Source organism: Sarcophilus harrisii, chromosome 6, assembly GCF_902635505.1.
Source record: "Sarcophilus harrisii chromosome 6, mSarHar1.11, whole genome shotgun sequence".
Classification (NCBI taxonomy): Eukaryota; Metazoa; Chordata; class Mammalia; order Dasyuromorphia; family Dasyuridae; genus Sarcophilus; species Sarcophilus harrisii.
In genome coordinates this window covers 15,636,560-15,692,597 of record NC_045431.1, presented here as the reverse complement: position 1 = coordinate 15,692,597, position 56,038 = coordinate 15,636,560, and the positions used below count along the sequence as shown (strand labels likewise).

Sequence of the window (56,038 nt, the reverse complement as noted above, 5' to 3'; positions counted from 1 at the left end):
CACAAATGCCAAATTAAAATAACTTATGTCAAAAATTACAGTCCTTCAGGGTTTTCTGATCATGAAACTCTAAGGGAAAAAATAGTCAAATAACCTCTGCAATCCAGTCTTCTTGAGCAATTAGGGGAAGTAGTTCAGAGGGAGTGATACAAGGAATTTCTCTTACTGTCACAATGGCTACAATGATGGTATTCTTCAGCTGGAAGTTTAGCTAGAAATGGATTGATTCCAACCTGAAGTATACTCTTGCTAGTGTGTTGGGAGCACTAGAGAAGTGTTCAGCCCATCTCTCCAGGATCAGATCCTTATCACTAATTAAAGTGACTCCATCAACATTAAACATTTGAAATATACCATAAGTCTTTGTTAAATAGCCTTCAAGGAATCATAAAAATGCTTTGGATTATTAATATCAGGATAAAACTGAATTTCATCTTCCTTCTCACTAAAGAAAGAATCCGGCATCTCTCTCTCTAAGCTTCACTTGGGCTCCATTTTTGCTGTTTTCTTAGAGCAGAAAGAAGTCTAGGAAATGGTGTGGAGTTCCAGTTTTTTGCTTAGTAGTTTCAGAATTTCCCCATCATTTTGGATGTGGTTATTTGACGAGTTCCCTTGCAGCAAGAACTGTTCATTTTTGGGGGGGAGTCTGCTGGGTTTTCTGTTGCTTACAACTGACAACAGATTCCATGTAATAGTAGTAAGTGGAAGCATCTTGGCAAAGGTTATGGTGCTTTTTTTGTGTTTTGACCAAAGTGGAGAGTCCCTGTTTACATTAGGAAGCAGACCAGGGTTAGCTTAGGTGGAGCAGACAATTGTCCACATTTTCTAGCCCCTTATTCCCACCAATAGGTGTGCAGCTGGTTCTTAAAAAACTGCTCAGACACCCACAGGGCTGCTGAATCCCACTGATGTTTCAGAGAAGAGATGATCCTATGGCCTGGACCACTTATCTTTAGGGTTGTGTCTTCAGAGCCCAGTGTATTCACCTGATACTTTATCACTTGTCTATTGCCACAGGACTTTTAGCTGAGTAAAAATGGTGGAAATAGAGTGGGGGATGTCTTCTGAGGAGTGCATAAATTGAATTTAAGTGACACAGAGTTGGGCAAAGTCACTGGCCATATTCTCTCTTCCAGTGTCATCCAAGACAAGAGTCAAGATGACTGGAGATGGTTTGGGATGAAGTGGATGACCTTAGTGTCTTCCATGTTCAACCAAGCTATCTTCATGGCCACTGGAACAAATTGTTCCCTCATTCCACTGAGGGAAAGCTTTCCCTGCTTCAGAAAGATGCTCCTCCTTCTCCATCACCAAAAGCCTTGTGATCCCTCAGATACCCTCAACTTAGTTTAAATGGTCTACTGGGGCGTGGTCAGTGTGCATGCTGGAGTTTCTTGGAGCCACAGGTGATTTGGATGAATCCGATGGACACCAAACACGGAATTTATTGTCATTCAGTTATCCAACTCTTTACAAGCCCATTTGGGGTTTTCTTGGCAAAGATATTGAAGTAGCTTTCCATTTCCCGGTCCAGCTCATCTCACAGATTTTACTGAGACAAACACAGTTAAATGATTCGCCCAAATGACTACTCAACTACTAAGTGTCTGAGGCCAGAGGTCTAGCTACTGGGATACCTATCTACTGCTCCAAAGGTCCAAAGCAGACCTGAAAAGAGTTCAGTATCCTGACAGCAGAGGTACTTGACTTCCCTGAACAGCTGTACAGGTATCTATAGATCTCTTACACTATATTTATAACCTCACACTAGACTGTAAGTTCTTTAATGGTAAGAGCCTTTGATATACTGTAAAACACATAGCAGAGATCTTTGTACATAGGAGTTGCTCAGTAATTATGATAAAGACTAAATGAATGATCGAACGAATCCCCATCTAGAAGGACAGCATATATCACTTTGAGGAAATGTGTTTCAATAACCTCATCACAAGAGTCTAAAGTAAATATTAAAAAAAGCATCAAGGGGCAACTGTATGGCATAGTGGATAGAACCCCCAGCCCTGAAGTCAGAAAGACCTGAGTTCAAATCTGCTCTCGGATACTTAACACTTCTTAGCTATATGATCTTGGGCAAGTCACTTAACCCCAATTGCCTCAGGGAAAAAAAGCATCAAATAGTAAATAATTCATGAATCTTGTAATTATTACTAGTCACAATAAGCCAATCATATGAAGAAGTAAAGTAGCATCTATTTTATTTTGAAGCAAGATATTAGATCTTCTACCACTATTTTTCTTCTTGCACATAGGTTCTCTGTCACACATACACACAAAGCAAAAACTCATTGTAAATGGTTATCCAACAAACTTTGACTTTGTTTCTGTTTTGGGATTAGGGTTAATACCTTTCTACAATAATTCACAAGCTTCATTCCTTGATTGGTACTTTTCTTCAAACTTTATTAGTAAACTTATTTATAATACTTTTTCATTGGTGGTGTGTCCTATAAAAAGTTCCATATATCTTTATCAATTGTTTAAGAATATATACATGGTTCAATATTGAGGCAGCTATTTTTTAAATGCTTGAATATTTTTATATATAAAGTTGTGATTTAATTTATCTCCTCTTGATCATCAAATATATTGTGTTTCAGGATAGTTTACCTCTCAGACCTGTGGAAGGGGAAGGTCTTTATGACCAAAGCAGAACTAGAGATCATTACTGATCACAAAATAGAAAATTTCGATTATACCAAACTGAAAAGTTTTTGTACAAACAAAACTAATGCAGACAAGATTAGAAGGGAAGCAATAAACTGGGAAAATATTTTTACAGTCAAAGGTTCTGATGAAGGCCTCATTTCCAAAATATATAGAGAATTAACTCTAATTTATAAAAAATCAAGCCATTCTCCAATTGAAAAATGGTCAAAGGATATGAACAGACAATTCTCAGATGAAGAAATTGAAACTATTTCTAGTCATATGAAAAGATGCTCCAAGTCATTATTAATCAGAGAAATGCAAATTAAGACAACTCTAAGATACCACTACACACCTGTCAGATTGGCTAAGATGACAGGAAAAAATAATGATGATTGTTGGAGGGGATGCGGGAAAACTGGGACATTGATGCATTGTTGGTGGAGTTGTGAACGAATCCAACCATTTTGGAGAGTAGTTTGGAACTATGCTCAAAAAGTTATCAAACTGTGCATACCCTTTGATCCAGCAGTGTTACTACTGGGATTATATCCCAAAGAGATTATAAAGAAGGGAAAGGGACCTGTATGTGCACGAATGTTTGTGGCAGCCCTTTTTGTAGTGGCTAGAAACTGGAAACTGAATGGATGTCCATCAGTTGGAGAATGGCTGAATAAATTGTGGTATATGAATATTATGGAATATTACTGTTCTGTAAGAAATGACCAACAGGATGATTTCAGAAAGGCCTGGAGAGACTTACACGAACTGATGCTGAGTGAAATGAGCAGGACCAGGAGATCATTATATACTTCAACAACAATACTATATGATGACCAGTTCTGATGGACCAGGCCATCCTCAGCAACGAGATCAACCAAATCATTTCCAATGGAGCCGTAATGAACTGAACCAGCTATGCCCAGAAAAAGAACTCTGGGAGATGACTAAAAACCATTACATTGAATTCCCAATCCCTATATTTATGCACACCTGCATTTTTGATTTCCTTCACAAGCTAATTGTACAATATTTCAGAGTCTGATTCTTTTTGTACAGCAAAATAACGTTTTGGTCATGTATACTTATTGTGTATCTAATTTATATTTTAATATATTTAACATCTACTGGTCATCCTGCCATCTAGGGGAGGGGGTGGGGGGGTAAGAGGTGAAAAATTGGAAGAAGAGGTTTGGCAATTGTTAATGCTGTAAAGTTACCCATGCATATATCCTGTAAATAAAAGGCTATTAAATTTAAAAAAACAGATATATTGTGTTTGAGATATAATTTTAAAGTTTTCTGGAGTTTCATTTCATGTAATAAATTTTCATTTTGTAATCCAGAAGTTTGAAGTGTATATTTAGAATCTATACTATATAATTTTATCAATAAAGATGAATGATAAAAAAGAACACATTTTTATTCTATCCTTTAACATAGGTGTTTCTCATAATCTTGAAAATTTTTCTAGAAAAACTTATTTATTCAAAATAGCTCGATTACAAGAAGGAAACCTAAAAAAAAAAAAAAAAAAAGCAGAGTAAGTAAATGTCATCCAATCCAGAGAAACAACCATGGACGCTGAATTTGGATTGAATTTTTTCCACAGTATTTTCACATTTTTGTTTGTTTCTTTGCCTTTTTTTTCATGGTTTTTTTCCCTCTGTGTGATTTTTCCTGTACAGTGTTAGAAATATAAAACTATATTTGGAAGTATTATACATGTAAACAAAAAAGAAAGAAAGAAAAAAGGAGTTGGCTAAGCACTTTTCCCATGTGGCATATTCTACTAAGCAAAAATAAATGGATGGCAGTGATTGCTGAAAAAAAATTTTTTAATAAAATTACTGTAAACATGAAAAAATTTACAATATATAATACAGATGGGTTTTGCTTATATTGACTACAGATTTAGATAAAGATATTTTATAATTAAATATTTCTTTCCAAAGGTGAGAAATACAAAATCAGAATCATACAGGTTATCCAGTAAAAAAACTATACAATTCACTGGCTGTTTAGGAAGATTTATATACAGCAGAAGATCAGGATAAGACACTGTAAGACCTCAAATAGGTTGACATGGGATTTGAGAAATGGGGTGCTTGTTCTTCCTCAGTCCAGGTGCCCCTTTCCTACATACTCTTTGGAAATGGGAAATTCTTGGGAGAGAAGCTTAAGTTCTTAAGTTAGCTTAAACTAGATGGAAGGGAATGAGTGGGAATCAGAGGGAAAAAAGGTATGTACTTGGTAAAATGAATGTAAAGAGTGGTCCCTCTTATAAAGAGGCAAAGCAAAGATTTCTGAGCTGCCAGAATAATGGAAGGGTTCCCCCATCCTTCCTGGTCTTCCTAGCTTTCCTCCTGTGTCTGGATGCCTGGCTTGGAATTCCCTATTTGTTACTACGGTTTCCTCATGTCTCTTATGGACCCGGAGGGGGATTTTACTTGACTTTTCCTGATCTTCATTCATTTCTGGACATTTCCTGTGTCTCCCGCAGGATCTGGTCAGCCTACAGCATAACCGGCAGCAGATGATGCAATAGCAGCAGCAGCTGAACATCTGGGACCAGCTGGACCGGCAGCAGCTGCATGTCAGGAGGGACACCAGCCCATCCCAGGGCTTAAGGGAGCGCATCCACAAGGGCAAGAAGTCCCAGGTTTTCAGCGTGTCAGGGAGAACTTGAGGGCAGCGGGCTTGGAGGACACAAATCACCAGGATCACCAGCAACAGAAATAGGATGGGGCCCCCTACACCCACCAGCACAGTCCAACCTGCCAGGGAAAGCCCAAGCACTGTCCCTGGGGCTAGGAAAAAGCAGATGATCAGGTAGAAGACGGCGAACCAACGGTAGGTGGCTGTGATATTCCCCAGGCCCCTGGCAAAACGGATCGGCAGGCGCGTGACCGGGACTGGGTACCACAAAAGAACTCCAGACAAGTTGAAGAAGAAATGGCACAGGGCAATCTGAAATCAAACGGAGTAAACACGATGTAGTCTCATGGAGACACAGTGGGAGCCAATCGGGGAGAAGGAAGGGAAATCAGGAGGCAGGTGGTGGGGAGAAGGGATGGGAAAGATAAAGAGGCGCCACAGAAATCATCCATGAATATTGTCACTGTGGGCTCATCCATTTAAGAGCCAGGAGGGAGAGCAGCAGTCAGCTGGGCCAGTCTATTCAGTTTTGCAAGAATATGACTGCATGTTATGGGGTCTGTGACCCAGAGAGCATCAAACCCTAAGCCAAGGAGACTTGAGGTGTAAGTCCCTTTCAGTCTCACTTTGCTCATTCAAAGCCAGCAATGGAGCCTTCATTCCCTGGGTTACTCTGGACATCCAATGAGATCGTGGTGTAAAGAGCTTTGGAACCTTTCATGCATCGTACAGATAAGAGTCCTATTGTGGTCTTGTGGAAAGAGCAAGTCTGAAGATCTAGCTACAATCTAAGTCAACAGGCATTGATTAAGTGCCTCTTGGATGCAAAACTCCTTGTAAAGAAAAGAGTCCTGCCCCAAATCAACTTACATTCTACTCTTGGAAGTCCTACATACATGACATTGACCTTCAGCAAAACCCTTGTGCTATCTACAAAAGGAGAACCAGATGACCTCAAAGATCCTTCCAACCTTTAAAACCTCTGAAAATGGGCCTTTTGCAAAGGGCCATGCAGCAGGGACCAAAATGCAAGGAAGAGCTTGAGTCCCAGCTTACAAATCAAACCAAGATGACAATTTAAGCCACTTTTGCCGAGTTCCAAGAGAATGCTTTCAAAAACAATTCAGATAATTAACACATTGCTCTAAATCAAATTAACTACCACTGAGTTAAAAAGCAATGAATTTAATAAAAAAAATTTGCATTCTAGAACCAATGAGACTTTTATTCTAATTATTTTCAAAATCAGCTTTGGAATTCATTCTTTTACAAAACGAAGTCTTACGATGCTTTGACTCCACTCTTCCCCCTACCCTCCCCCCACTTCTTTGTTACCTTTCTCCTACCCAGACATCCCCTGGCCTGTCTGCACAGCAGCAGGTACCGCTAGCCTCCCTTGCCAGGAGAGAAGGGGAGACAGCTACTTGGTGAGGCAATATTCACCCTGGAGAATGCTAAGGGCACCTCCATCCTGCCATGTATGGGCTGCAAAGCTCCACCTTGACCCCTCTCTCCCACTGGTTTTCATGGCATCACTCCGTGAGTCCTTCTGCAGGATCTCTTGTGTTGATCCTCTCCTATCTATTCCCAATGACATCACCAGATTTTCATTTTTCAGGACCTGCAAAATAATGCTGCCTTTCCTCTGGTAAATACAATTTGGGTGACAGTGGAAAAAATCACTTAATCTCAAATTTTCTTATTTACAAAATGAGGGGAGTTTAGACAGAATCATTTCTGAAAGCTCTTCCATCTCCAGATCTCTGCATCCTCCATCAAATGAATCCTCCACGTACACTTTTCCTGAATCAAACCTGTGCAGTCCTAACTTTAAATCTGATACCTGTTGCCTTCCTGATGTAGGAAGGATAAAACCAAAATCCTTGGTTCAGCTTTTAGGGTCCTCTAGAACCTGATCCTCACCTGCCTTTTAAGCATCACCTCCAGCTGCTTCTAACCATCAAGCATCTAACATCCTCATCATTCATATTATCACATCCCTCCCATCATCACAACTCCAGGTTCACTGGAATCTCCAAAGATGCTCGTTCACTTGCCATATTCCTGGGACCTTGTTCCCCAACTTCCTCCTCTCAGAATGCTTTCCCTCCAGCTTTCTGCCCAAATGGATCCTCAGAAACCCTCAAAGCTTCTCTGTCCCCATGAAATCAAAGGTCACCTCTCCCTCCCCTGCACACAAAGCTTGGATCTATCCCAGTCACCAAGCAAGTAACAGAGCTGAGATTGAAACCCACATCTTCAAAACAAAGTCAGACGTTATTTCCACCTTTTCGGACTCATAGGTGGGCAAAGAGGGGAAGCTATCCATACCATTCTATGTGGGGGACAGGGGACGAATAGGAGATGGGCAATGAAACTTCACCATCCTCATTTGTTTATTAAGATACAAGCTGAAGATCTCTGGTCATCACTTAGGAAATTCAGCTTCTGAGAGCTAGGGGTGGTTCTGTAGACCCCAGGTCACTGTTCGGAGGCAGCTGAGACCTCAGCAGTAACCAGCGTCCCTTTGGGATACAGAGCATCTTTCAAGAAAGACACCGGGGTGCTGATTAGAAGGCTGGAGTAGTAAGGTGAGGAAAGAGCAGAAGGTCCCAACTGGACATACTGACCTGGAGGGAATCTTCCAAAGTGCTTCCAGGGCTGGCCAGCGCAGCCAGGATGGCTGTGGTGGTGGTGCCGATGTTGGAGCCCAGGGTCAGGGGGTATGCTCTCTCCAGGCTGATCACTCCGATGCCTAAGAGGGGGGTAAAAGACACAGGTTCAGTCCTAGTTGGGAATGACTCGGCATAGCAACACCAACTGTACAAATGGAGACATGGGACATGTGAAAGGGGAAATGGGGGAGGAAGGGAGGACTCACCAACCAGAGGAGTGATGGCAGACGTGAACACGGAGCTGCTCTGCACGAGAAACGTAATCCCAGCTCCAACAAGAATGGCGAGGTAGCCCGTCAGCCAGGCAAAAGGAAAAGGAAAATCTGGGGAAAAGGAGAAGAAAAGGCCCCATTAGTCCACTTGTCCTGGCCAGCATTTCATATCTGATGCAACTGATCCTTCTTAAAGGCAGTCCTGAAACAGTTGCCTGAAGATTTGCATTTTCATTTATTTCCTTTTGCTAAAAACTTCTAAATCTTCTAGCAGACCCAGTTCAAAGGGTAACTAAAACGCCATCAGCAGGGGGTCCCTGGGGAAGAGGAGGATGCCTTGGGAGTTCCCAGCCAGCATCCGAAGAACTATTTTCATGCTCTTCTTGAAGAAATCGCATGTTCGTAAAAAGTGCTGAGCTCAGTGCCTAGCACGCTAGAAAAATGCTTCTCTTTCCTCCATAGTCCCCACAGCTGGTTTCCAGATCCATCCAAAAAGCACAGGTCTGTGCCTCAATTGTGTTTCTTAATGAGGGGAGTGGAAGGGAGATTGGAAGAAGTCTTCAGCCTTCATCAGTGTCTTAATTTGTGACAACCTAGCTCGGGAAGGGGTTCAATCAGGACTAATTGTTTTCTGCAGCTAGTAGTTGTTAATTTTTTTTGGGGGGGGGGTTAAGAGAGAAAAAGGAAGGATCTCCACATTTGCCAGAGCTTCTACTGTGGACCAGGTATTATAAGGCCACAGATTTGACAAGAGCCCAATAGTATTTACAATGACCTTATGGATGATTTTTTTTTTTAATTTAGAAATCTGTTTTATCAGATCATGGAATCTCCAAACTTAAACACAGAAAAGTGGAGGATCAGCGAAAGGCCCCAGGAGCAGAGGGGGGGAGGGGGAGTTCTACCTGTATTGAGGGTCTTCTTAATCACTGCAGCAATTTGTCCCTTGAGCATAGAGTTCAGGACCTTGACAATCAGGATCAAACAGGTGCACAGGACCAGCAAGGACAGGGCCAGAAGAATGAGCCCAATGCTCAGATCAGAGAGATTGACATCCACAAATACATGTTTGCCTGTGGGAACAAGAGCAGTCACCTGTCATCTTCTTTCTCTTCCTCTTCATCACTCAACCCAGATACAGAGCATTTTATACAGATCTTACAGAAAGTGGTTGTAATCCAGAGGTTTATACAGTCCCCCCAAAAAGATCTCAGGAGATATTTAAATTGGAATACAAATATTGAGCCCTGGGACCTTGCTTTAGAGCAAGGGCCTCAAACAGATTTTATAAAAAGCCATTTTTGATTCCTAAAAAGGCTTAAAATGTGAGGGTATGAGGGCTAACTGCCAGAGGATTTTCTACTCACATTTTGCAATGTTCTGTTTATATGTTGTGTTTATGAGGGTCCAGGTCGTGTTCCCATTGGTCCAGCAGAAGCTGGAAGAGGTACAATTTTCTGGTGAGGGCATGGTAACGTTGCTTAAAGTCTAGATGACAAAAAGAAAAAAAAAGCTTGTTACTGAAAATGGCATCTTGAAAAATTTGATTTTATTGCACTGAAGACATCCCCCAATGGCCAATGAATCACCACTTTCCCCCTCTTGTCTCCCCCACTTTCCCCATATTCCTTAGAAAAGACCTACAGCCTTTGTGTTTGGTCCATGGACCATGTACTAAACCTTCAAAACCTGAGTTACTTCTGGAGACCAGCTGAGCTGCCCTCAGACTGAGCACTGTTACCCTGGGATGGGGACCTGAGCATCAATTGCTTTAGCTCTGTCTTAGAGTAGCATTCTGCCCCATAAAGTCTGAGGTAGAGCTAAGGCAGAGTGACTAGAGCTTTGCTAAAGGGCACTAAATTTATACAAAACCAATAGCACTTGTACTCCCTCAATATCATAGGGGAAATCAAGGATTCGCACTCCTCCACCTATTTCCTTTGAATAATTTTCTGATACTTACCACATATTTTAATGTTTTACACCAAGTCTTTATCAAGCTCTTGTTTTGGGCTGCCTCATTTCCTGTAGCAATTTCATTTATGACTTTTTTATCCAGCTGGAAAAGCAACAGACATGAGGAAAAGAGTTAGCCTGTTCCTCAGCTATGATTTGTGATGGAAAAGTTAATTATCCTCCTAGGGGCTCCAGTGTACAGAAGAGAAAAACAGGATATGTGTAAAAGGGAGACACAGATTGGTCCCATTTCCGCGAGGAACTCACTTCCACTTGTACATCTCAGCTTGACCAGCATCAGACCAGATAGACCCTTTTGCCCTATTCTAGGGGACCCAGTACCACCAGCTCCTTGAAGCCTTGAAGGCGCTCCCATTTGGTCATCATATCCCCCAGTGCTTGGTCCCTGGTAGCGGATTAATAAATGCTTTTTGGTCAGGAGGTATCCCTTGGGAAATCCACTTTGGTTAGAAGAACAGCAAAACATACAAAGAATCAAAATGATTCCGCGAGAGACAGGCATATCACACTGATCGAAAGGGTAAAGATAACACATTGTCCAACATAACAGTCATCGGGCCCCAAATGGCAGAATTGGGTGCTGAAGAACACAACTACCAACTTGGAGGGCCAAGCAAGCTCCTTAGCTCCTTACACTCCCTCAAATAAAATGGGGGAGTCGCAGCAAGGAAAGGAATGTCTGACTAGCACTTCAGATTGGGGGAAGAACCTTAGAGCTCTGCTTCCAAGAGAATCCAGTCCACCACTGGTACCATTTCAGCCTCAATTTAAAATCAGAGGGAGTCTTGATGCCCACCTGGACAATAAGTTTCGTGAAGGGATTGGTGATGACTTTCAGGAGATCAGGGGCATTTTCCCCACTCTTGATATTAAAGGTTTTCACGATGGCATCGGTGAGATGGTAGAGGTAGCCTGTGATCACCTCCATGGGCAGCAACACCAGCACTGACAACCAGTTAAAGAAGTCATGGACAGTCGCTCCAGCAAAAGCTCTAAAGCAGGAAGAAAACCAAAAACAATTTGATGATATTGTCTTCTCACTCTCATTAAGAGCCTACTATGTGCACAATGAGAAAGCATGGTGTGAACATAATGAGAAAGACATGCTTGAAAGTTGGGAAGAGCTGTTTCAGGTCTCCTAGTGATAGGTCCATGAGCAAGTCACTTAATACTTTCCCATCCCACTTGTAGAGTTGCCCAAACAGCTTCAACTCTGGCAGATTCCCACAGTGGTAATTTCCCCACCATATGGGGGAGGAGGAGTGGAAAAAATAGACTTTGGTCTGTACTCAGAGATTCACCACTTCATTGTCTGGCCATGGACAGCATTTTTTCATCACGAGTCCTCTGGAACTGTCCAAAGGGGACATTGCCTTAAATCATTGTACTGATCACACTAGGAAAGTCTTTCACGGTTAATTATCCTTATGGCATTGCTGTTACTGTACACAATGATCTCCCAGTTCTTAGTTCACTTTGGATGAATTCATGAAGGCCTTGCCATAAGTTTTTTCACACTGAAACTACCCCCCGTCCTTTCTTATAGCATAATAGTATTCCATCAAACAGTGTCTGAGGCCAGATTTTAACTATTCTTCCTAATCCTAGCATTGTAGTATTGCAGCAACATGAAATCATTATCAGTTTAAGATTATTTAAAACTCTGCTGAGTTATTTGAACTGCTCTGAGTACGTAGTTAATCTACCCTCTAAAAGAACCATTGGAAGAGCTAAATCAGTATCTAGAGCAGAACAAAGATCCTCAACTTCATTAAATATAGTTACTGTAGTGATGGAAAAAAATATGACTAGCAAACAAGTAAGAAAGCTCCTACCTTCGGAACTCATTTCTGTCTCCGGCCTGCATGAGGGCCACGATAGTATTGGTCACTGATGTCCCAATATTGGCTCCCATGATAATGGGAATGGCTGCCTTTACTGTCAACACTGTCAAAGGAAAAAGGGAAATGAAAAAGTTAGGGAAATTCACAGGAAAAAAGCTTCAACAAGCTAAGGAATCAGCTTACTAATAAGTAAGGAAACTATGAAGTCCAGCCATGACCAAGAAGAGGAATTCTTTCTACAAGGTTTCCAGTCAGTCATCCAACCTTTGCCAGAAGATCTGTGTGGTGAAGAATCAAGTCACTACAGCTGCAACCAAGTGTGCACAACTCTAAGTGGGGCAGGGCAACTGGAGCTTTCCCCATAGCAAGAAAGCTAGACCACTGGCAGCAATGTTTGGATATGTGGGCATTGCTCTGCTGGTAGCTGTAGCAACAGCTCCATATCAAGTTTGGAAGGATGGAAAATCAGGGAGATGATAACTCCAGGGCACATAGGGAACAATTTCACGATTCTAAAATTTGGAATGAAGTTCTTTCAAAAGATCCAGGTTGGCACAGGCACTGGGGCATTGGGGAGAGGGAAACCTGCTGACTCACATGAAGAGGATACCAGGCTGACAACGATGGACGTAGATGTGCTGGAACTCTGCACCAGGACTGTCACCAGCACGCCAATCATCAAGCCAGCCACAGGGTTGTTCAACACTGAACCATCATGGAAAATCTTCCCAGCCATTTTTCCTGCAAAGATAATGGAAAATTTAAAATTATAAATGGTCATTGTGGGACTGCTGGGCAACACACCAAAGGTAGAGGCCGCTGTGTGGGAAGGAGGAGTCAAGAACAGTCATTGGCTGCTAAAGAAGGCAATGTGGTAGAGGGCAGTGAGGGCTGAATTTTCTTGACCCATAAATGATCTATAAATGCTTATTCCCCTTCCCGATATGGCTTATTTAAACCATATGCATTAAAAGATCTGAAGTCCTTTGGGGGGGGTGGGAATGTTATTACCTCCCAGTAAATTTCCTGAGATTAGAAATGGGTCTTGCATTTCCCTTATATGCTCCCCTTCCCACCCCAGAACATAGAAGTAATACTGCCTACCCATGGAATAGAGAACAAAGTCAATTGTTTAGATGGTTGGATTGAAAAAAAAAACACAAATTGCACATCGACCCATTAATGTCAACAATTTAGAGAACATACTAAGCCAAGTTGAAGATTACACACTTACACACACACACACACACACACACACACACACACACACCAGGGTTTTTTCATTCAAACAAGCACCTTTTGCTTTTAGATTGAATGGCAAGAATCTGTGAAGAGAATATAGGGAAGAGTAGGATAAGGAAGGTCCAAGGCAGGCCAATTTGGACAAAAATGGCCTCCTTTTTTCTCTTTGTTTTCCTGGTGCAAATTTGATTCGCCCTTTACCCACGTGAAACCACTTATGTTGCCAACACAACATCTAACATCCACATATGCATCTAATACAGATGCTAGTCTCTGAAACCAAAGTTTCAGACATCAACAGAGGGATACAGAGGGTCTCCCTCAACACAAAACTTTAATCTGATGACCCAAGGTTCTTATGTATCATCAGATAAATTTTTTGATCCGTAATCCTTAAAGTGTCTTTCTTCCAAAGACTAGAGTGAAAATAGGGAAGAGAGAAGGGGAGAAAGAATGGAAGAGCATGCATGTCTCTGGAATGGATGAAAAGATAAGACATCTTGGCTAGGAATAGTTTAAGAAAGGGGAGATTACTTGGGTTGAGTTGGCCAGTTGGTTGGCTATATGCTGAACCAAAATCAACTCGAAAGCCACAAAACCCATCCAGAAACTTTTGATCCGTTCTGATATTGCTTCTCATACCTCCAACCAGCTGGAAAGCGCTGCCGAGAACATCCAAGGAACATACAAAGAAGTAGAGAAATCCCAGGAGGAGGATCCCTTTTCCGAATCCTCTGAAGACAGCAATGATTTTCCCTGTGGTGTCTCTCTCTGCAAAAACAAAGAGCAAGTGAATAAGTCTTTATTAAACATCTTCTATGTGCCAGCCCCTGTGCTAAGGGCTAGACAAATATTGCTTTAGTTATTATATGCATGTATGTCTAGCTTGCTCTTGTGCAGGTGCACACACACACACAGAGGATCTGGCATTTTCTGGAAGCGTGTCCCATCTCTCTTACCAGGAGAAGGCAGGCTGGGATTTTGCTTTTGTAAGGAAGCTTTTGGCCCCCAAATGTTCCCAATGACGCTAGCCAGCCCTGGGAGGTTCAGCCCTTAGCTGCTGTTAGTCCTGCCCCAGCTCTTCTCTATAGCCCAACAATACCTGCCTCATCTTCCTGAGTTCAAATCGGATTTCAGAGGCTTACTAGTTGTATGACCCTGGGCAAGTCAATTCTTCCTTACCTCATTTCCTTATCTATAAACAGGGTCACTACAGAAGAAAATGGCAAAGCATTCTAGTCTTTCTGAGGGGAAAACTCCAGAGAGAACTGAATAACAAGAAAAGGGGAGCTGGCGTTACCTGACCACTTGATCCCCGAGTCCCTAAAGTCGGGAACATTCTGCAGCTCTTCCTCCACCACTGGCTCTTCTGTCACTGGGTCTGCAGGCTCTGGCCATTCCATCAATGTAATTTCACAATAAGATGACAGACGTTCTTTCTTACTTATAGGAGAATGGACATTATCTGCCAAAGAAAGTAAAAAACCATCAGGAATAAGATTCATTTCCCCAGGGGAGGAGTGGAAGATGGCAATGTCATGAGAGAACAGTACTTACTGCTGGGGCTTCCTCTATCTTCCTGTATCTTTTCCAGATATAGTGAATCTTCAGTGCTCTTCTTAGGAGCAGAGGGGGAGTTTTCCAACTGAGATAGAGGTGGAGTTGCCATGGTCTGAATTAATGAAATTCCAAAAAAAAAAAATGCATCAACTAGATTTTACATCATCATGGAACGCGGGACAATTAGTCACACAACAATAGCACCAACAAAACAAAACTATAAGTTCTAGAACTCATTAAAAACAAACAAACAAAGGGTGAACTCATGGGGCCATTTTGTAAATTTCGAACTTTTATTTTCATCCACACATCTGGCTTGTTATTAAATCATATCCCTTCTCCCCCGATTCATTCTTTCTCTCTGGCCCCAACTTCATAATAAATCACTAATCCTGGTCTTAGTCATTTCACTCCTGGATTTCTCTACCCTTCCTCATTAATCTCTAAATTGTAGGTGTTTCATTCAAGTATCATTTGACAGAAGAGGGAACTGAGGCTGCTCAAGGAGGAGTCCCAATGTCTAGCAGATGCTAAATAGCAGATCTTCTGCCTCCAGGGCCAAGCCCATTCCTACTCCTAACTTCTGCTCCCTCTGGTCATCCTTACCATCAACACTGCCTTAAAATTTTGGATTACTTTCTCTGTTGGCATAAATTAGCCTGCTGCCCTCACCTCCAGAAGCCTGGAGCTTCTGTAACCTTAGACATCCAAGGGGGATCAACCCTTCCCATGTGCATATTGCCCTACAAAATCTGCCTCCCCACAAGCCTGACTCCTGGCCCCCATCATTACCCCCATAGCTACTGAAAAGTGACAGCTCTATGACTCTCCATTTTTTTTCCCACAGAGGCAATTGGGACTAAGCCTGGGGTCACACAGATAGGAAGTATTAAGTGTCAGAGGTCAGATTTGAACACAGGTGATCTTGATTTCAGGGCTGGTGCTCTATCCACTGAGCCTCCTGGCTGCCATTCTTCCATTCTTCAATTAAGGAAAAAAAACCCTCCTTCCAGTGAGAGCCAGCGGACATCCATCCCTTCCCCAAAAGCACTCTGAGCCCTCCTCAGGATAACCTTTTGAAATCCTTGTGGAACGGTGGTGTGGGCACAGTCTGCCTAATAGACTGCAGAGAGAATTATTTGGGTGTCTAATAACCTGTACTTCTTTAATCTCATAATCTAAGAATCAAAGCTGAAATTTACTCATTAGTGAAACCTAAGTAGTGAAAACTGATTAGTGAAAACCCCAATTGCCTCAGGGGAAAAAGAAAAGAAAAGAAAAGAAAGAAAGAAAAAGAAAAAAGAAATCTAGTGATTAAAAATAGGCAGGTGACACAGTGGATTGAATGCTAGGCCTGGAGTTAGAAAGCCAACTTCCTGAATTCTAATGTAGCTCAGACACTAGCTTTGTGACCCTGGGCAAGTCACTTAATCCTGTTTGCCTCAGTTTCTTCATTGGTAAATTGAGCTGGAAAGGGAAATACCCCACCCTGCAGTATTGTTCTACAAAACCCACAAATGGGGTGAAAGAAGGGTCAGATATGACAGAAAACGACTGGGCTCAAATTTTTTAAACCTTCCTTTGTGCTCCCCAGAAATGCGAGAAGGATACCTCCTACCTCCTCGGCCTGCAGGATCTTTCCAAGAGATAGAGCTTAATAGAGAAGAAAAAAAGAAGAAACTTTGGGATGACTGTTAAAGAAAGAAAAGCTTTGTCCTACACCCCCAGGTCTCCCGTAGCAATCGCTCCTTTCCTTTCTGCTGCCAAAGGCCAGCAGGTATGGCCGAGGCTGGCCGGGGTCAGCGGAAGGAGGGCGCCAAATCCGGCCCAGGCCGTGCAGCCCAAGCTTACCTGCGGGCGGCGAGATCTCTGTCCACGGTGCTTAAAGCGGTCCCGATGTGCGCTGGGAAGGGAGCGGGCTTCGCGGGCTGGACGGCGCAGGGAAGGGACGGGCGGGCAGCGGGGGCCGGCAGCCCAGGGAAGGGGCCCACGGGCTCTCACGCTCTCGTTCTCGGACACCAGGGTCCCTTCTCTTTCCAATCCTTAGCCCGACCAGAGGAGCCGTGAGCCCGATTCAGGCCACTGAGAGCTGTGGAGCCCTCGGTGCGCTTTGGGGCCTTCCGAATCTCCACGGAGGCCCAGGAACGTTCCTTGGGAAGAAGGGAAGGCGACTCCAAGGGAGCTTTTTCTGTTCTGGCTTAATCCACTTGGAGGGACACTTTTTATAACCCGATTCGAAAAGGAATGGGTGGGAGGGCTGGCTAATTAGGGCCCTCTGGACAAAAGCCAAGACTGTTTTCCGCCTCAGGCTCCGTGTTCTCACCTCTTAGAACCTCAGACCAACAATCAAGTACTTTGCCAAGTGAACGTTTTCCTCAGGTTCTGATTCATTTTGCAGAAATAAATACAAACTAGAGAGAAGCAGATGGTGGGGGGGGAGGAGTAGATTAAAAAGGTTATTTGTAATGAGGATCCATTGGTCTTTATCCAATGAATCAATTCAAGACTTTTGGCTGATTACTTGCTTCTCCCTTCACTTTAGTATCTTTTTAACTGAGGGTACATCATTGAACTTCCTAGTAGCCTAGACCATTCTCTAACTATCCAAGCTGAGGAGGTGTCAACTAGCATTGACTGACAAGTCCTTCATCCTCAATTCCCTATATTGATGAGTTCACAGGTCTAGTCCTCAAATAGCCTTCTGAACAACCAAAACAAAAACACATTAGTAAAAGAAATGCTGGACCTAGATAGCCAACTACATCAGATTGCTTGTCATCTTGGGGGAGGGGGGAGAGGGAGAAAAATGTGTAGCTCAAAATTTTATAAAAATGAATGTTGAAATTTATCTTTACATGTCATTGGAAAAAAAACTAATATTGAGGAGCGAATTTTATTTGAATCTCGTTCTATTGGAAGACTTGATTTCTAGTAATTATCTAGTACTTGTCTTAACATTTCAACAACAATTTCAGAGAGAAATTGAGAGGGAGGAAGGATGAGTGAGTATATGAGGTGAAGTGTCAACAACCAACGAATCAATCAACAACCTTTCCTTTAAACACCATCCTTTTCAGATGGGAAACCATTTTCCCCCATTTATCAGTCAATTATCATTCTTTCAGCACTGTGTGTTAACTAAGTTAACAAAGGACTATCGATGTGCTGTTTTTTATTCTTGTACATCATCGCTAAAGTTCTTCAAAGCTCTGCTCAAAAATGCCCTTTTACTTGAAGCTTTTCTTGAACTTTTTTTCTGTCTCTCTCTTTCTCTCTCTGTATCTGTGTCTCTCTCTATCCCCTTCCTCCATGTCTACCTGTCCCAGACATGAATCTCTAACAAGGTACAAATACTGTTATTAGGAAAATCTAGGTGGTGCACCGCATATAATGTAGACTTGGAATGAGGAAGACTTAATTTCCTGAGTTCAAATCTAATCTCAGACACAAAATAGCTTAGGATCCTGATTTCCTCGGTTCCTTATCTATAAAATGAGCTGGAGGACGAAATGGCAAACCATTCTAGGATCTTTTTCAAGAAAACCTCAGATGGAGTTATGAAGAGTTGGGCATGACTGTACAGACAACAATATTATTGGCAGAGTAAAAGTGGGCAAAAACCAGGAAATATGAATTTGGGGCTCCCTGTGGAATAGTAGAATGAACACTGGATCTAAAGTTAGAGCACTTGGTCCTAACTTTCTCTGTGACTTTGGAAAACAGTTACAGCTAACAGGTATACAGCATTTACTATGTTCCAGACACTGTGATAAGCACTTTACAAACATTATCTCATTTGATTCTTACAAAACCCCTGGGAAGTGGATGCTATTAGTATGATCCTCATTTTACTTACAAGGAAACTGAGACTAAGAGATTTGCCCAGCTTTACACAACTAAAAAATGTCTTAGGTGGGATTTGGATTCCAAGCATGATGCCTTATCCATTACATCACCTAGCTGTCAAATTAGAAGAAGTTACTTAATCCCTGAGTCTCAGTTTCCTAATAGGTAAAAAGGAAGAATTTGAACTAGAGGATTTCTGATGTCACTAATGGCTCTCCATCAGTTATGTGACATTGTGACCATATCTGCCACCTATGAAATGCCTTTTTCATGCATGCAGAGATTTCCATGCATGACTTCACTGTCTTTATTTGCTTGAGTTGTTCAGGCCCATCTCTCTCCTTTTATTGAAGGTTCAGTAAAATATCAAATGACAAAGTTGAAAAAGGGACACTTATAAATAACTCGAAAATGACTTTCCTTGAAAGGAGTGTCTTTTAAGAGAAGTAGGGATTATGATTTCTTTGGTGTGGGAGTTCTCATTGAGGAATCAATCTAGCTCAGCAACTTCTCTGAAACTTTGGATCTTAGAAACTTAGCTGACTCATCAAGTAATGCAGCCAGCCTAAGTCTGGATCAACACTTGAACTCAGGACTTCCTGGCCAACTCATCGGCTTTTATGTCACCCTGCCTCTCATTTTTATAATAAATTTCGGAAAATAGGGTAAAGTTGTCAGTTCTGCCAAGTTTGCACATGATTATGCAATGTCTATCTTATCGAAGCATTTCTCTCCTTCTGCACCAAGCAGTATGTGTGTTTCCTAAATGTGGAACTGAATTTCCCTCAAAGCATTTTTCATGCATTCTCTGATTTGACTTCATAATGACGCATTGAGGTGGTTACTAAGGGTATAATTATCCCTATTTATAGTTAGGAAAAATGAGACACCTTGTTTCAAGTATACTCCAAACTTTTGGCTCTCATTTTGGGGGTTCTCACCTCCCTGAGATGTCAGGGAGATTATTATTATTATTATAAGCCTCAATTTATGTAGCCCTATAAGATTTCTGAAGCACTTTACAGACATGTATGATCTCATTTGATTCTCACAACAACCTCAAGTAATGGTTGCTCTTGTTATGTCCACTATACAAATGAAGAAACTGAGGCTGAAATAGGTCAAGTGACAAACCCTAGGTTCATATAGCTAAGTAAGTATCTAACACAGGATTTGAACTCAGGAATTCCTGAATCCAAGCCTAGCATTCTTATTCTTCAACGCAGCTCTTCTGTACCTATTGGAAAGACTAGCATTTAGAGGAAAACATAGCCTTTTAATGTACTCTCCTAGAAAACAATAGGATCAGTAAATTTAAGCTATAGAGAGAAACACTTTGGTTTAGTATAAAAATAAATTTTATTTTTCTGGCTGAGGCAATTAGGGTTAAGTAAACTAGATACTCTTTTTCTTATCAATTCCACTGCATTAACACCTTGTTTCAAGTATACTTCTCCAAAATTCTGGCTCTCTACATCTCCCCTTTTCTTTTGTTTTTGAAAATAGGTAGGCACGCCCTCCCTGACATCTCAGGGAGGTGAGAACCCCAAAAATGAGAACCAAAAGTTTGGAGTATACTTGAAACTCAGTGGAGTGATCTAGTTTACATGTACTTAGTATAGTTCTACAAATTCGCACCTTGTTATAGGATTAAACCAATCACACTGAGCTTTAAGTATATTTCTCCAAAGTTCCTGCCCTTTACAAGCTGATAAAAATATTTTTGTAGGACCTATGGGTCCTTTTTCTTTCTTAAAAAATTTCATTCGGGATTCATGCCTAGTAGTGGTATGGTTAGATTAAAGAATATATACATGATTTTATAGCCCTTTGGGCATACTTTATAGTTTTAAAAAGGGAATTCTTGCAGGGACTTATAGTGTTTCTCCCAAGACCTGAAACTCTAAGATTCTAGTAGTGATATAACTCTGCTTTGTCTGATGCCTCACTTATTTACAGTTCTCACAGTAGGTTAGCACATGGTAGGTACTTGATAAATATTAGTTGAATAAATGAAGAAAGGAAGGATCCATCCATACCTTGGATCTCTTCAGATTTAGCACTGGCCCCAACAAAGAAATGAAAGTGTTCTCACAGGTTATATGTTACTTTTAATTACCTCCAATTACCATATGTTACCTTTAATTTACTTCAATTCAACAAAGAGTTACTAAGCACCAACTATGTGCAAAGCCCTCTATTAGACACTGGGAAATGAAAAATGAAAGTAACTGAAAGTAAAATGAAATGAAAGTTAAAAAAAAAAAAAGGCCTTCCCTAAATGTGCTTACATTCTACTGAAATTCTGCTATGAATTTTGACTTAAAAAAAAAAAAACTTTTCTATTCCTTCACTGAAAGTAGGCTCATGTTTCATCACTAATTTTTCTCCAGCGGTTCTTACTCTGGGTCTGTGAATTTTTAAAACAAAATGAATTATTGGATCACTGCCTTTCAATGGAATTGACTTCTTTTGTAATCCTATGTGTTCTTTTTAATATATTTACAAATATTATTCAGAGAAAGAATCCATAGATTGTCCAAAAGGTCCATAAAACACAAAAAGATTAAGAATGGCTACTCTAAGTGGAAGCGAGGTGGCAAAGTACAGTCAAGAGGACATGAGTTCAAATCTTATCTCAGATAATTCCTAGAATGCTAAAGGGAAAAAAAGGAGAGATAGAAGAGGAAACTAAGTAGGTGTCCGAGAAGTAGGACAGGGGCCATGCTGAGGAAGGCAAGGGCAATTCACTTGCCCCTTATTGCCCCCCAAAACAAACAAAGAAGAATCACAATTCTAGGTAGAATATTGTTGGAAAAAGACACTAGATTAGAAGGCAGAACAGAATTCCAATTTTAGCTCTACTACACACCATGGGACCTCATGCATTTTTTTCATCTGTGGAACTCAAGTTTTTTCATCTATAAAATCAGAGGACTGGACAAGATCTATGAAGCCCCTCCCTCCCTTCCTTCCTTTCCTTCCTTCCTTCCATCCATGTCTCTCTCTTTTTTTCTTTCTTTTAGGAGTAGACTGGATCATCTGTAAAGCTCCTTCCTTCTTCTGTCTCGGTCTCTCCCTTTTTTTCTTTCTTCTTTTTTTCTCTCAACATAATTCATAAAACAATGTGTATTAAAATAAATAAACTTTAAAAAGTAAAGATATGTCAGAGTTTAATCACTCCAGCTTTGGCTATCTGTTGACTGAAATGGAGATGTTTGAATTCCTGTGTTCATCTATAATAAAGAATAAGTCCTGATCAAAATAGTAAGTGAAAAAAAAAAAAAAGGAAGACCCTATATCATCTCTGAAGTTCCTTTCTTCTTTTTTCTTTTCCTGTCTTCCTTCCTCCATACCAGTGAGTTGTCCTATCTCATTCATATTGGAAGTGTAACAGCCACTCACTGTTCACCTGAGCCTGTTGGCCCTCCTTAAGCAGCTTGATGGTTTCCCACTTCTGGAGGCTCATCCTATTGATGCCAGACTTAATGGAGACACCTGAGGGGCTCATTAGCTTTGTAACACCTTAGAACTTCAGGGCTCCAAGCATTCACCAGCCTCAGCTCCCTAGGAGCAAGGATTACACAAGTCAACCAATAAATACAGCCAGTTCCTCTACCCTCTAACAATCTAGGAGCGCTATTCCTTGTGAGAAGAGCTTGATAATTCTCTCACTTCAACTCCTTTTTGGATCTAAATATGTTTTACTCGCCTCTTTCTTGATCTCATGACATTATTTTTCATACTAAGGAAGAGAACTTCCGATTTCCTTTAAATGTCAATGTCTGTGCACCTTTAAAACTACATAAAAGTCACAGCAACAAAATGGGTGTTTTATATTGTTTATCCCACAATTTAATTGGGAGTTTTCTTCAAACTTTATTAGTAAAATTGTTTATAATATTTTTTCATTGGTGGTCTGTACTATAAAAGTTTCCAAATATGTTTATCAGTTGTTTAAGAATATATACATGGTGCAATATTGAGGTAGCTATTTTCTTTGATGCTTGAATAATTCGTATATTTATCTCCTTTTGACCATAAGATATTTTAAAGTTTTCTGGAGTTTCATTTCATGTAATAAGTTTTCGTAACATAGATTATTTTTGTAATCCAGAACCTTGAAATGTATATTTAAAATATGGACTTTGTAATTTTATCAATAAAGATGATCGATTTTAAAAACACACACACACACATTTTACTCTATCCTACAACACAGGTTTTTCATATCTTTATGAAAAAGGATCCTTAAAAAATTATTTCTAGAAAAACTTATTTATTCAAAATGTTTCAATTACAAGAAGAAGGCCTTTAAAAAAAAGTAGTAAGTAAATGCCATCCATATCCAGAGAAACAACCATGGATACTAAATGTGAATAGAAGCATAGTATTTCCACATTTTTGTTTATCTCTTTACCTTTTTTTTAATTTTTTTTTCTGTGTCTGAGTTTTATTGTATAATGTTAGAAATCTGGAAATATATTTGGAAGTCTTATACATGTAAATAAAAAAGAAAGAAAAAAGGAGTTGGTTAAGGACTTTCCCTAAGTGGCACATTCTACTAAGCAAAAAGAATGAATGGCAGTGATGGTGAAATTTTTTTTTAATAAAACTACCATAAACATGAAAAAGTTTACAACATATAATACAGATGCACTTGCTTATGTTGACTATAGATTTAGATAAAGATATTTTATAATTAAATATTTCTTTCCAAAGGTAAGCAATATAAAACTAGAATCATACAGGTTATTTATTATCCAATGAAAAACTCTACAATTTACTGACTATGCATCTGTTTAGGAAGAGTTATATACAGTGAAAGATAGGATAAGGCGCTGTATGACTTCAAATGGGGTGACATGGGATTTGAGGAACCGGCTGCTTGTTTTCCTCAGTCCAGGTGCCCTTTTCCTACATATTCTTTGGAAATGGGAAATTGTTGGGAGAGACCAGTTAGCTGGAATTAGATGGGAGGGAATGGGTGGAAATCAGAGGGAAGAAAGGTATGTACTTGGTAAAATGAATATAATGAGTGGTCTGCCTTATAAAGAGGCAAAGCCAAGGCTTCTAAGCTGCCAGAATAATGCAAGGGCTCCCCCATCCTTCCTGGTCTTCTTAGCTTTCCTCCTGTGTCCGGAAGCCTGGCTTGGAATTCCATAGTTGTCGCTCATTGACCTGGAGGGTCAATCTTCATCTTCCTCTTCCTGATCTTCATCTATTTCTGGACATTTCTTGCATCTCCTGCAGCATCTGGTCAGCCTGCAGCATGCATGACCAGCAGAAGACGATGCAATAACAGCAGCAGCTGAACATCTGGGACCAGTTGGACCGGCAGCAGCCGCATATCAGGAGGGACACCAGCCCATCCCAGGGCTTAAGGGAGCGCATCCACAAGGGCAAGAAGTCCCAGGTTTTCAGCGTGTCAGGGAGAACTTGAGGGCAGCGGGCTTGGAGGACACAAATCACCAGGATCACCAGCAACAGAAATAGGATGGGGCCCCCTACACCCACCAGCACAGTCCAACCTGCCAGGGAAAGCCCAAGCACTGTCACTGGGGCTAGGAAAAAGCAGATGATCAGGTAGAAGACGGCGAACCAACGGTAGGTGGCCGTGATATTCCCCAGGCCCCTGGCAAAACGGATCGGCAGGCGCGTGACCGGGACTGGGTACCACAGAAGAACTCCAGACAAGTTGAAGAAGAAATGACACAGGGCAATCTGAAATCAAACGGAGTAAACATGATGAAATCTCATGGAGATACACTGGGAGCCAATCGGGGAGTGGGACGGGAAGTCAGGAGGCAGATGTGGGGAGAAGGGATGGGAAAGATCAGAGGCGCCACAGAAATCATCCATGAATATTGTCACTGTGGGCTCATCCATTTAAGAGCCAGGAGGGAGAGCAGCAGTCAGCTGGGCCAGTCTTATTCAGTTTTGCAAGAAAATGGCTGCATGTTATGGGGGCTGTGACCCAGAGAGCATCACACCCGAAGCCAGGGAGACTTGAGGTGTAAGTCCCTTTCAATCTCACTTTGCTCATCTGAAGTCACCAATGGAGCTTTCATTTCCTGGGTTACTCTGAATGTCCAATGAGATCATGGTGTCAAGAGCTTTGGAACCTTTCATGCACCCTACAGGTAAGAGTCCTATTGTGGTCTTGTGGAAAGAACAAGTCTGAAGATCTAGCTACAATCTAAGTCAACAGGCATTGATTAAGTACCTCTTGGATGCAAAGCACCATGTAAAGAAAAAGCTCCTGCCCCAAATCAGCTTACATTCTGCTCTTGGAAGTCTTACATATATGACCTTGACCTTCAGCAAAACCCTTGTGCTATCTACAAAAGTAGAATCAGATGACCTCAAAGACCCTTCCAACCTTTAAAACCTCTGAAAATGGGCCTTTTGCAAAGGGCCATGCAGCAGGGACCAAAATGCAAGGAAGAGCTTGAGGCCCAGCTTACAAATCAAACCAAGATGACAATTTAAACCACTTTTGCTAAGTTCCAAAAGAGTGATTTCAAAAACAATTTAGATAATTAAAACAAATTAGCTACCACTGAGTTAAAAAGCAATGAATTTAATAAAAAAATATTGCATTCCAGAACCAATGAGACTTTTCTTCTAATTATTTTCAAAATCAGTTTTGGAATTCATTCTTTTACAAAACGAAGTCTTATGATGCTTTGACTCCACTCTTCCCCCTACCCTCCCCCCACTTCTTTGTTACCTTTCTCCTACCCAGACATCCCCTGGCCTGTCTGCACAGCAGCAGGTGCCGCTGGTCTCCCTTGCCAAGAGAGGAGAAGGGGAGACAGCTACTCAGTGAGGCACTATTCACCCCGGAGAAAGCTAAAGGCTTCTCCATCCTGCCATGTCTGGGCTGCAAAGTTCCACCTTGACCCCTCTCTCCCGTTGGTTTTCATGGGATCACTCCCCGAGTCCTTCTGCAGGATCTCTTGTGTTCATTCCCTCCTATCCATTCCTAATGACATCACCAGATTTCGATTTTTTTGTGACCTATAAAATAATGCTGCCTTTCCTCTGGTAAATACAATTTAGTTGATGGTGGGCAAGTCACTTTAACTCAATTTCCTTATTTACAAAATCAGAAGAGGTTAGACTGGATCATTTCTGAAAGCTCTTCCATCTTCAAATCTCTGCATCCTCCATCAAATGCATCCTACACTTTTCCCGAATCAAACGTCCAGTGCAGTCCTAACTTTAAATCTGATACCTGTTGCCTTCCTGATACAGGAAGGTTCAGGTTTTAGGGGGCTCTAGAACCTTATCCTCACCTGCCTTTTAAGCATCACCTCCAGCTGCTTCTAACCATCTAGCATCTAACATCCTCATCATTCATATTATCACTACTCCAGGTTCACTGGAATCTTCAGAGATGCTCATTCACTTGCCATGTTCCCAGGACCTTGTTCCCCAACTTCCTCCTCTCAGAATGCTTCCCTCCAGATTTCTGCCCAAATGCATCCTCAGAAACCCTCAAAGCTTCTCTGCCCCCATGAAATCAAAGGTCACCTCTTCCTCCCCTGCACACAAAGCTTGGATCTATGCCAGTCACCTAGCTAGTAACAGAGCTGAGATTCAAGCCCACATCTTCAAACAAAGTCAGATATTATTTCCACTTTTTCAGACTCATAGGTGGGCAAAGGGGGGAAGTTATCTATACCATTCTATCCATACCATCTCCCCGGGGCACAGGGGACCAGGAGGAGATGGGGGATGAAACTTCACCATCCTCATTGTTTATTAAGACACAAGCTGAAGATCTCTGATCATCACTTAGGAAATTCAGCTTCTGAGAACAAGAACTAGGGACGGTTCACTAGCCCCCAGATTACTGCTCCAGAGGCAGCTGAGACCTCGGGAGTAACCAGCGTCCCTTTGGGATACAGAGCATCTTTCAAGAAAGACACTGGGGTGCTTATTGGAAAGATGGAGTGGTAAGCTGAGGAAAGAGCAGAAGGTCCCAACTGGACATACTGACCTGGAGGGAATCTTCCAAAGTGCTTCCAGGGCTGGCCAGCGCAGCCAGGATGGCCGTGGTGGTGGTGCCGATGTTGGAGCCCAGAGTCAGGGGGTACACTCTCTCCAGGCTGATCACTCCGATGCCTAAGAGGGGGGTAAAGGACACAGGTTCAGTCCTAGTTGGGAATGACTCGGCATAGCAACACCAACTGTACAAATGGAGACATGGGACATGTGAAAGGGGAAATGGGGGAGGAAGGGAGGACTCACCAACCAGAGGAGTGATAACAGATGTGAACACAGAGCTGCTCTGCACGAGAAACGTAATCCCAGCTCCAACAAGAATGGCGAGGTAGCCCGTCAGCCAGGCAAAAGGAAAAGGAAAATCTGGGGAAAAGAAGAAAAGACCCCATTAGTCCACTTGTCCTGGCCAGCATTTCATATCTGATGCAACTGATCCTTCTAAAAGGCAGTCCTGAAATAGTTGCCTGAAGCTTTGCATTTTCCTTTCCTTTTGCTAAAATCTTCTAAACCTTCTAGCAGACACAGTTCAAAGGGTAACTAAAAAGCTGTCAGCAGGAGGTCCCTGGGGAAGAGGAGGATACCTTGGGAGTTCCCAGCCAGCATCTGAAGAACTATGTTCATGCTCTTCTTGGAAGAAATCAGATGTTTGTAAAAAGTGCTGAGCCCAGTGCCTAGTACGCTAGAAAAATGCTTTTCTCTTTCCTCCATAGTTCCCACAGGTGGCACCCAGATTCACCCCAAATGCCCAGGTCTGTGTGTCAATTGTGTTTCTTAATGAGGGGAGTAGAAGGGAGATTGGAAGAAGTCTTCAATCTTCATCAGTGTCTTAATTCATGACAAGCTAGCTTGGGAAAGGGTTCAATCAGGACTAATTGTTTTCTGCAGGCTAGGGGCTCTTAATATTTTGTTTCTGTTAAGAGAGAGAGGAAGGGTTTCTACATATGACAAATCTCTATTTGATCCTTACCAAAAAAACATCTGGGAGAGAGATTCTATCCTCATCCTAACAGTTGAGGAAACTGAGGTAAACAGAAATAAAGCGACTTCCCTGTGGGATTTGAATTCATATTCCTAACATTCTAACCACTGGGCTATCTTGTATAGTCAGCCCATACCTTCTTGGCTAATAATAACTGTTCTATAATTTTATTAATTACTTTGATAGGATTTTAATGAGAATAACTGATTATTTTTGGTGGCCAGAGATGGCCACCACAGCGATGTCCTGCTAACTTGTTTCCTTTTCCTTGGATATTTTTCTTCTGTGTTTGTGTATGAGAAGAATCAGCAAAAGGCCCAAGAAACATAGAAGTTCTACCTGTATTGATGGTCTTCTTAATCACTGCAGCAATTTGTCCCTTGAGCATAGAGTTCAGGACCCTGACAATCAGGATCAAACAGGTGCACAGGACCAGCAAGGACAGGGCCAGAAGAATGAGCCCAATGCTCAGATCGGAGAGACTGACATTCACAAATGCATGTTTGCCTGTGGGAACCAGAGCAGCCGCCTGTCATCATCTTCCTCTTCCTCTTCATTATTTAACCCAGATACAGAGAATTTTATACAGATCTTACAGAAAGTGGTTGTAATTCAGAGTCCCCCCCAAAAGACCTCGGGAAATATTTAAATTAAATACAAATAACATTCAGCCCTGGGACCTTGCTTTAGAGCAAGGGCCCCAAACAGATTTTATAAAAAGCCATTTTTGACTCCTAAAAAGACTTAAAATGTGAGGGTATGAAGGTTAACTGCCAGAATATTTCCTACTCACACTTTGCAATGTTCTGTTTGTATGTTGTGTTCATGAACGTCCAGGTCATGTTCCCATTGGTCCAGCAGAAGCTGGGAGAGGTACAATTTTCTGGTGAGGGAACGGTAACGTTGCTTAAAGTCTAGAAGAAAAATTAAAGAAAAAAACCCCTTGTTACTGAAAATGGTATTTTGGGAAATTGGATTTTACTGCACTGAAGAAATGCCCCACTGGCCAATGAATCCCCACTTTCCCCTTTTTCTCTACTCCACCTTCCCCATAATCCTCAGAAAAGACCTTCAGCTTTTGTGCTTGGTCCATGGACCATGTACTAAACCTCCAAAATTAGGCTACTTCTAGAGGCCAGTTGAGCTGTCCTCAGACTGAGCACTGTTACTCTGGAATGGGGACCTGAGCATCAATTGTTTTAGCTCTGTCTTAGAGTAGCATTCTGCCCCATAAAGTCTGAGGTAGAGCTAAGGCAGAGTGACTAGAGCTTTGCTAAAGGGCACTAAATTTATACAAAACCAATAGCACTTGTACTCCCTCAATATCATAGGGGAAATCAAGGATTCGCACTCCTCCACCTATTTCCTTTGAATAATTTTCTGATACTTACCACATATTTTAATGTTTTACACCAAGTCTTTATCAAGCTCCTGTTTTGGGCTGCCTCATTTCCTGTAGCAATTTCATTTATGACTTTTTTATCCAGCTGGAAAAGCAACAGACATGAGGAAAAGAGTTAGCCTGTTCCTCAGCTATAATTTGTGATTGAAAAGTTACTTACTCTCCTAGGGGCTCCAGTGTACAGAAGAGAAAACCAGGATGTGTGTAAAAGGGAGACACAGATTGGTCTCAGTTCCCGAAGACCTCACTTCCACTTGTATAGGTGACTTTGCCTCATCTTAGCTTGACCAGGATCAGGACAGATAGACCTTTTTGCCCTATTCTAGGGGGACCCAATACCACAGCTCCTTGAAGCCTTGAAGGCGCTCCCATTTGGTCATCATATCCCCCCGGTGCCTGGTCCACAGCAGGGGATTAATAAATGCTTTTTGGTCATGAAGCATTCCTTGGGAAAGAGCTCCACTTTGGCCAGAAGAATTGTAAAACATAGGAAGAAGCAAAATGGTTTTGCTGGAGACAGGCACATCATACTGACTGAAAGGGTGAAGATAATACATCGGCCAACAAAACAGTCATTGGGCCGCAGATGGCAGAAAGGGGGTGCTGAAGAACACAACTGCCAATGTGGACGGCCAAGCAAGCGCCTTAGCTCCTCTCCCTCAAATAAAATGGGGGAGTCCCAGCAAAGAAAGGAATGTCTGACTAGCACTTCAGATTGGGGGAAGAACCTTAGAGCTCTGCTTCCAAGAGAATCCAGTCCGCCACTGGTACCATTTCAGCCTCAATTTAAAATCAGAGGGAGTCTTGATGCCCACCTGGACAATGAGTTTCGTGAAGGGATTGGTGATGACTTTCAGGAGGTCAGGGGCATTTTCCCCACTCTTGATATTAAAGGTTTTCACGATGGCATTGGTGAGGTGGTAGAGGTAGCCCGTGATCACCTCCATGGGCAGCAACACCAGCACTGACAACCAGTTAAAGAAGTCATGGACAGTCGCTCCAGCAAAAGCCCTAAATCAGGAAGAAAACCCAAAGTAATTAATGTGATGATATTGTCTTCTCACTCTCATTAAGAGCCTACTATGTGCACAATGAGAAAGCATGGTGTGAACATAATGAGAAAGACTTGCTTGAAAGTTAGGAAGAGCTATTTCAGGTCTCCTAGTGATCTCCTAGTGATAGGACCATGAGCAAGTCACTTAATACTTCCCCATCCCACTTGTAGAGTTGCCCAAACAGTTTCAACACTGGTGGGTTCCCACAGTGATAATTTCCCCACCATATGGGAGAGGGGGAGTGGAAAAAATACCAGTTCATTGTCTGGCCATAGACAGCATTTTTCATGGCGAGTCCCCTGGAACTGTCCAAAGGGGACATAGTCTTGAATCATTGTACTGATCACAGTAGCAAAGTCTTTCACAGTTAATTATCTTTATGGCATTGCTGGAACTGTACACAATGATCTCCCAGGTCTTATTTCACTTTAGATGAATCCACAAAGACCTTGCCATAGGTATTTTTTTTCACACTGAAATTAACCCCCCCCATCCTTTCTTATGGCATAATAGTATTCCATCAAACAGTGTCTGATGCCAGATTTTAACTATTCTTCCTAATCCTAGCATTGTAGTATTGCAGCAACATGAAATCATTATCAGTTTAAGATTATTTAAAACTCTGCTGAGTTATTTGAACTGCTCTGAGTACGTAGTTAATCTACCCTCTAAAAGAACCATTGGAAGAGCTAAATCAGTATCTAGAGCAGAACAAAGATCCTCAACTTCATTAAATATAGTTACTGTAGTGATGGAAAAAAATATGACTAGCAAACAAGTAAGAAAGCTCCTACCTTCGGAACTCATTTCTGTCTCCGGCCTGCATGAGGGCCACGATAGTATTGGTCACTGAAGTCCCAATATTGGCTCCCATGATAATGGGAATGGCTGCCTTTACTGTCAACACTGTCAAAGGAAAAAGGGAAATGAAAAATTAGGGAAATTGACAGGAAAAAAACTTCAACAAGCTAAGGAATCAGCTTAATAAAAAGTTAGGAAAGCTATGAAGTCCAACCATGACCAAGAAGAGGAATCCTTTCTACAAGGTTTCCAACCAGTCAGTCATCCAACCTTTGTCTGAAGATCTGTGTGGTGAAGAATCAAGTCACTACAACTGCAACCAGGTGCCCACGACACTAAGTGGGGCAGGGCAACTGGAGCTTTCCCCACAGCAAAAAGCTAGACCACTGGCAGCAATGTTGGGATATGTGGGCATCCTCTGATGGTAGCTGTAGCAACAGCTCCATATCGAGATTGGAAGGATGGAAAATCAGGGAGATGATGACTCCAGGGCACATAGGGAACAATTTCACAATTCTAAAATTTGAAATGGAGTTGTTTCTACAGATCCAGATTGGCACAGGCACTGGGACATTGGGGGAGAGGGGAACCTGCTGACTCACATGAAGAGGATACCAGGCTGACAACGATGGAAGTAGATGTGCTGGAACTCTGGACCAGGACTGTCACCAGCACGCCAATCATCAAGCCAGCCACGGGGTTGTTCAATACTGAACCATCATGGAAAATCTTCCCAGCCATTTTTCCTGCAAAGATAATGGAAAATTTAAAATTATAAATGGTCATTGTGGGACTGCTGGGCAACACACCAAGTTAAAGGCCACTGTGTTGGAAGGAGGAGTGAAGAAGAGTCATTGACTGGTGAGGAAGGCAATGTGGCAGAGGGCAGTGAGGGCTGAATTTGCCTGACATACAAATGATCTATACATGCTTATTCCCTTTCCCGATATGGCTCATTTAAACCATATGCATTATAAGATCTGAAGTCCTTTTTTGGGGGTGATATGTTATATCCTCCCAGTAAACTTCCTGAGATTAGAAATGGGTCTTGCATTTCCCTTATATGCTCCCCTTCCTACCCCAGAACATAGAAGTAATACTGCCTACCCATGGAATAGAGAACAAAGTCAATTGTTTAGATTGTTGGATTGAAAAAACCACAAATTGCACATCGACCCATTAATGTCAACAATTTAGAGAACATACTAAGCCAGGTTGAAGATTATACACACACACACACACACACACACACACACACACACACACCAGGGTTTTTTCATTCAAACAAACAAGCATCTTTTGCTTTTAGATTGAATGGGGAGAATCTGTGGAGAGAATATAGGGAAGAGTGGGATAAGGAATCTCCAAGGCAGGCCGATTCGGACAAAAAAGGCCTCCTTTTTTCTCTTTGGTTTCCTGGTGCAAATTTAACTTCTTACTTTACCCACTTGAAACCACTTCTGTTTCCAACACAACATCTAACATCCACATATGCATCTAACACAGATGCTAGTCTCTGAAACCAAAGCTTATGCTTCAAACATCAATAGAGGGATACAGAGAGTCCCCCTCAAGACAAAACTTTAATCTGATGACCTCAGGTTCCCAACTATCATCAAATTCTTTCGCAAAGATTTTTGATCCCTAATCCCTAAAGTGTCTTTGTTCCAAAGACTAGAGTGTAAGTAGGGAAGAGAGAAGAAAGAAGGGAAGAATGGAGGAGCATGCATGTCTCTGGAGTGAATGAAAAGATAAAGACAGCTTGACTAGGAATAGTTTAATAAAGGGGAGATTACATGGGTTGAGTTGGCCAGTTGGTTGGCTATATGCTGAACCAAAATCAACTCGAAAGCCACAAAACCCATCCAGAAACTTTTGATCCATTCTGATATTGTTTCTCATACCTCCAACCAGCTGGAAAGCGCTGCCGAGAACATCCAAGGAACATACAAAGAAGTAGAGAAATCCCAGGAGGAGGATCCCTTTTCCGAATCCTCTGAAGACAGCAATGATTTTCCCTGTGGTGTCTCTCTCTGCAAAAACAAAGAGCAATTGAATAAGTCTTTATTAAACATCTTCTATGTGCCAGCCCCTGTGCTAAGGGCTAGACAAATATTGCTTTAGTTATTATATGCATGTATGTCTAGCTTGCTCTTGTGCAGGTGCACACACACACACAGAGGATCTGGCATTTTCTGGAATCGTGTCCCATCTCTCTTACCAGGAGAAGGCAAGCTGGGGTTTTGCTTTCGTAAAGAATCTTTTGGCCCCCAAATGTTCCCAATGACGCTAGCCAGCCCTGGGAGGTTCAGCCCTTAGCTGCTGTTAGTCCTGCCCCAGCTCTTCTGTATAGCCCAACAATACCTGCCTCATCTTCCCGAGTTCAAATCAGATTTCAGAGGCTTACTAGTTGTATGACCCTGGGCAAGTCAATTGTTCCTTACCTCATTTCCTTATCTATAAACAGGGTCACTACGGAAGAAAATGGCAAAGCATTCTAGTCTTTCTGAGGGGAAAACTCCAGAGAGAACTGAATAACAACAAAAGGGGAGCTGGCGTTACCTGACCACTTGATCCCCGAGTCCCTAAAGTCAGGAACATTCTGCAGCTCTTCCTCCACCACTGGCTCTTCTATCACTAGGTCTTCAGTCTCTGGCCATTCCATCAATGTAATTTCACAATAAGATGACAGACGTTCTTTCTTACTTATAGGAGAATGGGCATTATCTGCCGAAGAAAGTAAAACCATCAGGAATAAGATTGATTTTCCCCAGGGGAGGAGTGGAAGATGGCAATGTCATGAGAGAACAGTACTTACTGCTGAGGCTTCCTCTATCTTCCTGTATCTTTTCCAGATATAGTGAATCTTCAGTGCTCTTCTTAGGAGCAGAGGGGGAGTTTTCCAACTGAGATAGAGGTGGAGTTGCCATGGTCTGAATAATGAAATTTAAAAGAAAATATGCATCAACTGGATCTTACATCACCATGGAACGCGGGACAATTAGTCACACACCAATAGCATCAACAAAACAAAAATATAATAAAGTTCTAGAACTCATTATAACAAACAATTAGTGAGAATGGCATCTAGGAGGCTCAGTGGATGGAGCACCAGCCCTGAAGTCAAGACCACAGGTGTTCAAATCTGACCTCTGACACTTAACACTTCCTATTTGTGTAACCCAAGGCTCAGTCCCAATTGCCTGGATGAGGAAAAACAAATGGAGCGTCACAGAGCTATCACTTTTCTGTAACTATGGGGAAGGATGTGGGCCAGGAGTCAGGCTTGTGGAGAGGCAGTCCCAATGTCAAGGCCTAAGAATCAAAAGCTGAAATTTAGTGATTAGTGAAAACTGATTAGTGAAAATTGATTAGCAAAAACCCCAATTGCCTCAGGGGGAAGAAAGAAATCAAGTGATTAAAAAGGGAGGTAGGTAAGTGACACAGTGGATTGAATGCTAGGCCTGGAGTCAGGAAGCCAATTTCCTGAATTCAAATGTAGCCCAGACACTTGCTTTGTGACCCTAGGCAAGTCACTTAATCCTGTTTGCCTCAGTTTCCTCATCAGTAAATTGAGCTAGAAAAAGAAATAGTACCTCACCCTGCAGTATTTTTCCACAAGACCCACAAATGGAGTGAAAAAAGGGTCAGATATGACAGAAAACGACTGGGCTAAAACTTTTAAACCTTCCTTTGTGCTCCCCAGAAATGCGAGAAGGATACCTCCTACATCCTCGGCCTACAGGATCTTTCCAAGAGATAGAGCTTAATAGAGAAGAAAAAAAGGAGAAGAAACTTTGGGATGACTGTTAAAGAAAGAAAAGCTTTGTCCTACACCCCCAGGTCTCCCGTAGCAATCGCTCCTTTCCTTTCTCGCTGCCAAAGGCCAGCAGGTATGGCCGAGGCTGGCCGGGGTCAGCGGAAGGAGGGCGCCAAATCCGACCCAGGCCGCCCAGCCCAAGCTTACCTGCGGGCGGCGAGATCTCTGTCCACGGTGCTTAAAGCGGTCCTGATGTGCGCTGGGAAGGGAGCGGGCTTCGCGGGCTGGACGGCGCAGGGAAGGGCGGGCAGCGGGGGCCGGCAGCTGAGGCAAGTGCCCCACGGGCTCTCACGGTCTCGTTCTCGGACACCAGGGTCCCTTCTCTTTCCAATTCTTAGCCCGACCAGAGGAGCCGTGAACCCGATTCAGGGCACTGAGAGCTGTGGAGCCCTCGGTGCGCTTCGGGGCCTTCCAAATCTCCATGGAGGCCCAGGAACGTTTCTTGGGAAGAAGGGAATACAACACCAAAGGAGCTGCTTCTTCTGCTCTGGCTTAATCCACTTGGAGGGCCACTTTTTACAGCTCGATTTGAAAAAGAATGGGTGGGAGGACTGGCTAATTAGGGCCCTCTGGACAAAAGCCAAGACTGTTTACTCCTCAGGCTGGTGTTCTCACATCCTAGAACCTCAGACCAACAATCAGCGCATTTCCAAGTGAACGTTTTCCTCAGGTTCTGATTCATTTTGAAGAAATAAATACAAACTAGAGAGAAGCAGATGGGGGGGGGGCAGTGGATTAAAAGGTTTAGTTGTAATGAGGAGCCATTGGTCTTTTTGTGGGTTTCAATCAATCATTTGAAAACTTTTGGCTGATTACTTGCTTCTCCCTTCACTTTAGTATCTTTTTCACTCAGGGGGCATCACTGAATTCCTAGTGGCCTAGACCACTCTCTAACTATCCAAGTTGAGGAGGTGTCAACTAGCATTGATTGGCAAGTCCTTCATCCTCAATTCCCTATATTGATGAGTTCGCAGATCTAGTCCCCAAATAGCCTTCCAAACAACCAAAACAAAAACACATTAGTAAAAGAAATGCTGGACCTAGATAGCCAACTACATCAGATTGCTTGTCATCTTGGGGGGGCTGGGGGGAGAAAAATGTGTAGCACAAAATCTTATAAAAGTGAATATGGAAACTTATCTTTACATGTCATTGGAAAAAATAAAATACTATGGGGGAGAAAAGAGTTGGAGAGGGAATCAAGAGTTGCAACAGAAGTATCTTCCTAGCTTCTATGGAACTTCTTTTATATGTACTAATTCCCTACCCACCGGCTTCCCAGCTCAGAGCTGCTGCTGGGACTGCTGGGACTGCTGGCACTATCTACTACTAACAGGCCAATTCCTTTTTTTACTTTAGGCCACAAGTCTTAAAGAACCAAACTGTCTTGGTTAGGAGAAGCTTCCCTTCTCCTCAAAACGTTGCAGAACCAATCTATCATCTTCCAGTCCTGGAGGGAATCCCCAGTGAAAAACCAGAGACCTCATTGGGCCTGATCTGCATCCACTGTCTTTCCAGATTGTTACTCCAGACCAGGAAATGTAGACTCCAACATTCAAATGGACAGTGGTGACATTGGCTCAATTAGTGAAGAGAACCTATCCAGCAAATTGTAGATCATACTTTGAGATTGAGGAGAGAATTTGATTGAGTCTTATTATTGTTCTATTGGAAGACTTGACTTCTAGTAATTATCTAGTACTTGTCTTAACATTTCAACAACAATTTCAGAGAGAAATTGAGGGGGAGGAAGCATGAATATGTGAGGTGAAGTGTCAACCAACGAATCAATCAACAACCTTTCCTTTAAACACCATCCTTTTTAGATGGGAAACCATTTTCCCCCATTTATCAATCAATTATCATTCTTTCAGCACTGTGAGTTAACTAAGTTAAACTAAGGACTATAGATGTGCTGTTTTTTTATTCTTGTACATAATTGCTAAACTCTTTCAAAGCTCAGCTCAAAAATGATCTTTTACTTGAAGCTGTTCTTGAATTCTCTCTCTCTCTCTCTCTCTCTCTCTTCCTCTCTCTCCCTCTCTCTGTCCCCTCCCTCCATCTCTATCTTCCCCAGACATGAATCTCTAACAAGGTATAAATACTATTATTAGGAAACTCTAGGTGGTACACTGCATATAATGTAGACTTGGAATGAGGAAGACTTATCTTCTTGAGTTCAAATCTAATCTCAGACACATAATAGCTTAGGATCCTGATTTCCTCAGTTCCTTATCTATAAAATGATCTGGAGGAGGAAATGGCAAACCACTCTAGGATCTTTACCAAGAAAACCCCAGATGGAGTTATAAAGTGTTGGGCATGACTGTTGGAATCTCTACAAAGTGTTAAGACATTGGAGTTGATAGAGACAATAGTTATCTGATTTGGCATGGTTCAGTGTAATTGATTTGATCTTAGAAAGAGATATTTTGGGCCAGAACTTGAAACAAGGTACTAAGTGGAACTGATAGAACAATGCTTGTGCTCACACCTTTAGAAAGCTCATAAGTATCTAAGTACTCAATGGAGTTCACACGTTTGGGAGAGTTCAGGGTTAGGGTTTTGCACTCTGGGAGATAACCCAGAATCCCTCTCCCTCCAGAAGGCGGAGTTAACCTTTGGGAGATCACATATATAGAGGGAGCTCTTGGAGCTTGGAGACTGACTGGAGGTACTTACTTGAGTTAGTTACTTGAAGAGTTACTAGAGACTCTGGAAGAAAGCCTACAAGCCCTATCTTCGAGGCAAGAGAGATTCATTGCATCTTCTACCTTGGTGCTGGTTGGAGGCTGAAGAAAGCAGAGGCAGAAGCCAAAGACAAAGCTGCAAGATCTCTTGGAGCCAGGCAGAGAGATAGGCCTCAACTAACCAGGCTAATTTGGAAGGGAAATAAACGTTTGCATTTTACCAGCTGGCTGCGATTTTGGAGTAATTATTTATTTCAACTGAGACTAAGGCTGCCTCCAGAAAACCACCACACATGACTGTACAGACAACAATATTATTGACAGAGTAAAAATGGGCAAAAAAACAGGAAATATGAACTTGGGGCTCCCTATGGAATGGTAGAATGAACACTGGATCTAAGTTAGAGCACTTGGTGCTAACTTTCTCTGTGACTTTGGAGAAGTTATGGCTAACAGGTATGCAGCATTTACTATGTTCTAGACACTGTGATAAGCACTTTACAAACATTATCTCATTTGATTCTTACCCTGGAAGGTGGATGCTATTATGATCCTCATTTTACACACAAGGAAACTGAGACTAAGTGATTTGCCCAGATTTACATAACTAAAAAATTGTCTTAGGTGGGATTTGGATTCCAAGCATGATGCCTTATCCATTACATCACCTAGCTGTCAAATTAGAAGTCACTTAATCCCTGAGTCTCAGTTTCCTAATAGGTAAATACCAAGATTTTGGAATAGAGTATTTCTAATATCACTATTGGCTCTCCATCAGTTATGTGACATTGGGACCATATCTGCCACCTATGAAAAGCCCCTTTCATGCATGCAGAGAGTTCCATGCAGGCCTTCATTGTCTTTATTTGCTTGAGTTGTTCAGGCCCATCTCTCTCCACCTCAGCTTTTATTGAAGGTTCAGTAAAATGTCAAATGACAGAGATGAAAAAGGGCCACTTATAAATAACTCGAAAATGACTTTCCTTGAAAGGAGTGTCTTCTGAGAGAAGTAGGGATCATGATTTCTTTAGTATGGGAGCTCCCATTGAGGAATCAGTCTGAGTCAGCAACTTCTCTGAAACTTTGGATCTTAGAAATTTAGCTGATTCATCAAGAAATGCAGTCAGGATAGTCAAAAGCGACACTTGAACTCAGGACTTTCTGGACAACTCATCAGCTTTTATGTCACTTTGCCTTTCATTTTTATAATAAATTTTGGAAAATAGGGTAAAGTTGTCAGTTCTGCCAGGTCTGCACATGATTATGAGATGTCTGTCTTATCTAAGCATTTCTCTCCTTTTGCACCAAGCAGTAAGTATGTTTCCTAAATGTGGAAATGAATTTCCCTCAAAGCATTCTCTGATTTGACTTCATAATGACCCATTGAGGTAGCTACCATGGTTATAATTATTCCTATTTATAGTTAGGAAAAATGAGACCCAGAGAGATTATTATTATTAGCCTCAATTTATGTAGCCCTATAACATTTCTGAAGCACTTTACAGACATGTAGGATCTCATTTGATTCTCACAACAATCTCAAGTAATGGATGCTCTTCTTATGTCCACTATACAAATGAAGAAACTGAGGCTGAAATAGGTTAAGTGACCAGCCTAGGGTCATATAGCTAAATAAGTATCTAAGAAAGGATTGAACTCAGGAATTCCTGAATTCAAGCCTAGCTTTCTTATTCGTTAACCCAGCTGTTGCGTACCTATTGGAAAGACTAGCATCAAGGGGAGAATGTAGCCTTTTAATGTACTCCTCTAGAAAACAATAGAATCAGTAAATGTAAGCTATAGGGAGAAAGCCTTTGGTTTAGTATAAAAATGAATTTTCTTTTTCTTGTTGAGGCAATTAGGGTGAAGTGACTTGCTCAGGTTCAAACAGCTAGGGAGTTAAGTGTCTGAGGCTAGATTTGAACTCAGGTCTTCTTAACTTCAGGGCTGGTGCTCTCTCCAATGTGTACCCTAGCAGCCCCTTAAAATGAATTTTATAACAATTATAGGTATGCACAAAAAAAATGGCCTGCTTCATAAAATAATGATTTTCCCATTATCACAAGTATTCAATGAAAGGCTTAAAGAGCACCTTTTAAAGATGTTTAAAAAGAGATACTTTTCTAGAGGGGGAAGGATGTTCTTTATTTTATTTTTGTCATACACACATTTAATATAGTTTTAAAAGTTACTTGATATTTTTATTTTTTCCAGTTAACATTTAAAACAATTTTTCAATTTGTTTTTAAAACTTTGAATTCTAGATTATCTCCTTTATCCTCATTCCTGGCCCCCATTAAGAAAGTATGAGAAATTATGTGAAATATTTCTATAAAAGTCATGTTGTGAAAGAAAATATACATCTCTCCTCCATCTTGGAAAAAACCCTCAAACAAAAATAAAGTTTGAGTGAGAGAGAGAGAGAGAGAGAATATGCTTCAATCGCTATTCAGACACAATCACTTCTTTTTCTGGGTACAGATATACTTTTTCAACATAAATCCTTCAGAGTAGTTGTGAATCATTTGTAGGCTGGGAATGGCAAAGTCATTCACATCCAATCATCCTAGAAGTTTTCTATTACTTCAATGAATTTCACTTTCAGAGTCATACCATAATTTATTCAGCCATTCCCCAAGTATAGTGGGATATATAGTATATTGTATATAGATGGGCATCCACTAAGTTTCCAATTTTTTTGGTCTGAGAAAAGAGCTGATGCAAAAGACAGGAACTTCTGAGAAACACATTTAAGGCTCAGTACGATTTAATCCTACAACAAGGTGTCAACTTGAAGAACTATACTAAGTACATGTAAACTAGATATCCATTGTCTTATCAATTACATTGAGTTCCTTTGAGTGAACTCCAAAGTTCTGGCTCTCTACATCTCCCCCTTTTTGTTTTTGAACATAGGTAATCATGCAGTCCCTGACATCTCAGGGAGGTGAGAACACCAAAAATGAGAGCTATTTTCCAATCCAGAAGCTTGAAATATATATTTAGAATATGTATGATACAATTTCATCAATAAAGATGATTAATAAAACAGAACACATTTTTATTCTATCCTACAACAGATGTTTCTCATATTGTTGAAAAAAATTTTCTAGAAAAACGTATTTATTCAAAATATTTCAATTACAAGAACACCTAAAAAAATTAAATAAATGTCATCCATATCTAGACAAACAACCATGGACATGGAATGTGGATTGAAGCATAGTATTTCCACATTTTTGTTTATCGCTTTACCTTTTTTTTTTAATGTTTTTCTGTGTCTGATTTTTTACTGTGCAATGTTACAAATACAGAAATATATTTGGAAGTATTATACATGTAAACAAAAAAGAAAAAAGGAGTTGTCTAAGGACATTTCCTATGTGGCAGATTCTACTAAGCAAAAAGAATGAATGGTAGTGATTGCTGAAATTTTTTTAATAAAATTACTGTAAACATGAAAAATTTACAATATATAATACAGATACAGATGTTCTTGGTTACATTGACTACAGATTTATCAAGATATACAGATTATTTACTATCCAGCTTATGAAAAACTATACAATTTGTTGACTATACATCTGTATAGGAAAAATTATATAGATGTCCCTCAAGACCTCGGAGGGGGATTTTATTTGCCTTTTCCTGATCTTTATCCATTTCTGTACGTTTCCTGCATCTCTTGCAGCATCTGATCATGCTGCAGGCTGACCAGCAGCAGCAGCTGAACTTCTGGGACCAGTTGGACCGGCAGCAGCTGCATGTCAAGAGGGACACCAGCCCATCCCAGGGCTTAAGGGAGCGCATCCACAAGGGCAAGAAGTCCCAGGTTTTCAGCGTGTCAGGGAGAACTTGAGGGCAGCGGGCTTGGAGGACACAAATCACCAGGATCACCAGCAACAGAAATAGGATGGGGCCCCTACACCCACCAGCACAGTCCAACCTGCCAGGGAAAGCCCAAGCACTGTCCCTGGGGCTAGGAAAAAGCAGATGATCAGGTAGAAGACGGCGAACCAACGGTAGGTGGCCGTGGTATTCCCCAGGCCCCTGGCAAAACGGATCGGCAGGCGCGTGACCGGGACTGGGTACCACAGAAGAACTCCAGACAAGTTGAAGAAGAAATGGCACAGGGCAATCTGAAATCAAACGGAGTAAGCACGATGAAATCTCATAGACACTTTGGGAGCCAACCGGGGAGAGGGAAGGGAAATCAGGGGGCAAGTGGTGGGGAGAAGGGATGGGAAAGATCAGAGGCGCCACAGAAATCATCCACGAATATTGTCACTGTGGGCTCATCCATTTAAGAGCCAAGATGGAGAGCAGCAGTCAGCTGGGCCAGTCTATTCAGTTTTGCAAGAATATGACTGGCTGTTATGGGGGCTGTGACGCAGAGAGCATCAGACAGACGCCAGAAGGACTTGGGGTGGAAGCCTCTCTCAGCCTCACTATGCTCCTCTGAAGTCAGCAATAGAACCTTCATTCCCTGGGTTACTGTGAACATCCAATGAGATCATGGTGTCGAGAGCTTTGGAACCTTTCATGCATCCTACAGGCAAGAGTTCTATTGTGGTCTTGTGGAAAGAACAAACCATCCAAATGGGAGTCTGAAGATCTAGCTACAATCTAAGTCAACAGGCATTGATTTAAGTGCCTCCTATGCAAAGGGAAAGCTGCTGCCCACAATCAGCTTACATTCTGCTCTTCTGAACTTGTACCTTGACTTGCAGCAAAACCCTTGTCCTAGCTACAAAAGAAAACCAGATGATCTCAAAGATCCCTCTAACCCTTAAAGGACCAAGGACCAAAATGCAAGGAAAACTTTTTTGAGTCCCAAATTACAAATGAAACAAAGCTGACAATTTAAGCCACTTTTGCGAGTTCCCCAAGAGTGATTTAAAAAACAATTTAGATAATTAACACATTGCTCCAAATCAAATTTAACTGCCAGCGAGTTAAAAAGCAATGAATTTAATAAAAAAAAAATATTGCATTTCAGAACCAATGAGACTTTTATTGTAATTGTTTTCAAAATCAGTTTTGAAATTCATTCTTTTACAAAATGAATGCCATTATCTTATGATGCTTTTGAGTCTACTCCCGCTGCCCTCCCTCCACTCTGTTGTCACCTTTCTCCTACCCAGAAATTACCTCGCCTGCCTGCACTACTAGCAGGTGCACTGACCTCCCTTTCCAAGACGGAAGTTACTTAATGAGGCAGTATTCACCCTGGAGAATGCTAAAGGCTCCTCCATCCTGCCATGTCGGGGCTGCAAAGCTCCACCTTGACCCCTCTCTCCTGTTGGTTTTCATGGGATCACTCCCCGAGTCCTTTTGCAGGATCTCTGGTGTTCATCCCCTCCTATCTATTCCTAATGACATCACCAGATTTTCATTTTTTATGACCTGCAAAATAAAGCCCGTCTTGGCTGGACCTTGGCTCAAATGCATCCTGCATGCAAACTTTCCCTAAATCACACCTCCAGTGAAGTCCTACCTCTAAATCTGATACCTGTTGCATTCCTAATGCAGGAAGGATAAAACCAAAATTCTTGATTCAGCTTTCAGGACTCTCTAGAATCTAATCCTCACCTGCCTTTTAAGCATCACCTCCAGCTGCTTCTAACAATCCCATCCTCATCATTCATATTATCACATCCCTGCCATCATCACCACTCCAGGTTCACTGGAATCTTCAAAGATGCTCGTTCACTTGCCATATTCCCGGACTTTTATTCTCCAACTTCCTCCTCTCAGAATGATTTCCCTCCAGCTTTCTGCCCAAACGGATCCTCAGAATCCCTCAAAGCTTCTCTGCCCCAATGAAAGCGAAAGTAACAGAATCTAGTAACAGAATCTTGAATCTTAGCTACTTGCTAGGTGACTGGCATAGATCCAAGATTCAAATCCACATCTTCAAACCAAGTCAGGCATTATTTCCACCTTTTCTGACTCATAGATGGGCAAAGGGGGGGGGAAGTTATCTATGCCGTTCTATGTGGGGGACAGGGGACTAGGAGGTGCTTATCAGAAGGCTGGAGTAGTAAGCTGAGGAAAGAGCAGAAGGTCCCAACTAGTCATACTGACCTGGAGGGAATTCTGTAAAGTGCTTCCAGGACTGGCCAGCGCAGCCAGGATGGCCGTGGTGGTGGTGCCGATGTTGGAGCCCAGAGTCAGGGGGTACGCTCTCTCCAGGCCGATCACTCCGATGCCTAAGAGGGGGTAAAAGACACAGGTTCAGTCCTGGCTGGGAATGACTCAGCATAGCAACACCAACTGTACAAATGGAGACATGGGACATGTGAAAGGGGAAATGCAGGAGGAAGGGAGGACTCACCAACCAGAGGAGTGATGGCAGACGTGAACACAGAGCTGCTCTGCACGAGAAATGTAATCCCAGCTCCAACAAGAATGGCGAGGTAGCCCGTCAGCCAGGCAAAAGGAAAAGGAAAATCTGGGGGAAAGAAGAAAAGGCCCTGTTTGTCCACTTGTCCTGGCCAGCATTTCATATCTGATGCAATAGATCCCTCTAAAGGGCAAATCCTGAAAAAGTCCTTTTACTAAAAACTCCTTCTAAACCTTCTAGCAGACCCAATTCAAAGGGTAACTAAAAAGCCGTCAGCAGGAGGTCCCCGGGGAAGAGGAGGATGGATGCCTTGGGAGTTCCCAGCCAGCATCCGAAGAACTATGTTCATGCTCTTCTTAAAGAAATCGGATGTTCGTAAAAGTGCTGAGCTCAGTGCCTAGCACGCTAGAAAAATGGCTTTTCTCTTTCCTCCATAGTCCCCACAGCTGGTTGCCAGATCCATCCAAAAAGCACAGGTCTGTGCCTCAATTGTGTTTCTTAATGAGGGGAGTGGAAGGGAGATGCAAGAAGTCTTCAACCTTCATCAGTGTCTTAATTCGAGACAACCTAGCTCGGGAAGGGGTTCAATCAGGACTAATTGTTTTCTGCAGCTAGGAGCTGTTATTTTTCTTTGGGTTAAGAGAAAAAAGGAAGGATCTCCACATATGCCAAAGCTTCTACTATGGACCAGGTATTATAAGGCCACAGATTTGACAAATTTCTTATTTGATCCTTACCAAAAAAATCTTCTGGGAGGTAGGTTCTATCCTCATCCTACCAATTGAGGAAAGTAAGGTAAACAGAAGTAAAGTGACTTCCCTGTAGGATTTGAATTCATATTCCTGACTCTAGGCTCACTGTGCTATCATCTATAGTCAGCCCATTCCTTCTTCACCAATAACTGTCCTATAATAACTGATTATTTTGGTGGCCAGAGATGGCCACCACAGCCATGCTCTGCCCATTTGTGTCCTTTTCCTTGGACATTTTTCTTCTGTGTTTTGTGTATTAGGCAGGAGGGAGATGAAACAGCTTGGGACTATCTTCCCTGGCCAACTACTGAGGACAGTGACATTTCTAGAGCCCATTAGTATTTACAATGACTTTATGGATGATTTTTTTATTTAGAAATTTGTTTTATCAGATCATGGAATCTCCCAACTTAGACACAGAAAAGTGGAGGATCAGCGAAAAGCCCCCAGGAGTGGAGGGAAGTTCTACCTGTATTGATGGTCTTCTTAATCACTGTAGCAATTTGTCCCTTGAGCATAGAGTTCAGGACTTTGACAATCAGGATCAAACAGGTGCACAGGACCAGCAAGGACAGGGCCAGAAGAATGAGTCCAATGCTCGGATCGGAGAGATTGACATTCACAAATGCATGTTTGCCTGTGGGAACCAGAGCAACCACCTGTCATCTTTCTCTTCCTCTTCATCACTTAACCCAGATACAGAGCATTTTACACAGATCTTACAGAAAGTGGTTATAATCCAAAGGTTTATACAGTCCCAAAAAAGAACTCAAGAGATATTTAAATTAAATACAAATATTGAGCCCTGGGACCTTACTTTAGAGCAAGGGTCCCAAAAAGATTTATAAAAAGCCATTTTTGATTCCTAAAAAGGCTTAAAATGTGAGGGTATGAGGGATAACTGCCAGAGGATTTTCTACTCACACTTTGCAATGTTCTGTTTATATGTTATGTTCATGAGGGTCCAGGTGGTGTTCCCATTTGTCCAGCAGAAGCTGGGAGAGGTACAATTTTCTGGTGAAGGAACGGTAACGTTGCTTAACGTCTAGATGACACAATAAAGGGGAAAAAAAGCTTGTTACTGTTGGATTTTACTACACTGAAGACATGCCCCACTGGCCAATGAATCCCCACTCTCTATTCTCTCCCCCATCTTCTCCTTAATCCTTTGAAAAGACCTTCAGCCTTTGCTCTTGGTCCACGGACCATGTATTAAACCTCCAGAATCTGGGTTACTTCTGGAGGCCAGCTGAGCTGCCCTCAGACTGAACACTGTTACCCTGGTATGGGGACCTGAGCATCAATTGCTTTAACTCTGTCTTAGAGTAGCATTCTGCCCCATAAAGTCTGAGGTAGAACTAAGGCAGAGTGACTAGAGGTTTGCTAAAGGACACTAAATTTATAGAAAACCAAACCAATAGCACTTGTACTCCCTCAATATCATAGGGGAAACCTAGGATTCTCACTCTACCTATTTCCATTGAATAATTTTCTGATACTTACCACATATTTTAATGTTTTACACCAAGTCTTTATCAAGCTCCTGTTTTGGGCTGCCTCATTTCCTGTAGCAATTTCATTTATGACTTTTTTATCCAGCTGGAAAAGCAACAGACATGAGGAAAAGAGTTAGCCTGTTTCTCAGCTATGATTTGTGACTGAAAAGTTAAATTATTCTCCTAGAGGCTCCAGTGTACAGAAAAGAAAACCAGGATGTGTGTAAAAGGGAGACACAGATTGGTCTCAGTTCCCGAGGACCTCACTTCCACTTGTACAGGACTTTGCCTCCTCTTAGCTTGACCAACATCAGGCCAGATAGACCTATTTGCTCTTTTCTAGGGGGCCCAATACCACCAGCTACTTGAAGCCTTGAAGGCGCTCCCATTTGGTCATCATATCTCCCAGTGCCTGGTCCCTGGTAGGGGATTAATAAAATGCTTTTTATTTTCCCAAGGCATTCCTTGGGAAAGAGAGAATAGTAAAGCATAGGGAGAAGTAAAATGGTTTTCCTGGAGACAGGCACATCACACTGATCAAAAGGGTAAATGATAACATGTCATCCAACAAAACAGTCATTGGGCCTCAAATGGAAGAAAGGGGGTGCTGAAGAACACCCCTGCCAATGTGGAGGGCCAAGCAAGCTCCTTAGCTCCTTACACTCCCTCAAATAAAATGGGGGAGTCGCAGCAAGGAAAGGAATGTCTGACTAGCACTTCAGATTGGGGGAAGAACCTTAGAGCTCTGCTTCCAAGGGAATCCAGTCCACCATTGGTACCATTTCAGCCTCAATTTAAAATCAAGAGGGAGTCTTGATGCCCACCTGGACAATGAGTTTCGTGAAGGGATTGGTGATGACTTTCAGGAGGTCAGGGGCATTTTCCCCACTCTTGATATTAAAGGTTTTCACGATGGCATCGGTGAGATGGTAGAGGTAGCCTGTGATCACCTCCATGGGCAGCAACACCAGCACTGACAACCAGTTAAAGAAGTCATGGACAGTCGCTCCAGCAAAAGCCCTAAATCAGGGAGAAAAATCCAAAGCAATTAATGTGATGATATTGTCTTCTCACTCTCATCAAGAGCCTACTATGTGCACAATGAGAAAGCATAGTGTGAACATAATGAGAAAGACTTGCTTGAAAGTTAGGAAGATCTGTTTCAGGTCTCCTAGTGATAGATAGGTTCATGAGTAAGTCACTTGAGTAAGTAACTTAATACTTTCCCATCCCACTTGTTGAGTTGCCCAAACAGCTTCAACACTAGTGGATTCCCACAGTGGTAACTCCCCCAAACGGGGGACGGGGAGTGGAAACTTTGGTCTGATTCACCACTTCATTTTCTGGCCATGGACAGCATTTTTCATCATAGTCCTCTGGAACTGTCCAAAGGGGACATTGTCTTGAATCATTGTATTGATCACAGTAGCAACGTTTTTCAAGGTTAATTATCCTTACAGTACTGCTGTTACTGTAATGTTAATGATCTCCCAGTTCTTAATTCACTTTGGATTAATTCAGGAAGGCCTTGCCATAGGTTTTTTTTTTCACTGAAATTACCGCCCCCCCCATCCTTTCTTATAGCATAATAGTATTCCATCAAACAGTGTCTGAGGCCAGATTTTTAACTATTCTTCCTAATCCTAGCATTGTAGTATTGCAGCAACATGAAATCATTTTATCAATTTAAGATAAACTCTGTCTAACTCTGTCTAAATAACTGAGTTATTTGAACTGCTTTGAATATAGTTATTCTACTCTCTAAAAGAATAGCTAGATCAGTATCTAGAGCAAAGATCCTCAACTGTATTAAACACTGTAGTGATGAAAAAAATATGACTAGCAAACAAGTAAGAAAGCTCCTACCTTCGGAACTCATTTCTGTCTCCGGCCTGCATGAGGGCCACGATAGTATTGGTCACTGAAGTCCCAATATTGGCTCCCATGATAATGGGAATGGCTGCCTTTACTGTCAACACTGGCAAAGGAAAAAGGGAAATGAAAAAATTAAGAGAAATTCACAGGGAAAAAGCTTCAACAAACTAAGGAATCAGCTCAATAAAAAGTAAGGAAATTATGAAGTCCAGCCATGACTAAGAAGAGGAATCCTTTCTATGAGGTTTCCAACCAGTCAGTCATCCAACCTTTGCCTGAAGATCTGTGTGGTGAAGAACAACTCACTACAGCTGCAACCAGGTGCCCACGACACTAAGTGGGGCAGGGCAACTGAAACTTTCCCCATAGCAAGAAAGCTAGACCACTAGACACTTGGGCTGTGTGGGCATTGCTCTAATGGTGGCTGTAGCAACAAGATTGAGAGGATGGAAAATCAGGGAGATGATGACTCCAGGGCACATAGTGAACAATTTCGCACTTCTAAAACTTGGAATAAAGTTCTTTCAAAAGATCCAGGTTGGCACAGGCACTGGGGCATTGGGGGAGAGGGGAACCTGCTGACTCACATGAAGAGGATACCAGGCTGACAACGATGGACGTAGATGTGCTGGAACTCTGGACCAGGACTGTCACCAGCACGCCAATCATCAAGCCAGCCACGGGGTTGTTCAACATTGAACCATCATGGAAAATCTTCCCAGCCATTTTTCCTGTAAAGATAATGGACAACTTAAAATTATATATGGTTATTTGGGGACTGCAGGGCAACAGACCAAAGTTAGAGGCCACTGTGTGGGAAGGAGGAATGAAGAAGAGTCACTGGCTGCTGAGGAAGGCAATGTGGCAGAGGGCAGTGAGGGCTGAATTTGCTTAGAGCAGTGTTTGACACAAATGATCTATAAATGCGTATTCCCTTTCCCGGTGTGGCTTATTAGAGAAGAGAGGTTTTTTGCATTTAGACAATTCAAGCACAGGTTGCTTTTATATTGAATGCGAAGAATAGGGAAAGGTGGGATAAGGAAGGTCCAAGGCAGGCCGATTTGATTAAATGGCCTCTATTTTTCTGTTTGCTTTCCTGGTGCAAATTTGATTCGCCCTTTACCCACTTGAAACCACTTCTGTTGCCAACATCTAATATCCACATATGCATCTTAACACAGATGCTAGTCTCTGAAACCAAAGCTTATGTTTCAGACATCAATAGAGATACAGAGGATCTCACTCAACACAAAACTGATGACTTTAAGGTTCCCATCTATCATCAAATTCACAAAAAATTTTCTAATCTTTGTTCCAAAGATTAGAGTGTAAGTAGGGAAGAGAGAAGGGGAGAAAGAATGGAAGAGCATGCATGTTTCTGGAGTGGATGAAAAGATAGATATCTCGGCTAGGAATAGTTTAATAAAGGGGAGATTAGTTGAGTTAAATTTTTCATATCTGAACCAAAATCAACTCAAAGCCAAAACCCATCCAAAACTTTTGATCCTTTAATTTTTCCCCTCAACCAGCTGGAAAGGCGCAGAAATCCAAGGAACATACAAAGAAGTAGGAAAACCCAGGAGGAAATTTTTTTCCAATCCTCTAAGACAGAATTATTTTCTCTGGTGTCTCTCTTAAAAACAAAGAAAATGAATAAGTCTTTATTAAAATCTTCTATGCCACCCCTTGCTAACATACAAATATTTATTTTGTTATATATAGTTCTCTTGTGCAGTTTAAACACACACACACACAAAAAGAAATAGAAAAAGAAAAGAGAGGGAGAAGAGAAAGAAGAGAATCTATTTCTGAATTGTTATCTCTTTCTAAGGGAGAAAAAGGTGGGGTTTTCTTTTATAAAAACTTTTGGCCTCCAAATTTCCCAATGTGCCACCCGGGAGGTTCATTATGCTATTAGTCCTCCCCAGTCTTCTATAGCCAACAATACCTCCTCATCCCGAGTTAAATGGATTTCAGAGGCTTACTAATTATGACCCTGGCAAGCAATTTTCCTTACCTCATTTCCTTTATCTATAAACAGGGTCACAAAAGAAGAAAATGGGCAAACATTTCTTCAGGAAAACTCCAAGAGAACTGAATAAAAGGGGAGCTGGCGACACCCTTGATCCCAGTCCCTAAAGTCGGGAAATTCTCGCTCTTCCCACCACCTTCTTCCATCACAAGGTCTTCAGTCTCTGGCCATTCCATTAATGTAATTTTACAATAAGATGGCAGACGTTCTTTCTTACTTACAGGAGAATGGACATTATCTGCCAAAGAAAGTAAAAAACCATCAGGAATAAGATTCATTTCCCAGGGAGGGAGGGAAGATGGCAATGTCGAGAGAAAGTTTTACTGGGGCTTCCCTCTATCTTCCTGTATCTTTTCGATTAGTGAATTTTCAGTGCCTTCTTGAGCAGAGGGGATTTTCCAACTGAGATAAGGTGGGTTGATGGTCAATTAATGAAATTAAAAAAAAAAAATGCATCAACTAGATTTTCTCACATGGAATGGGACAATTAGTTAACAATAGACCAAAAAACCAAAACAAAAAAAAAGTTCTGAAAAAAAAAAAAGGGTGAACTCAGAGGCATTTTTAAATTTTTGAACTTTTATTTTCATCCATACATCTGGCTTGTTATTAAATCATATCCCTTCTCCCCGGATTCATTCTTTCTCTCCTCCTGCCCCAACTTCATAATAAAAACATAATAAATAAATCACTAATCCTGGTCTTTATTGCCCTTCTATTTTCTCTTTCCAAATTCTAAATTGTAGGTTTTTTCAAGTATCATTTGACAGAAAGGGAATGAGGTTGCCAAGGAGGAGTTCACAGCCAAACCATTCCTACTCCTAACTTCTGCTCCCTCTTCATCCTTTTTAACTGCCTTAAAATTTTGGATTATTTCTTTGGATAAATTAGCTTTACTGTTTCACCTGAAGCCTGAAGCTTCGACCCTTAACATTCGGGGATCAACCTTCCTTTTAATTGCCCCAAAATCTGTCCCCAAAGTTTGCCCTGGCCCATATTACCCCATAGTACTGGTGCAGCTAAACCTAAGTAGTGTTATTAGTGAAACCCAAGCCTCAGATAAAAAAAGAAAAAAAAAAAAGAAAAAAAAAGAAATCTAATTAAAAGGGTTAAGTAGGTGAAAGTAAGAATGCTAGGCCTAATTAGGAAGCCAATTTCGAATTTAATGTAGCTCAGAATAGCTTTTGACCCTGGGCAATTATATCTGTTTCCTCAATTTTCATCGGTAAATTGAGTGGAAAGGGAAATGCACTACCCTGCGCATTTTTTCCAAAAAACCCTAAAAAAGGGGGTGAAAAAGGCGATTTTACTAGGTTTAAAAATTTTTAAACCTTCTTTTGTGTTTCCCAAATTGGGAGGATCCTTTCCATCCTTGGTCTGGGACCTTTCCCAAAAGAAAGCTTAATGAGGAAAAAGAGAAGAAACTTTTGGGATGACGTTAAAGAAAAGAAAATTTCCCTTCCTCCCATTTCTCCTAGCAATTTTCCTTTCCTTTTCCTCCAAAGGCCGAGGTATTAGGCTGGCGGGTCAGGAAAGGGCCCAAATGCCCAGGCCGCAGCCAAGCACCTGCGGCCGAGATTTTCCACGGTGCTTAAAGCGGTCCGTGTGCGCTGGGCGGGCGGGTTCCGCGACGGCGCAGGGAAGGGACGGGGAGCGGGGCCGGCAGTGGGAAGGGGCCCACGGGCCTCACCCCTTTCTGGACACCAGGGTCCCCTTCTTTTCCAACCCTTAGCCGAAGAGGAGCCGGGCCATTCAGGCCACTAAGAGGGGAGCCCTGCCTGGTGGGCTTGGGCCTCCAATCTGGAGGCTCAGGAACCCTTGGAAGAAGGGAAGGACTCAAAGGACTTTTTCTGTTTGGCAAATCCACTTGAGGACCTTTTATAACCGATTGAAAAGGAATGGTGGGAGGCTTAATTGGGCCCTCTGGACAAAAGCCAGGACTGTTTACTCCTCAGGCTCCGTGTTCTCACCTCGGAGAACCTCAGACCAACAATCAGCCCATTTCCAAGTGAACGTTTTCCTCAGGTTCTGATTCATTTTGCAGAAATAAATACAAACTAGACAGAAGCAGATCAGGAGGGGCCCGTAGATTAAAAGGTTTATTTGTAATGAGGATACATTGGTCTTTATGTGGGTTTCAATTAATCAGTTCAAGACTTTTGGCTGATTACTTGGTTCACCCTTCACTTTAGTATCTTTTTAACTGAGGGCACATCATTGAACTTCCTAGTAGCCTAGACCATTCTCTAACTATCCAAGCTGAGGAGGTGTCAACTAGCATTGACTGACAAGTCCTTCATCCTCAATTCCCTATATTGATGAGTTCACAGGTCTAGTCCCCAAATAGCCTTCTGAACAACCAAAACAAAAACACATTAGTAAAAGAAATGCTGGACCTAGATAGCCAACTACATCAGATTGCTTGTCATCTTGGGGGAGGGGGGAAAGGGAGAAAAATGTATAACACAAAATCTTGTAAAAGTGAATATGGAAAATTATCTTTACATGTCATTGGAAAAAATAAAATACTATGGGGGAGAAAAGAGTTGGAGAGGGAATCAAGAGTTGCAACAGAAGTATCTTCCTAGCTTCTATGGAACTTCTTTTATATGTACTAATTCCCTACCCACCGACTTCCCAGCTCAGAGCTGCTGCTGGGACTGCTGGCACTATCTACTACTAACAGGCCAATTCCTTTTTTTACTTTAGGCCACAAGTCTTAAAGAACCAAACTGTCTTGGTCAGGAGAAGCTTCCCTTCTCCTCAAGACATTGCAGAACCAATCTATCATCTTCCAGTCCTGGAGGGAATCCCCAGTGAAAAACCAGAGAGACCTCATTGGGCCTGATCTCCATCCACTGTCTTTCCAGATTGTTACTCCAGACCAGGAAATGTAGACTCCAACATTCAAATGGACAGTGGTGACATTGGCTCAATTAGTGAAGAGAACCTCCAGCAAATTGTAGATCATACTTTGAGATTGAGGAGAGAATTTAATTGAGTCCTATTATTGTTCTATTGGAAGACTTGACTTCTAGTAATTATCTAGTACTTGTCTTAACACTTCATCAACAATTTCAGAGAGAAATTGAGGAGAAATCATGTGTATGTGAGATCAACTAATCAACTAATCAATCAACAACCTTTACTCTTTAAACACTACCCTTTTCAGATGGGAAACCATTTTTCCCCATTTATCCATCAATTACCATTCTTTCAGCACTGTGTGTTAACTAAGTTAACCAAGGATTGTGAATGTGCTATTTTCTATTCATGTACATAATCACTAAAGTCCTTCAAAACTCAACTCAAAATGGCCTTTTACTTGAAGCTTTTCCTGAACTTTCTGTCTCTGTCTCTCTCTATCTTTGTGTGTGCGTGTATGTGTATGTGTATATGTGTGTGTGTGTGTGTGTGTGTGTGTGTGTGTCTGTAACCCTCCCTCCATCTCTACCTCCTCCAGACATTTATCTCTAACAAGGTACAAATACTATTATTAGAAAAATCTAGGTGGTGCACTGGATGCTAGGCTTGGAATGAGGAAGACTTATCTTTCTGAGTTCAAATCTAATCTCAGACACATAATAGCTTGAGATCTTGATTTCATCAGTTCCTTATCTATAAAATGAGCTAGAGGAGGAAATGGCAAATCACTCTAGTATCTTTACCAAGAAAACTTCACATGGAATTATAAAGAGTTGGGCATGACTGTATAAAGAACAATATTATTGGCAGAGTAAAAGTGGACAAAAAAAAAGGAAATGTTCACTTTGTTTCTGCCTTGGGATTAGGGCTAATATCCCTCTACAATAATTAAAAGCTTCATCCCTTTCCTGGCCCACTTAACAAACAAGGTATTTTTCAAGCTAAAGTGGCAAACTTTTGTAGAACTTTTGGTGAAGATATTCTAGATCTTACTCCCAATTCCCAGAGCCTCTACTAAGTAAGGCTGCTTCTTTGCTCACTGCTGTCTTCCTGTATCAAACTTGGGTCACTTATCTTCACTTTCAGAAGGGATCATTTGGTTTTAGTTTTTCTACCTTTTCGATTTTCGAAATTGTCAAAATAGGAAAGAAAAACACACAAGAAGGATGTTGTGACTGGCCCATTTTCATATACCTAGTGTCACAGAACCTGGGCCCAATATTATTGACCTTAACTCATACTTCTCACCACACCAATCTCTCCTTCCTCTATCTTCAGTGCTACAAAATTTAGCAAATAATTATACATGCTCTTGCCTTTTTAAAAAGTTTTTTCTAGATTGATTTCTTGCCTCATTGATTTGTCTATGAGATATTAGAGGGCCAGGACAAGGTTACAAGCTATACATCCCAATCAATTGATCAAGTACTATTTTCTCTTCTGAAGGTTACATTTTCTTTTTAGCCCTACTTCTCTGGGAGTAAGAGCAGACAAATGGAAACAAGATGAATACTGCTGAGTTATGTGCCAAAGGTCCCTAAGAATTAGAATTTGACAGCATTTCATTATTTAGTATAATATCTTTCTGTGAACCCAGAGACTAGAGTAATAAACTATGGTTTATCTTAACTTTAATTAGAGGATCCTGTCAAAAATGCAGGTTTCCGTTGGCACTTGCCTTTTTAAAAAGTTTCAAATAAAAATCTTTATTTTTAGTTGAACATTAGCCAGACCTAAGAATAAGCGGTTGTTCTCTGAAATAAGTCCAAAGAATAAGGGTGAAAGCCTGGGGTATGAACAGAGCAGTGAGCTAGAAGTCAGGAAAACCCATTTCTAATTCTCTGCCATTAACTCCTTGTGGGATCTTGGGTCATGTCATACATATATATTTATGTGTAGATAATACTCACTCTAGAATGTTACAACTGCAAAGAAATTTAGAGTCTATCCCCATTCCTCATTTAATAGATAGGGAACAAGTCTACAGAGAAGAGTGATTTATCGAAGGCACAGTCCTAACATGCAATTTTTGTAGCAGGTAGGGAGGAGGGAGTATTGTCTGAGAGGGAGTATGCTATGATGTGGAGGCTGAAATTCCTGGAACACTAAGTATAAGGATGTCACCCACCATTTTATAGCTTTCTATTTTGACTAATGATACCTTCTAAGGAGATGCTAAGCTCTGTTGTTTCTGTGGGCTAGAGGATTGCAAATGGTTTCATAGCTTCTGAATGTAGTGCCCTTTACATTCAGTGGTCCAGGGCAAAGTCTCCCCATTCAAATTATTTTCTGATCCAAGATCACAAGGCTGTTAAGAGCTTATTCTCTTCCCATCTATTCATTCACTTGAAAAAAAAATCTGTCTCAGAGAAAATGACAGGATTGGAAAGGACTATGGAATAAACCCTTCAAGTAAAACCATCTTATGGGACCCATGAACATAAAGTGATATTTTCAAGCTTCTGCAACTATTTAGTTTGATACATTGCCCCACTACTAATGCTTTCCCGTAAGTCTTATAAATTAACTTACTACTCATGGGATTTGATATTAATGATTCTGCCACTGATGTTAATAGTGGATTGGCTGCCTTTAAGGATTAAAGATAGAAAGAGTTCTCATCATTTTGAAAAGGCTTTGGAATCCCAAAGCTTATTGTCATTTTTGTACCAATATGAGCAAAAACTCATGAAATTGCTCTTTCCTGGGCATAAAATATAGGTGGCCCCAAAAGTCTTAGTGTGACTTTAGCTTTACTGGTCCCTTTTGATTTTAAGATATTAAAACTTGAAACTACACTAAGACTTTTGGGACATTCTGTATATGATGAGAAATCGCACACAATAATAGCTTACCTTTGGATATCATTTTATAACCATTTTTATTGTAAATAGCAACTCTTAGAAAGGAGCTAAGATAGCAGAGTAGAGGTAGCAACCCAGACAGCCTCTCCCAATATTTCTTTCCAAACAATTTTAACATCTTGAATCAAATTTTGGTGCGGTAAAGATCATATAAATGATCATGACAAGACATCCTTCCAGTCTAAAATAAATTCAGAGAGGAGAAGGAAAAGACTGAATCCAGGTTGAAGGCCAGATGTAGCATAACAGAGGCAACATTAGTAGTGGGCTTTGGAGCTGGTCTTGATAGCAATAGCAGCATTTTCCA

The 56,038-nt window shown here is 41.6% G+C and overlaps 1 protein-coding gene and 2 pseudogenes across 1 annotated transcript; all 3 read right to left on the bottom strand.

Moving 5' to 3' along the window:
- Positions 1-4,859: 4,859 nt before the first annotated feature.
- On the bottom strand, positions 4,860-22,150 carry LOC116419931 (annotated as a pseudogene).
- Positions 22,151-23,802: 1,652 nt separating this feature from the next.
- Positions 23,803-33,861, bottom strand: LOC100931435 (annotated as a pseudogene).
- Positions 33,862-40,097: 6,236 nt separating this feature from the next.
- On the bottom strand, positions 40,098-48,637 carry LOC100928837 (sodium-dependent phosphate transport protein 2B). The gene is given in 10 exon segments (XM_031942258.1): positions 40,098-41,352; positions 41,355-41,580; positions 43,529-43,653; positions 43,779-43,895; positions 45,009-45,176; positions 45,464-45,584; positions 46,043-46,138; positions 46,860-47,055; positions 47,902-48,013; positions 48,498-48,637. Coding segments are annotated over 10 exon segments (1,635 nt in total). The 5' UTR covers position 48,637; the 3' UTR covers positions 40,098-41,017.
- Between the last annotated feature and the right edge of the window lie 7,401 nt (positions 48,638-56,038).